General features: G+C 38.5%; 7 protein-coding genes across 12 annotated transcripts; 5 read left to right on the forward strand and 2 right to left on the reverse strand.

Annotated features, from left to right (window-relative positions):
• Positions 1 to 2,851: 2,851 nt before the first annotated feature.
• On the forward strand, positions 2,852 to 3,860 carry LOC131331490 (pathogenesis-related protein PRMS-like). The gene has a single exon (XM_058365467.1). The coding sequence runs from the start codon at positions 3,082 to 3,084 to the stop codon at positions 3,649 to 3,651; it is 570 nt and encodes a 189-aa protein (XP_058221450.1). The 5' UTR covers positions 2,852 to 3,081; the 3' UTR covers positions 3,652 to 3,860.
• Positions 3,861 to 6,468: 2,608 nt separating this feature from the next.
• LOC131331492 (pathogenesis-related protein PRB1-3-like) lies at positions 6,469 to 7,194 on the forward strand. The gene has a single exon (XM_058365469.1). The coding sequence runs from the start codon at positions 6,528 to 6,530 to the stop codon at positions 7,059 to 7,061; it is 534 nt and encodes a 177-aa protein (XP_058221452.1). The 5' UTR covers positions 6,469 to 6,527; the 3' UTR covers positions 7,062 to 7,194.
• Positions 7,195 to 11,445: 4,251 nt separating this feature from the next.
• Positions 11,446 to 12,230, forward strand: LOC131331491 (pathogenesis-related protein PR-1-like). The gene has a single exon (XM_058365468.1). It carries the CDS (start codon positions 11,473 to 11,475, stop codon positions 12,004 to 12,006), a length of 534 nt encoding a protein of 177 aa, XP_058221451.1. The 5' UTR covers positions 11,446 to 11,472; the 3' UTR covers positions 12,007 to 12,230.
• An 18,449-nt stretch (positions 12,231 to 30,679) lies between these two features.
• On the forward strand, positions 30,680 to 39,927 carry LOC131331493 (gamma-glutamyl hydrolase 2-like). Of its 3 annotated transcripts, none has more exons than XM_058365470.1 (10): positions 30,680 to 31,304; positions 32,301 to 32,387; positions 32,580 to 32,669; positions 33,490 to 33,584; positions 34,376 to 34,436; positions 37,283 to 37,372; positions 37,473 to 37,538; positions 38,868 to 38,956; positions 39,347 to 39,439; positions 39,528 to 39,927. In XM_058365470.1, the coding sequence occupies exons 1-10, from the start codon at positions 30,879 to 30,881 to the stop codon at positions 39,580 to 39,582; spliced, it is 1,152 nt and encodes a 383-aa protein (XP_058221453.1). In that variant the 5' UTR covers positions 30,680 to 30,878; the 3' UTR covers positions 39,583 to 39,927. The 3 variants fall into 3 exon arrangements, 2 of the variants coding, with proteins under 2 accessions (XP_058221453.1, XP_058221454.1); XM_058365471.1 differs by having other exon boundaries at positions 37,476 to 37,538; XR_009201394.1 differs by lacking the exon at positions 39,528 to 39,927 and having other exon boundaries at positions 30,682 to 31,304; positions 37,492 to 37,538.
• Positions 39,928 to 41,225: 1,298 nt separating this feature from the next.
• Positions 41,226 to 47,425, forward strand: LOC131331494 (uncharacterized). The gene is made up of 8 exons (XM_058365472.1): positions 41,226 to 41,489; positions 43,653 to 43,708; positions 43,784 to 43,908; positions 44,531 to 44,690; positions 45,220 to 45,656; positions 45,745 to 46,257; positions 46,629 to 46,728; positions 47,041 to 47,425. Exons 1-8 carry the CDS (start codon positions 41,421 to 41,423, stop codon positions 47,177 to 47,179), a joined length of 1,599 nt encoding a protein of 532 aa, XP_058221455.1. The 5' UTR covers positions 41,226 to 41,420; the 3' UTR covers positions 47,180 to 47,425.
• A 560-nt stretch (positions 47,426 to 47,985) lies between these two features.
• On the reverse strand, positions 47,986 to 52,736 carry LOC131331495 (uncharacterized). 4 transcript variants are annotated; one of them, XM_058365474.1, is made up of 5 exons: positions 52,394 to 52,736; positions 50,575 to 50,625; positions 49,523 to 49,645; positions 48,452 to 48,571; positions 47,986 to 48,338 (listed from the first exon to the last, which is right to left on the reverse strand). In XM_058365474.1, the coding sequence occupies exons 1-5, from the start codon at positions 52,428 to 52,430 to the stop codon at positions 48,274 to 48,276; spliced, it is 396 nt and encodes a 131-aa protein (XP_058221457.1). In that variant the 5' UTR covers positions 52,431 to 52,736; the 3' UTR covers positions 47,986 to 48,273. The 4 variants fall into 4 exon arrangements, with proteins under 4 accessions (XP_058221457.1, XP_058221456.1, XP_058221459.1 ...); XM_058365473.1 differs by having other exon boundaries at positions 50,575 to 50,637; positions 52,394 to 52,734; XM_058365476.1 differs by lacking the exon at positions 50,575 to 50,625 and having other exon boundaries at positions 49,523 to 49,639; positions 52,394 to 52,729.
• Positions 52,737 to 54,306: 1,570 nt separating this feature from the next.
• Positions 54,307 to 60,688, reverse strand: LOC131331496 (uncharacterized). Its single transcript, XM_058365477.1, has 7 exons — positions 60,382 to 60,688; positions 60,160 to 60,228; positions 59,419 to 59,586; positions 58,754 to 58,924; positions 58,246 to 58,455; positions 55,503 to 55,591; positions 54,307 to 55,182 (listed from the first exon to the last, which is right to left on the reverse strand). The coding sequence occupies exons 1-7, from the start codon at positions 60,470 to 60,472 to the stop codon at positions 54,514 to 54,516; spliced, it is 1,467 nt and encodes a 488-aa protein (XP_058221460.1). The 5' UTR covers positions 60,473 to 60,688; the 3' UTR covers positions 54,307 to 54,513.
• Between the last annotated feature and the right edge of the window lie 260 nt (positions 60,689 to 60,948).

A 60,948-nucleotide genomic window follows, 5' to 3' on the forward strand; every position in this document is an offset into this window, starting at 1 on the left:
TCGTCGCAGAAAAATCGCAAAACCAAACCAATGGAAACCCCCGAAGGATGGAAACAACTCCATCAGAGGTAGGAAACCAAAAAAACAAATGCAACGGGAATATATTCATGAAGTTTTAGGAAGTCTTTTAGAATTCACATCCCGCATAGGGACACGAACACAGATACTGACAAGACAATTTTAAAATAGTTTCTCTAAAAAAGTCAGCTTGGCCTTCTTCTTTTTTTTAATTTTTATTCAAAAAAAAAAAATCAAATCTCGCCTTTGTAGAATACGAGTAGGTAATAAACCCTAGAAAGTAAATTACTCCTTTGTAGGAGTACCTGTTTTCCCAAATTCAAGCGATCAAAACCTAGGATCCATTGCAAAAATAATTAATTTTCCCAGAGCCCAACTTTTTCCCATTCCCCATGTTGGCCAGGTATTCAACTCCTTGTGTTGGTTTGGCATGCAACTTCTCCATCTTCCAAACAACTTCTCTTCTCTTAAAATATCAGATGTAGCCCTTCAATTAAGGTGAAATTAAGATAGAAACAACATAAGTACTACTTAAGAATTTGTTCCTTGTTTAGCAAAAAAAAAAAGAATTTATTCCTTATTTAAGCTCTTGAGTTCGAAATCTCTGAAGCGATATCAATTCATTTGGAGTCAGTCCATACAGATCACGCAAGTGGCGGTTGGATTGATGCTCCAAGAATTAGTCGATGTGCGGATAAACTGGTTTCGAATACCTGAGTTAACGTTATTAAAAACACATAACTAATTAATTTTAATTAATGTTTCTTAAGGTGTTTTGTCTGCACATGACTATAGACACTAGCGGTTAACATTTGACCAGCTTCTAAACTAACTACAAATTTAAAACAAGCAGCCATTTGATCTTCTCAAGATCCAATCTCAGTTAATTAATCATATCCCCAAATGATTACCTCTCCATGTTCCATGCAAATTTATCCACTTTCATGGCCATTCTTTCTGCCACCATTTTTGCCGCCACAAACCAAATCATTCCCCGGTACTCACATGGTTGCACATGGACGAAATTTTAGTTGAGAATTTAACAGAGTCTCAATATGCATTTTCTTAGTCTTGATTGATTTGTTTATCTAGTTGAGTAGATCTCAAACTAATTAAATTCAATCCAATTAGACCCCGTTTCGCTAAGGAAAATAAATACCTATTTTTTGAATTAAAGGTAATGTATTGCGAGAGAATGACTTATCTCGTAAAACGAAAAATGAGTATTTAAAAATAATTAAGAATCTTAGCAGAACAGTAATCGAATTGATTATACGTTGATCAGCTCAAGTCGTAGCTTGATCATTTGTATACACTACTGTAAGTGTCTTGAGTTGAAGTGAAACAAGCAATGAGTTTTAAACTGTACTTAGATATATAATGGGTAGTTGATCATCTCAAATGAACTGTCAACAAAACAAAATTAAGACGAGTGAGACTCTAATAACTTTTGTTTAAATCATCAATACTAGCTCTTGGGTACACGACCCAACATCCACTTCATCTGTTACAAACCCAAATAAACCAGTAACTTGTTAGATCTCGAGTCGCCCCCATTCCAAATCGGAAGTCTGCATGGGTGATCGTGAATGTATAATAAATCATGTAGGCTGCTGCTGTTAATATGACCTCGAAATCATGTTCTTAGGTTCTAACAAGTTACTGAGCAATCTGATCTAATGATTAATTTAAGTAGTATAAAAAAACATGTATCATGCATGTAACTGGAACTTCCCACAGATTTTGCATAGGGCCTGCTCGAGTCTATAGGGATCGTTCGTTTGGGGGCTTTAATTTAAAGCCCTTGCGCACGGTCTCTAATACATTTTCTCTATCTATTTCTCTCCACTTAAACCTTCTTCAAAATTCAAAACGAACAAACCATAAACGCTACGTATATTACTGTGGCACCTCAAATCGATCCTTCATACCCAAAAGTGCTTTTACCGTATTTCGATGAATTGTTTGGGAATGCATTAGATTTAGACGAAGGCAGAATCTTGAGAAATATATATACTCCTCCGTCCCAAATTCTTTGTCCAGTCCGCAAAACGGAGTGTTAAAAATAATGCAATTTATTCAAGAAAAAATTCAAACTTTTTTCACAAATTAAAAATACTCATTGATATCTAGTAAGTTGTTAAAGAATTTATGATTTTTTCTTGCAAAAATTGTATTATTTTTAACACTCCGTTTTGCGGACTGGACAAAAAATTTAGGACGGAGGGAGTATATAGGATTCTGTTTTTGGTGGAAGAGTAAAAAATTCAATAAATAGTAGCTCAATTTACAAGAGATAAGCAACGCAAAAGCAAAGCTACATTGATAGATAAACCTCGCACAGTTGCACTAAACTCTATTCAAAAGAATTATTTTTTTTCCTGAACGGCGAAGAAAATTACATTACTCATGAAGATCAATGGATGAAATCAGTACAATATTAGGAAAAGAACTATATTGATATCCAGAGCAGACTCTAATAGTTCGTTAATCTTGAAAAGCTTGAAGTATGTTATTTCACTGTGCTTCATTATGTAAGTCTCATGTGATTTACATGCTTCCGAGAGAGATTTGAAGAGTACAATAACTCTTACTATTGTTACTCGCTAAACTAAACCTATGTCCAAGCCACTCAATTTTTTTATTAACACAAACCATGCATCAAAATTAAGGTGTTAATCTCCTGCAACTAAGAATGCATAAAAGTCTCCTAACAAGACAAGACAATGTGCCTGATGAATGTTCTTGCGCTAGATCTTAGTGATCTTACAATTGGGTAGCTTGAAAATCTCTCGACTGAGGTCAAGGCCATCAGCAAAGATATTGAGGATTTAAACTCATTCGAAGAGCACTTGGAAGTATTACTCCACTTAAAAGCCTTTGCTCCATTTACTCCATTCAAAATATTCAGAGCATATCCCAAGAGCACTTAAAGCTTATAATCAGAGTAAGATTTATAGGTCAATGGATCGATCATAGGGTGGCTAGTCAGTTAGACACTCTAGCCTAAGAAATTGAGATCCATGATCCATGCATACTATTCAAAAATCACCATAAATACCCATGATCTCCATCTCAACATCTCCCACCAAAACACCACCCACACATCCACAAATGGCCAACACCACCAGTCTCCTCCTCTTCACCACCCTTCTCCTCCTCCACTCATCCTCCTCCTCCTCCACCGCCGTCCATCGCCGATTCGCCCAATCATACCCCGCCGCGATCGCAGAATTCCTCAACGGCCACAACACGCTGCGGGCGAGCTGCAACCTCCCCCCGCTCCAATGGAGCACGACGCTGGCCAGCTACGCCCGGTGGTGGGCGAACCAGCGGAAGGGCGACTGCGCGATGATCCACTCCAGCAGCAACTACGGGGAGAACATATTTTGGGGACAGGGGGACGAGTGGACGCCCACCGAGGCGGTGCAGGCGTGGGAGGACGAGGCGGCGTACTACAACTACGGGTCGAACACGTGCATGCCGAACAGGGACTGCACGCATTACACGCAGATGGTGTGGGGCAGCACCACCAGCGTCGGGTGCGCGAGGATCAAGTGTTTGAGCGGGGATACGTTTATCGTGTGCGAGTATGATCCGCACGGTAATATCTATGGACTGAGGCCGTATTAGAACGTAGTAATGGGTAATATTGGGTCACCAACTTCCTTGACAGGCCGTATTAGAACGTAGTAATGGGTAATATTAGGTCACCAACTTCCTTCACCTTCCCGTTAGTATTTCATTTGATCCACATATGGAGTTATTCCATTTCATGGGCTAGTTAGATCCCGTTCCGCTTAACTTTTAGCACTTTTGTTTTTATTTAATTTTTTTTTGTTTGTTAGTTTTGCGCTAAATTTTTGTAAATTATTGATTCGTCTTGACAGGACAAATCGGAAAACCAAAAAAATGAGGCGCAAAACTAACAAATATGGAAAAAAAAATTAAATAAAGACAAAACAAGAAGGAAAAAAAGTCCTAAAAATCCTTAATTAGTGGAACACCACCTTAGTTTACTAGGTCTGGTAGGAAAACCATCTAGCTATCTTGTGATAATGTTTCTTTTCGGGATGTGGATTTTGATCCGTCCGATCCATGTTTGTTTGACTTTGTCTCGGAAATGAATTGTAGCCCGAAACCGATATGGTGTTTCAGATTGAAATAGCAGGCTGTACCATTAATGTTGATCTCTCTACTTTAAACTGCAATTTTTTTAGAAATTAGTATATGTTAGAACACCTGAGACCAAGGATTTTAAAAGATTTAAAAGGTCCATTGAACGCCTCATGGTTATGCGATGTCATAATAGTTCTGAACACTTGTCCCGGATCGACTTCTAAATCCTAATTGCTATAGTGAATACCTAAAGTAAATAAATAGATGGAAAAGAAAAATATACTCCACTAACTTTGTAAAAATCTCTCAGAGGTTCGAGCAAAATAAGGAAGTTGGTGAATTTTGTTTAGTTTCTGTGTATTCTTCTCAAAGAGAAAAATCAAAAAGTATAACAACGAGGATTCGAGTTCAAAAAGACTAGCTAAAAGTTGTCTTTGACTGAGAAATCAAAATAGTAGATACTAGTCTTTCAATGCATACAACGGGAACAACGCTCGGTCTCAACTTGCATGGTTGAACCGGCCAACTTTTCTTTGCGTTGTGCCCATACGAATGGCTGTCACTCGCATAAGTGGAATTTTTAATGATAAAAAATACTGCAATTTGGATGAATGAGCAAAATTTTCCCAGCCAATGAAATGATTGGACCCATCTAAATCATGGGCGTTCAAGTGGATCGATCCACATCGGCTTTAGGTAGTTGGGCCGAGTTGTTTGACCCATAGTATCACACAGTTAGCCCAATAGCAACAACAAATTGCTGGCAAAATACAGTATATTGTTACGATTTTATTTATTTTTTGGCTTTTTGCTTAATTTGTTCGATTTTTCAACACAAGAGGAATCCAAAAACATAGAATTCATAACCGAAATTTTCAAAAAAAAAAATTACGAAAAACAAAAACTACTAAAAATAGATAATGAGTTCATGTGGAGTTAAAATAAACAAAATACTAAAATCACCGATGCATACACAAACACTTAAGCAAAGTACTCAAATGTAATTAAGTGCCCATATATTGGGATCTGGATGAATGGTTAATTTATCAGTATTTTTCGCACAAAAAAAAGGGTAGACAGTGAGAATTATATTAAGAGATTGACTTTCACAGAGGTGTTGGCCGTGGTGATGGCATGGTCTTCTTTTTTTTGCTCGGCATGGCATGGTCTTCTTGTTTTGATCTTGCTTTCATGAGAGAGAGAGAGAAAGAATTTACGCAGTCAACTTCATCCATTCAGAACCAGGGTGGCTGTGTGGATGAAGACCAAGCACGACCTTATAAGTTATATACGGTGAAAGACTTTAAAGGATACCTGGATGGAATTCGTAAGCTAAGAGTTTAGTTTACCTCTGAGTTGTTTCCCATCCAGCTTCGCTGCTGAATGTTGTGTTGTTTGGTTTATTTTGTCTTTTTGGAAGCACTTTGCGTTTTTTTTACCCCTCCATATACCTCTTTTGAGCTTAATAAAATTTCGTTTGCCCAGGAAAAAAAAAAAAAAAAAACCTTCATCCGTTGAGAACATCCAATAAAATCGGAACGATACGTAGTCAACTTCTTTATCTTAAAACCCACTTCCTAAACTTTGATCTGTAGCTAGCCGTCACCCTTGAGTGGAATAGCATAGGAGTACATCTTTAGCAATCGTTCTCGAAATCTTTACTTGCGCACAACGAATCGTATCTTCTTAGCGATCCATCATATAGGAAAGAAGCAATTAATCTATCTATACATCCCTAATGGTTGACATTTTTTTTTTTTTTTTCATAATTCAGACCTTCGGGCCAACTTCCCCGCACATCTACTAATTCTAGGAGCTCTATTTCTCATCGCCTACTTGAGAGAAGATCAATTAAAGCAGAAACAAAACTCCATATGATCTTATCCCAAAGGAATTAATTAAACTTGAGAAATTTAGAACGTGAAACCTTGCAAGAAAATAATTAAATCCCTAAATCATAGGCCTCCGGCCAACCCCTTGGGTTATCCCTAATGGTTGACATTTCAACAGCTTCTAAAAACAACAACATTACATTTAGAGATTCTTCTCACGTTTCAATTTCAATCATTCCCTAGTCATTACTCCATACATCATAACTATGATTCATCGAAGAATTATAAGACAACTGGCCTCATTCCGCTAACTAAAATAAATATTTATTTATTGAATTAAAAGTAATGTATTGTAAGAGAATGACATGTCTCGTAAAGTAAAATATATATATATTTAAAAAACAAAACTTCAACATAATGGGCCTAAAGAAATCCTAGCCTAAAGACTACGATTTCTTAACACAACTACAGAGAACACCTTAACTCCATGCATGAAAGCAGATATAAATACCCATATCTCAACAATCTCAACCTCAAGGTCCTCGACAAACACCCACAATGGCCAACACCACCAATCTCCTCCGCTCCCTCCTCTTCATCACCCTTCTCTTCCCCCTCCTCATACGCCCCTCCGAATCCACCACCGTCCCTCGCCGGTCCACCAAATCAGACCCGTCGGTCGTGGACGCTGAATTCCTTCAAGGCCACAACACGGTGCGGGCAAGCCACAACCTCCCTCCGCTCAGTTGGAGCATAGAGATGGTTTACTACGCCAAGTGGTGGGCGAACCAGCGGAGGGCCGACTGCGCTCTGGAACACTCCGCCCTGGACTACGGCGAGAACATATTCTGGGGGCAAGGGCGCGAGTGGACGGCCACCCAGGCGGTGGCGGCGTGGGCGGCGGAGGAGGCGTACTACGATTACGCTACGAATACGTGCATGCCGGACAGGGACTGCACGCACTACACGCAGATGGTGTGGAGGACCACCACCAGCGTCGGGTGCGCGAGAATCAGGTGTTCGAATGAGGACACTTACGTTGTGTGTGAATATGATCCGCACGGTAATATCATCGGAGAGTGGCCGTATTAGAACGTTCGGGTTCAATTCAACAATCTCTAGTCATGTACGTTGCCTATATATTCAAATACTCTAGCAATGTAATATATTAACGTTAAATTGTACACGGCTGTCCGTTTTATAAATCTGAATTCAAATTTTGCTATACTTATTGATGTCCAATTAATCAAGCTGGTTTTTTTTTTTGCGTGAATGTAGTACTCTCAGGATCCTATGAGATAAGCAATTCAAATTAACAATAAACACATGGTAGAATCCAAAATGACGGTGACGACAAACCATGATTTTCCCGCACGGCGGAAAGAATTTAATCTAGACACTTGTTAACAGTACTTAACACTTCCTCTTGTCCTTTATAGCCTCACAAAAGAAATGTACAATGCTCAAAAGTGAAGTGCTAAAATTAGGCTTTTTGACTTTTTTGGTCCCCAAAGTATTTCTGTCGTGTCATTTTGGTCCGCAATATTTCAATTGTTAACATTGCATTCCCAAAGTATCAATTTTGTGTTTAAATGGTCCCTGCGGCTCACGCCGTTCCTTCCCTCCATCAAAACCAAGGGCAAAGTTGATATTTCACCTCAAAACAGTGTCGTTTGGTTGAAAACGGCTTTTTGACTTTTTTGGTCCCCAAAGTATTTCTGTCATGCCAATTTGGTCCCCAATATTTCAATTGCTAACATTGTATCCCCAAAATATCAATTTTGTGTTTAAATGGTCCCTGTGGCTCATGTCGTTCTTTCCCTCCGTCAAAACCAAGGGCAAGGTTGGTATTTCATCTCAAAACGGTGTCGTTTGGTTGGAAACATAGATTTTTCTTTTTCATGGTTCTCTTAGGGTTCTCATTGAAAGTCTTAAAGTCAAAAAAATAATTATAACTCTTTAGGATAAAATGATCAAAAAATTAAAATTTTCGCACAGGTTCAAACAAATAGATTGAAAATTTGAACACTTAATTTTTTTATCATATTTTTTAATATATAAAAAGCCTAAAAAATCAAGTGTTTCAATTTTCAACCCATTTGAACCGGTGTGAAAATCTTAATTTTCTGATCATTTTATCTTAAAAGATCATAATTATTATTTTTATCCTAAAGAGGTGAAATAACAATTTTTTCTATTCTATGGTTCTCTAGGGTTCTCATTGAAAACCTTAAAGTCTAGGGTTCTCATTAAAAACCTTAAAGTCAAAACATTAATTATGACCCTTTAGGATAAAATGATCAGAAAATTAAAATTTTCACACTAGTTTAAACGGGTTGAAAATTGAAACACTTGTTTTTTTGAGGCTGTTTATATATTAAAAAATATGTTGAAAAAATTAAGTGTTCAAATTTTCAATCTGTTTGAACATGTGCGATGATCTTAATTTTTTTTTCATTTTATCCTAAAGAGTTATAATTATTTTTTTGACTTTAAAGCTTTTAATGAGAATCCTAAGAGAACCATGAAAAAGAAAAATCTATGTTTCCAACCAAACGACACCGTTTTGAGGTGAAATATCAACCTTGCCCTTGGTTTTGACGGAGGGAAAGAACGGCGTGAGCCGCAGGGACCATTTAAACACAAAATTGATACTTTGGGGATGCAATGTTAGCAATTGAAATATTGGGGACCAAATTAGCATGACGGAAATACTTTGGGGACCAAAAAAGTCAAAAAGCCGTTTCCAACCAAACGACACCGTTTTAAGGTGAAATACTAACTTTGCCCTTGGTTTTGATGGAGGGAATGAACGGCGTGAGCCGCATGGACCATTTAAACACAAAATTGATACTTTGGAGATGCAATGTTAGCAATTGAAATATTGATGATCAAAGTGGCACGGCGAAAATACTTTAGGGACCAAAAAAGTCAAAAAGCCGCTAAAATTATTTTCCTGATATAATTACTTTCTGACAAATTGAGAGCAAATATGATTTCACAACTTAAAGTGGAATGTATATAATTTTATGATAGTGAGGAGGGATGCCCTTTGGGACATTTTCTTTGTTGGTGGTGAGTATGATCCACATAATTAGGAATGTCGGTCCTCCGAAGTCGTTTTATACATGTGGACTTATATGCATCGAATGATTTTGAACGTAATTGTATTTTAAAATTGTGTTGGTAGTACTTTTGCTCTTTGGGCAAAAACTATTATCTCATAGGGAAAACGAACGGGAAAATACAACAGCATCCAACAAAGAGAATCGAATGATGGAAGCCAAGGCTAACACCTCCAGAAGAATAAAATTACAACCTCAACTACCGTCGAATTTAGGAGATTGGCGTGTAATTTCGGTGTGAGTGAGTTTTAGTTAGCTTTGTGAGATGTAGCGGTAATGCTGTTACTGATCATTGTCTGGCGAGCAAGGGTTATCGTGGTTTGGGTGTTTCCACTTGGGAAGCCTACCCGCTGACATGGCTATCCATGCCTTATGGGTTGGGTAGAGACTCACCAATTACATAAAAAAAGGTTCCACGTAGGGAGAAGACGCAACGAATAAGTTGAAGCCGGAAGCGGTAATTTGACCAACTTCACCGTCTTCTCCTCCGAACAACTCACTAGAGGGAATAGAAACACCCATGCACAGAGGGTGAAAAAGGTTCCACGGAGGGAACACAACTCTCCGAGACCGGAGAGAGGAAATCATAACTAGTAAACATAAACTTCCAACCCGCCATTCCTGACCTGAGGAAGGAATGTTCAGACAGTTGTTTTCACGATCCAACTTCCACGCACAACTGCTCCACGTTCATAGCTGGGGCCATCCTTTCCGCCACCAAATCTGGGGTCACACACCAAAAACATTCCCACTGCTTGTAAAGTTCACATATTTTTTTTAATTTTTTAATCAGAAAAAATACTTTATTAATCTCCAAATTCGAAAATTACGAAGATTGAAAGTTCACATCATTAATCCAACATATGGAGTATTTCTTCCTTATTTAACAAAGCTCATGACATGGTTGCACATGGATGGAGGTTATTTAGGTTTGGCTAAAGGACTTTCTTTTCCAATTACAAAAGGCAAAGAGGGCAAAAAAAAAAAAAAACAAGTTTCATATACCTGTATGATCTTGATTTCCTTCTTAATAGAGCTGATCTTCTCAAATGAGTTCAAGTCAAATATTTGTTGATTACGCTCCCGTCTTATGTTGTTTGTCCGATTAACTTATAGGAGGACAAAATAATTACTGCTAAAAAGCCATGAGTTTTCAGTACGTTTTATTGAATGCAGAACTTTCAATTTATTCCTCCTTCCCTCCCAAAATTTTATTCCCTTTTTGGAATCCAAAAGTTTAAGGAGACACCATCATTACTGCTCCAATCGTGTGAATTTCCCAAAGTACCCTTGAACTATATGGTGGTAAATTTGAAAAATGCATTTGTTCCCTCTACTTTTGGAATTTGAATAAGGGGATGAAGGGCAAAAGTTGAAATATATTACCTTTTTATTCTTGACTGTCAAAGTGGATAAGTAATATGGGAAATCCAAAAAAAAAAAAGGGTGGACCAAAATTTTGGAACAAAGGGAGTATGATACTTTTGGTCGCTGTAAAAGAGAAAGGACATGAATGGAAAATTTTAAAAGTCAACTTTAAATTAGAAAAATAAATTGAGTCGGGAAGGGTATACAGGATGATCTCGAAGTGAAGTGAAAAAAATAACAAGTGTTGACTAATCGTGTTCAGATAATAAGCTAATCTCAAACAAAAATTAATGTACCATTTGCACTAACAATGGCTTATTTTACACCTCGATTACCAAGTCATCATTCTGTCATATTTATAAGGCTTTGTTCAGTTATCAAAAATGTTGCATGGAAAATATATTCTTAAAAAAAAGTGAGAAAATTACTTAAAATTTTACTTTTTCTTTGTAAGTTTTGCTGACAAAAAGTTTTACAGGAAATCTATTTTTCAAGAAAATTAAAAAAAAAATCCCTTTTATAAGATCTAGATCTATTTTGCAGGAAAATATTTTCTAGTAATAAGTTAAAATTGTGGGACTCGCGAAGAAAGTTATAGGAATATTGATTTTTTTTTTTTGTCTTTAATTCCCAATATTTTCTCTACAATTGCAATTGACCTAGCTATATGATCTACATGCAATGCTTGGGAAAAAAAAAATGAAGTACTCCGTATTGAATACTATAAGTTCTTAGGACATGTAACAATATGCGCTTAGTCTTTGTGGGTGAAGTACCAAATGTGCATATATAAAATCGAACCCTAGTACTAGTCCAACATGTCGCACCCTTAATCTATGGGGCCGCATATCCCATCATTAATAATCATAGAACGACAGATTAATGATTGATTGATGAATTACATGACAGCTAATCACTTAAAATATTTTACACTGCAAAAATCAAGATTCAACCAAACGTATATAAATACCCATGTCAACAATCTCAACCTCACCAAGGCACGTCCCACTATGGCCAACACCATCAATCTCCTCCGGTCCCTCCTCTTGGTCACCCTTCTCTCCTCCCTCCTCGTCCGCCCGTCCGAATCCACTGTCGTCCAACGCCGATCCGCAAAAGAGACTTCGGCGGTTTTCATCGGAGAATGCCTCTACAACCACAACACGCTGAGGGCAATCCTCAACCTCCCTCCTCTCCAATGGAGCGAAGAGCTAGCAGACTATGCCAGGTGGTGGTTGAACCAGCTGAGGGCCACCTGCGCTATGGTCCACTCCAACAGCGACTACGGCGAGAACTTGTTCTGGGGGCAAGGAGACGGGTGGACGGCCACCAAGGCGGTGGAGGCTTGGGCGGCTGAAGGGCCGGACTACAATTACGGGTCGAATACGTGCATGCCGAATATGGATTGCACGCATTACACGCAAATGGTGTGGAGGACCACCACCACGGTTGGGTGCGCGATGATCAAGTGTTTAGATGGGGATACATTGATGGCGTGTGAGTATGCTCCGCATGGTAATACCATTGGAGAGTGGCCATATTAGAACAGAGGTCAAGTCTTGTACACTAAAAAGCACTTATATCTCTGTTCCCTTACAATTTTCACCGCAAGATTAATTGCAAAATAGTCTATGCTCAGAAAGAATCTTTTGTGCAATCGTGTGGCCGTATTATAGCATTTGGTTTATTTATCTTGTGAAAATTTGCTACGGGAATGTTTAATAAGTTGGTCTGAGAATTAAATGTGGCCCTAGCCGTTGCTGTTTTCTGATCTGAATGAAATAAGTAAATAACTATTGCTGTGGTAATTTAAATTGCACGAGAAATAGTAATATTTTTGAAGCACATGTGTTGGGGCAAAATAAGTTGTCCGTTTTATATGCTTCGCTTTATTTTGGCGAACAAGTTATTCACAGAACTGATTTAATGCATGCAAGTGATGACACGCATTTTAGACAAGCTTGCATACATGCTTATATAGTCTGAAGTAGGGTTGCAAATGAACCAAGTAGCTCGCGAGCTCAATTCAGCCCGGCTCGGCTTGACTCATTTACCAAACAAGCCAAGCTCAAGCTCGAGTTTTCAAGTCGTTTGGTCCGTTCGGCTTGTTCGAAAAAGTTCAGCCCGGCTCGGCTTGACCCATTTACCAAACAAGCTAAGCTCAAGCTCGAGTTTTCAAGTCGTTTGGTCCACTTGGCTCGTTCTAAAAAAGCTCGGCTTATTAAAGGAGGCTCGGCTCATTTAGTAAATGACTATACTCGACTTCTTAAGGGCTCGACTCGATAAAGTTCGACTCGGCTCGTTTGCAGTCCTAATTGGGGCCCCACGTACATACACACAATACACATATTTGCACATCTAAGCCAACAATCTTCACAAATACAATCGCCGGGTGTGTAAGTCAATTCGAAGAGCCAAAAGAGAATGAACACCAAAACGGACAGTCAACGTGGGCCGCTTTAGAAAAAGCACCTATGGAGCAAAGTTAGCGCTCTCCGTTTTGGTCTTTCTATTGTCAACAACAATAAGCACACCAAAAAACAAGAAAAACATGTATTCTTGTGTATTCTTTACACATTTTAATACACATTCACACATTTGTTATTATCAACCCATTTGGTTGATTTTAGAAATTTTTTCTCAAAATATCAATTTAATTATTATATTGTGGATTGGTATTCAAATTCTGTATCATTCATTTCACAATCAAATAAGATCTAAAACAAAACAAGAAAAACGAATTTAAATAAGAGTAGTTTAATGTCTTTAAGCTTTTATTTATATAGCCTTAATTAATGGTTGACATATTTTTGTATAGGAGAAAGAAATCTTATTATTAGCTTGAGGAATTAATTAATAAAATTACAACAAATGGTTGACATTTGACCAGCTTCTAACTACCAAAACATTCGGCCAGTTCAAATTGCAATCATGCCTGCCGCTCCTCGAATGATTAGGTGTGCATGTTCGATGCACAACTATATATACCCTCCGCATTCATGAAATTCCAACATATTAATTCTCTCTCATGATATAACGCGGGTTCTCTACGGTCTAAGTTCAAACGGCTTCTAGCTCGACCACCCGTATCATTCCGTGGCTTCCAGTTCGACCATCCATATCATTCCATTCCGCTGTACAAAGTGTCGACATATCTATAGTTTATATGTACGTATAGGGATACATAATTTTACATTTAACCAGGAAATACATACATAAGAGATGCTAACATTTTATAACAGCTGTCACGGCTGGGAAAATTTTATTTTATCCTCTTCACTTTGTTTAGTTCTCCTCTCAGATATATTCTTTCCAAAAAATTTAACTGTTTTGTCAAACGTATTGATTATCTCAGTAATAAATCAAATGCAGCGCTCAACGAGCCTTTGATGGCTACCGTCGTTTTATAGTATCTTTCAAATGTCTCATGGGGGGGTCAGATCCTCTTCCCAGAGTCAGATGTGGGAGCAAACCTTCATAAATTCCCTGTAGCTTTTCTTTTTCTTTTTTCCTTTTTTGTCTGACTTTAATTGAATCCTTATATTTTGTGATCAGCAGTTAGAAAACTCGCACATGGACAGCAGGATATGGTCTGACTGGAGAAAAAGCAGTTCCATGCTTGAGACCCACTAAAGGGAATGCAATACTGCAGTATTCTTTAGAGGTGGCAAATGGGCCGATTTGGGCGGGTTGGAACGGATTGTGGGTTGAATGTGGACGGATCGATAGAAAACGGGTTGAAAAGGATTTGGTTAAATATGGGTCAAGTCATACCAAAACCGACCCTACCCAACCCGTTTTCCCTCCCCACACTTAACAAAGTGAAAAAAATTTGAATAAATACAAAAATAATAAGCCAATTAACTTATTTAAGTAAAAAAGAAGCCTCAATTATAATTATATCTTGTAGCTCCAGGGGTTGGTGGGTCTTGAAAATTAAGAAGTCTTTGAGAGAGAGAGAGAGAGGGGGGGAGAGAGAGAGAATGAATTTGTGAGGATCACTGAACGTACCCAATCTAAATTAAAGTCATTAACAAAAGTAGTTCGATCATTCTAAAATTTGTCGATGTTCATTTAAAATATATTTTAAAAATTTTGTTTGAGATTTTGTGCTCATTCTTACCTACTTTAACTTAACGTACACTTTTATAGTTACTAATGCATGTCTTAATTTTGTACGATCCTATTATAGTTGACTTAAAAAAACCTTTCGCCATTATGATTAACAAATGCCCCCACTAGACTATATTCTTAGATCCGTCTCTGGGTACATGGGATGCCCCGTTGGTGCTTCTTAGTGATCGTTACATATTAAAAAAAATACGAAAATCATCCACCTATTGTTTCAGTTGATATCATTCTAGTTTGTATATCACCTTGGACTTTAGTAATAATAATAATACTAGAAAAGAAAGAAAACTAGTGAAAGAAAGAAAATGGCATTAATCAATACACTCCATTTTTACCATCACGCCACTGATTGTTTGAGGTCCCTGCTGCGATATCGTTGGGTGTTTTTTCAGCAAAAGTCCGAAAAGAGATTTTGTTCAGAAAAATAAATTGAACATAACACTATCAAAATTATTTTCGAATACGGTTAAAAATACATATTTGCATACATGGTACTTAAAAAATCCGGGTCTTTAGAACTACGGCCTCCAATATACCCAAAAATAAATAAGAAAAAATTAGAGGTCACTCCCAAGAGCACCAATTGAGACCACATTGAAATATGGAGCCAACAGTTTATGTATCAAAATGGATGGAACAAGTTAAGACGGACAAACTGTTATGACGGTTATCGCCATAAAAAGATAATCGGCAGGAAATCCCAGAATGGCTCATGGGGGTTGCTTTCATGATATATAGTTATGGTCTAAGGATAATGGGATTTGCCTAGAAGAGAGCATGGGCTGCAGAAATCTGAGCAATTTGTCAAGTCACTCAAAGAAAAGGTTCCCTTTTTTGTAAGAAAAAAATACAACCGATACCTGAATCGAACCGAAACAGCTTAATTACAAAAATACCGCTGCATACACACACACATATATATAGACACACACATACATGTACATTTTAAGGTTTTGTTTCACTTTGGCTCCACTCCTGTTTTAATTTCTCAGAGAGGGCTAGAGGCGGCGAATGGCGATATAGATCTGAGGTCTCTCTCTCTATGTGAATTCGTCTCGACTCTCTCCTCCTCCTGTTTTCGTTTCAGAGAGGCAACCGACGTATGGTGAGACTCGGAGCGGAGATCCCGATTCCCGATCTAAAAGACTTCCCAATCTGAGGTCTCTCTCTCCACCCCTTACACACATAACCAATTTCTTCTTCCAACGGCGCGCCGACTGGAAGTCTACATAGCGTCTTCACCTGAAGTGGAAACGCCCCACTCCACCGTGCAACTCGGCTGTGGTCGACTCTACTATATGGAATATTGGTGAATGTTGGTTTGTTTTCACTTGTAACTCTACTTTACGGAATATTGGTGAATGTTGGTTTGTTTTCACTTGTAACTCTATGGAATATTGGTGAATGTTGGTTTGTTTTCACTTATATGGCTGTGATTTTATTTTATTTTTTTGAAGAAATAATGATGTGAATTGTATTGCAATGAATGACTGATTGTTGGCATTTTTTTTCTCTTTTTTTGATCTGGTATTGCTCATGTGGTTCGGGATTACCAGAAAACCGAATGGTTCGGTTATGGTTCCTTTTTACCATCCCTGTTCGGTTATCGGGGCAGATATGAGTAGCACATAAGTTTTAGGGATCGGAGACGGAAATTTCCATATCCGGCCCGAACACCCCGAATGCCATCCCTAAGTCATGCTATAGCAAGTGATGTGAATGATGCAGAAAAGTCGTTTGAGACTGCTCGTAGAACATAAACAACTACATACTACATCAAAAGTAAATGCACATACAGCGCATGCATAAGCAAACACAGTTGTATCCCAAGCAATAGGTAAACATAATTAACTGCAAAAGACTCCGTAAAATTTTATGTGGCTCTCGGGGAAAAATAATCTCAAACAATTAATATATGGATTTGCGTCACAAAAACACAACTTCTTTTATTGAGTTAGGTCAAAAATCGAAGACATCTTCTTCTGAATCAAAGTTGATCCCCACAAACGGAATCAAACGCCAATAATAACACTACCTAACCCGTTTCAACATCACTCCAATACATCAACACAAACGATTAACGGTAAAATTTATGAATCTAAGACGGCGATAGATTTGGAAGTTCTAGAGAGAGGGAAAGGGGTTTGCGAGATCGTACCTCTGATCGGGTGAGTCTTGCAGTGTCGTGGATTCTGGAGACTTTTTGAGCGCCCAAAACCACTTCTGAGGGCTTGGTTGGGGGCCTAAGACCATTCCTATAGGCCCAGGACCACTTTTAGGCGCCCAGTGAGTCAGTGACACTGCTGAGCACTCAGGAGTGCTTTCAGTGGTGTTTCATTTTAAAGTCCTTTTTCATTTTAATCTCTCATATCTCATACATACTTTGTGCACAATCACATGTATACACTCTTGTTTGTCGTTTTTATGAATATGCTAGCTGTTTTCATGAAACAAAATATTTTTGATAAATCCCACAAACTTTGAGTAGAGACCGACCCCGTGTCGGGCGAAAGGGGTGCCGTAAAACTCTTCTCCTCTCGTAATGTGGCTTCCGAACCCTTAACAAATCTCTGGTTTTCAAATTCAATCAATCATTTTCAATCAAAACGGTTTCTCGGGTAGCAAACCATAAATCCGAATGGTGACTCTTCAATTTCTTCAATTTTTCAAATCAAAACATATTTTTTCGGGCCGCCCTGATCCACCCGGGGTTGTGGTAGCCCACACACACCTCATATCTTTTTATCTCCCGCCTGTTTCCAGCAGCCTCCCCAGAGCTGTGGCAAGAGTAAGCCGTTCCAAACCCTAGCAGAGGAAAGGTCGCCGGACAGTCGCCGGAGCATATCGAAAAGTACTCTCTCTCTCTCTCTCTCTCTCTCTCTCTCTCTCTCTCTCTCTCTCTCTCTCTCTCTCTCTCTCTCTCTCTCTCTCTCTCTCTCTCTCTCTCTCTCTCTCTCTCTTATGTTATTTATTATGATTTTATACTACATTTTCTGTTCCCATCATACCATAATCAGAATATTGTCTGTTGTTCCTCGAAATCAGATCTACACTTTTTTATGTCCATTACTTTATCCCTTTTTTTATATAATAAAAAAAAAGAAAGAGAAATCCCTTACGTGCAATCTTTTGGCAGTAGACAAATCATATCTCCACTACCAATGAGTTTGTCTAGCTAGAGGTTTTAGACTTCCTGGGAACGGGTGATTCCAAAAAATTAATCAGGGACAAGAAAAACAATTAACTGATTTTTCTTTGTTAGTATGTTTTTTCAAAACTAAATGGTTTTTAAAAAAGGGGAAAACTACTCGAACTATTGCTTTCATTTGCCCCATAGTATAACTCCATACTAAAATGGCTTCCTGTCTTCTTTGTCATGAGTAAGAGTGAACAAAAATTAAATCGTTCAAAGGTTTGTTGAATACAGAATGTTGCAACATTAGTATGTTTTTTCATGCTTTTGACTATGCTGCTTCCAGAAGTTTGGCGACATTCTCAAATGAATCTAGTTTGTATGCCTACCAGGTGTTTAAGATGGCTAACAACGTGAACTTTCCACCTTTCCGAACAATCTGTGATGCGATAGATGAATGGGAGGCTCGTTCATTGCGCTTGACGGTCAGATGGTTTGAAGCGACCCTCCAGCATGATGATTATACAGCTTATCTAACTCAAGGAGAGTTAACAGCTTTGGCGCAAGTGCGGGAATTATAACAGGTATTGAGTTGGTTTGAATGTGAATCTATACAAGATTAGATCCCCTTCTGTAAATAAATAAGCTTTATGTTTGTTCGGATACCTTCGTTGGACGTGTGCAGCGGGTTAGATTTGAGACCGGTATCATTCTTTCGACTGGCAACATCACTCCAACACATCAACACATCAACACAAATGATTATCGGTAAAATTTATGAATCTAAGACGGTGGTAGATTTGGAAGTTCTAGAGAGAGAGAGGGGTTTGCGAGATAGTACCTCTGATCGGGTGCATCGCGCAGTGTCGTGGATTCTCTCTCGAGGAGAGAGGAGAATTGGGGTTTGTGTCTGATTTGGTGAGAGGGGTTTGTGATTTGCGTGGAAAAATTAAGGCTTTGTTTGGAACTATAGAAAAGAAAGGAAAACAAGAGAAAATATTTTTTTCTTGTTACCTTGACACTCACTTAGCACCAACTCAAGCAAGATGAACGACTGGTTTGCTATGAGACCCACCGACCTTTGGAATTAATATAGGGAAGGAGACAAAGTAGGAATAGATGGTTTGAGAGGAAACAAACAAATAAATGATAAAACAAGAAAGAATTTTTCTCTCTACTTTCCTTTCCTTTCTTTTCTAGAAGTTCCAAACAGGCAAGGGTTTGTGAAAGGGTTTTTGTTATAGTAAAATTTATAAATTTATTTGCATGGAAAATAAATTTATAAATATATTCGGTCTCCATGTCATTTTGCAAGAAAGAACTTTTCTCCCTACTTTCCTTTCCTTTCTTTTCTTTTCTAGAAGTTCCAAACAGGCAAGGGTTTGTGAAAGGGTTTCTGTAATAAAATTTATAAATTTATTTGCATGGAAAATAAATTTATAAATATATTCGGTCTCCATATCATATCATATTTAATTTTATGTTTCAATGGATTTTTTTTGCTTGAACCGGTATTTGAATGGAAATATAGCATGTTTAATTTTAGTTAAACTACACAATAAGGTCAATTCGCTCAATCGACGCCGTTAACTTTTATCATGTCTTTCGTATTTATTTTTACTTACATATATATGCCATTACTCCAATTCTTCAATTTCCTCCATTGCCAATTTTCTGTCGCATCTTCTTCACGTTGCATGTCTCTTCTAATGTCAGGCTCAGGCTCTCATAAGTCATAACAACGGACACATAATTTAGTAATTTTTGTCTGTCTTCAAAATCAATCTTAGTTGCTCACATTGTCGGGCATAATGGTTATTTAATGTCAAGCATATAGTGGCTTGATGGGTTTCTTGATATAATTCATTGGTTAAGTGGAGGGTGAACAAAACTCAACTCACAGTAGAGGAGGAGGGCAGGCCTTGGGCCGTGAAAGATTGAGAGGCGCCCATTGTAATGTGCTGGCTTCCTAAGGGTTGATTTGGATTAATAAGTCAAATACTATTTTTCTTTTGTATTTATTTAAATTTTTTTGATAGATCTCGATTAGTTCTATAATACAATATTTTTGAAATCATGTAAAACATTATAAATTGGAAGATATAATCGATTGAAAAATTGTATGAACTCCAAAAAAGAACTATTAAATCCGGACGGAGTGAATAACTACATAATATAGCATTAAGCAACATCTTCTGTACCAAAATTTTTTGTGCTGAAGGATTTTCCGGTCGTTGAATTTTAAACATAAAAAAAAATCACACAATTCAATGACCGAAAAATCTCTTAGTATAAAGACACAAATATTTCGAGAGAGATGAGATCCGATACCACATTGACATGCTTATATGGGTGCAATGTCCCCACAAAATGACATAGAGGCACAGGTACGGGTTTGGACCACATAAAAGCCTATCATATTGACTTTCCAGTTCTAGTTGATTCCGTTCGACACCAATTCGGACCGTTCAAAATTTTTATTTTTTGGATAATTTCCTGGATCCTTTCTTTATGTACTGTATCAGTATCAAAAACCGCCCAAAGGAAATAAGCAATCATGAAAAAAATAATGGCCGATTTCTCATTAAACACTAAAATAAAATCAACAATGGTTCAACTGCCTCGAGTAACAAGAAGATGAGCTGTAAGTTCAGACATTATGAATTCAAAATTTGGCAACCTCTGGGGGGCTAGGCTGCAAAAAAAAAAATTCTCTTGTGAATTCCTTAGTTTCGCCGTAAATTTCTTCCGTGCTTTTTGGGTTCTCATTTTGCTGTTTCCTGCCATATGTTGTTGGTTTGTTGCTTTGCTTTGCTGTAGTGATGAGGTTGTTCGGTTTTCTATTGTTGGCTGTGTTTTGCCGGATTTTGCTTGGTCCTGTAGGTCAGAGGTTGTTTGTTGCTGCTGTTGTGGATGTGCTTGGTGCTTTTCTCCTAGCGTTTCGTTTCCTGTTTCTTGTTGTAGGGGCTGAGCGGTTGGTTCCCTATTTCCCGTTGGTGTTGCTGTTTTTTGTGGTGTTCCTTTTCGTCGTTGGCCAGAGGCCAACGTTTTCTGGCCAACGTTTCTCTTTGAATTTCGGGTTGTTTTTGCTTTCTCTTGTTTTTTTAATCTTTGTATCTCTTTCAAAGATTAATAAAATTCCTTAATTCCAGCGTACATGATCCACTCTTGAAATCTGGACTAGAAAAGATACATTTCTATTGTAAATTTGGACCAGAAAAGCTAAATTGTGAAAACACACATGAACATTTGGGCAGCTTAATTACCCATCAATCTGGCACTTAAGTAGAAGAGGATACACATCATACTCGACAACTGGCCGTTCTGCAGAAATAGTTGTTTCATCAGAATACTCCACAAGGCAAGAAACCTGCTCAGAGTTGTCATATCAGAAAAGCCAGTTAACGAAATCATTTAGTTAGGGAATAATAAGCTAAAACATGGTCATTATTTGCACTTTGCATACACGTACATAAATGCACTTTGCATTAATACAATAGTCAACACAACAAACCGAGTCCCAAACAACATGAACTGTTCAACATAAGTTTCAAACTTCTAAGCAAAAACGTAAAAGCACATGCCTTTTACTTGCTATCATCAAAAATATAATCATTTGCATTGCTCACACGACTCAAGCAATAAAACAACAGACACGATAAAACATCGGACAGAAAAAACAAAAGTCATGGAACCACGTTCACTTCGATGGGACCAACCGCAGCCATGTATGCCACCATAGTCTGGACCATCCCCTGGATGGGCAAAGGAACCCCCCACTCCGCTCCAACTCGATAGATTCCATCCAGCACAGCGAGACGGGCACCACGCACTATCTGATAACGATAGAAAAATCCCTCAAATCCGTCCTGATGATCCCCATGGGGATAAGCACGGTAGTCCATAGCTCTTCTAAGAGCCCTAACACAGTTTTAAGTTGACAGGACGATAGAGTTATCAAAATTAACCCCTCACACACGAGCATCATAGATCCCCTAACAAAAATAAAGCAGAAATAAGCCTAGCAATTAACAAACTTAAAAATATTCAAACAAACCCTATATCTACTTAAAAATATTCAAAAGAACCATATACCTACAAAATATTCAAGTAGATGAGCGTGATAGAAATCATGTCGTAGGGTAGCATCATACCATCTATCCCACACACGGAGCGAACGAACCTCCCACTGGTCTTGCTGATCACATATGTCTCGATATGATGCTACCCTATGACATATGTGATCAGCTAGACGAGTGGGAGGTTTGTTCGCTCCGTGTGTGGGACAGATGGTATGATGCTAACCTACAACATGATTTCTATCAAGCTCATCTACTTGAATATTTGCAGGTATATGGTTCCTTTGAATATTTTTAAGTAGATATAGGGTTCGATTGAATATTTTTAAGATGGTTAATTGTTGTTAATTGCTAGGCTTATTTCTGCTTTATTTTTGTTAGGGGATTTATGATGCTCGTGTGCGGGGGGTTAATTTTGATGACGCTATCGTCCTGTCAACCGGAAACTGTGTTAGGGCTCTTAGAAAGGCTATGGACTACCGTGCTTATACTCATGGGGATCATCCAGACGGATTCGAGGGATTTTTCTATCGTTATCGGATAGCGCGTAGTGCCCCTCCCGCGGCGCTGGATGGAATCTACCAAGTTGGAGTGGAGTGGGGGGTTCCTTTGCCCATCCAGGGGGATGGTCTAGACTATGGTGGCATACATGGCTCCAGATGGTCCCGTCGAAGTGAACGTGGTTCCATGACTTTTGTTTTTTCTGTCTGATGTTTTATCGTGTTTGTTGTTTTACCACTTGCGTCGAGTGAGCAGTGCATGTGATTATATTCTTGGTGATAACAAAAAAGGCATGTGCTTTTAAGTTTTTGCTTAGAAGTTTGAAACTTATGTTGAACAGTTAAGTTTTTGTTTTAATTAGAGGTTTGAAACCTATGTCGAACAGTTCATGTTATTTGAGACTCGGTTTACTGTGTTAACTATTGTGTTAACTGATTAATGCAAAGTGCATTTATGTACGTGTACAATGACCAAGTTTTAGCTTATTATTCACTAACTAAATGATTTCGTTAATTGGCTTTCCCGATATGACAACTCTGAGCAGGTTTATTGCCTTCTGGAGTATTCTGATGAAATCAGTATTTTTGCAGCACGACTAGTTGTTGAGTATGATGTGTATCTTCTTCTACTTAAATGCCTGCCCAAATGTTCGTGTGTGTTTTCACAATCTAGCTCAGATTTGACAAACAATTCAATTAAAAACTGCTCAAAACAAGCACTTTTTAGTCATATTTTTTGCTAATTTCATGTAGGCACCCTTAAAATCACATTTTGTACACATTGAACGGTTCGGATCATAAAAATTTGATCGAAAACTGTGAGATATTTTTTTAGATATTTTTATAGATGTCCCCGAAACCTCCCGATAATTTTTTTAACCCGAACTACCAGTAAAGTGAATATATTCACATAGACTTTTAGCACACAGATTGCGCACTGATTCGTGTGTGGGGCTCATTCCAGATCTCACTCAAACGATCCAAGCCGTTCATTAAAATTAAAACATTTTCAAGGGCCCCCACGGAAAATCAGCTCAATCCGATATCTATAGGGGATCCAATACCGTGTCCCCATGTACAGACACTATGATACGGTGACCTTTAGAGGTGTCGGTGTTTCATAGTCTAGGACACTCTATGCACATTTGCGGAACATACAGGGAATGCCAAATATAGCAGTAGACTTTTGTCAAAAAATTAGGGAAGTCTTGTTTGTGTGAATCTGTGACAGATGATGGTTAATCGATTAAGATATCAGTGTTGTTGGAACATTTATGTGAATGAGGTAGTAACAAATTTGAATGATGTAAAAAATGTGGATGAAGGCACATATGGTAGTCTGATTTATTGCTTGTTTAACCACCAGTATATGATAAGAATACATGAGCAAAAATTTCAATGTGCTCTATGTCAAGTTCACATTTGTATTGCGTCGCGTGCGCCCAGTGCTACATATAAGTTGCAACCTTTGGACAAGCAAAGAAAACCAGAAATTTCAAACACCATTCACTCCGTTTGGTTAAACATTTATTCTTCTTCGTTTTTTAACCAAGACGTGATCTAAAATAAAGAGAGATCAAATGGACACAAAGCAAATGAGAGCATGAACATCAGGTTTCGTGTAACAAACGAACAATCTCAATCTCCATAAGTATGGACTTATTACACAGTACTTATACTTAAGTGAATATAGAGTGAATGAATGAAGCTCCCACCCAGTCACTTAGAGTCCAATCCAATCTAGTTTTGGGCTCTTGTAGGCCCGCTGTTGGATCTACAAAATTGACAAGAGCCGTTCTTTTTGAAGAGGCTCGTCAAGTAGATCATGCTTGATCAAACATGGATGGCGTCATCAACAAAATAGATATATGATTTGAAACTTCAACCATTCATTTTTCAGTCACAAATCTCTTTTGTTCAATGGGGTTATGTCGGATCAAGCTAGTTTTTTACGTGCATGACCAAGCTTGTTTTTTAGGTGAATGATCCACTTGACGAGAGCTCTACAAAATGAACATTGTTGGTGTTGGTCCAGGAGGGGTCCACAAAAGCCACAAACTTGACCGAATTGAAACTGGACACTATACAAGGAGTTGAGTTTTGTTCACCCTCCACTTAAGAGGGTGAACATTAACCTATTTCCTATTTTTGAAATTGTGTGGATCCCACCACAAAGTGATGTCATTATTACTAAAAAGTGTATTGCACCGGTGGGACCTAAACCATTTCAACCAATAAGAGAGAATAAAGGGCAATGTTCACTCTCTTTAAAGGAGGGTAACAAAATTGATCAAACATGGTATGTTCACCCCCTTTTTGATGGAATAAAATAAACTTTTACTGAGTTTGGTAAAATATTGAAGACTACTTAACCCGTTTCAACATCACTCCAACACATCAACACAAACAATTAAACCAGCAAAAGCATCACTAACTCATATCATGACAAGTGAGTACCGTAATAAACTGCTAAATCTCAATCATTCGTGGGGTCAATCCGCATTCGTCAAGCCAATTCAGTAAAATTTATGAATCTAAGACAGTGGCAGATCTAGAAGTTCTAGAGAGGGAGAGAGGGGTTTGGGAGATCGTACCTCTGATCAGGTGCGCTGCGCAGTGTCGTGGATTCTCTCTCGAGGAGAAGGAGAATTGCGGTTTGTGATTCACTGATTTGCGTGGAAAATAAGGCTCTGTTGGGAAAGTTGCATGGAAAATAAGGCTTCGTTGGGAAAGGTAAGTAAAGGGGTAGTAGAAGGGTGTTTGGATACCGCATTTTTAGCTTTTCCATTTCTACTTTTAGGGTTTTGGTTGTTTGGCAATCCAAGCCAAACCTCATTATGAGAAAATAACTTATCAGATTTTGTATTTAGAGGCTGAAATGAAAATAGAAAGTCCGACGGGCTTTTTCCATTCTCCTTAACAAAAAGATCCATATTCCCTCTCCATTTTTCGATAAAACCCAAAAGGCTCTCAGGTTTACGTTATCCCCTTTACACTTCTACATCTCCCACCACAAGAACAGGGAGACTTTCTTCTGGGTTGGAAGAAACCCAAAACATAAAATTGTCTCTCCAAAAATTAAACCCACCATCAAACCCAATGAGTACTCATCCAATGTTCTAATTGATTTTTCAAAACTCACCAGATTTTATGGATCTTTGCCGGCACTTTAATGGCTCTCCGAGACCACCTCTCCCAGATCCACCCCGCCGATTTCAATTTTGTATGAGAGGGAGGGGGGGGGGGGGGGGGGGAGGGGCTGTAGGTTTATTAAGAGGAAAAAAAGAGAAATGACATAGGGCTGTTGGTTTTTTTAGAAGGAAATGGGCTCTTGATTTGCAGAAATGGAGATTTGGTTCCTATTTGAAGGAATTGGAAAATAAAATAGGAAGGAATGAAGACTCTAGAAAGGAAAACTCAGTCCTTTTTTCCTATGTTGGTGTTTCAATTTTTCAGTTGTGCTGGATTTAAAATTTTTTTTTTTTAGTTTTAAGTTGCTTGTGCTCCGTGCTAGTTGCTGTTTAGATTAAGAAAATGTTTTATAGGATTGTTGATTATGTAACAAGTTTGAAATTTCTAAATATTTAAATAAATTTTTTCCTATCTAGAAAATTGATTTTATTGCCTTCATATTGTGAGTTGGCCGCGATGATTGTGACACAAGATAGAACCAATTGAACCAAGCAAATGTATTCCAACCGTACATATTAAAGGAAAAGGCCAAAAATAAAAAAATAAAAAAATATTCACTTGGATGATACGTTAAAAAGGGAAGTGTTGAAACTATCTTTTTTAAATAAAGAGTATTATCATCACAACGAACTGAATCGTCTTAAAAGACTATTGTAGGCTCTTCCTGAAACTCATTTTGCTTATCAAAATGTTTGCTTCTTACAATTTCCTGAGAATACTAATAGTACCAAAAAGCATGTCAATTGAATTTCGATCTAATGTGCTGATATTTTTCTCCTCAAGCTGTGTACCAATATATTTTCTTTGAAGATAAAATGCGTTTCCGGAATCATATTGATCGTTTTCCTAATATAATTTATTGACCTTAATTTGTCTCAAGTCTCGAGGAGCTTCAAAAGGTAAACTGTTTTTTTTTTTTTTGATCCGCAAAGGTAAACTGTTTTGATTGGTAAAGTAGGCCCGAGAAGGGCCAGCATATATAGCTAGCCCTCAACAAACTGGCATGAAATCCTCTCCCTTTTCTTATATTGGTCAAATTAAAATCTTGGGAAAATGACGGTCAATGACGTATTTTGATAATTAATACCCGTCAAGAACATGTTATGAACATTTGTTAATATTGAAAATGTCATTGACGAATATTAATATCAAAACACGTTCTGGGCCGTCATTTTCCCTACTATCTTTTATAGAGTGAGTGCTAAAATCGTTTCATGCATGCTTGGAGGTGATATTTTGAAAGGGAGGAGCAATGCTAGCTTTTGAGATGTTTTCGAGCCACAATAGAGGGAAGAGGGCAGGCCTTGGGCCCCGAAAGATTGAGAGGCGCCCATTGTAATGGGCTGGCTTCCTAAGGGTTGATTTGGATTAATAAGTCAAATACTTTTCTTTCTTTCTTTTTGTATTTGTTCAAATTTTGTTCGTCTTTGACAATTTTGCGTCAAATTTTTCTGACTTATTTTTGTCTTTATTTAACAAATTATCAAAACTCATAATTTTTTTAAAAATATAAAAATAAGTAGAAAGAATTTGACTTATTTTTGTCTTTATTTAACAAATTATGAGTTTTGATCATACTTTTCTACTTTTCCGATTTCTCTCGACGAGAAGAATCAATAAATCATAAAAGTTTGACGCAAAAAAAAAATTTGAATAAAGACAAAAAATAAATCACTTAACTTTTTAATTCAAACCTACCCTAAATATTGTTCCTTCATGGTCTGGGTTTACTCGTGTCAACTGCGACATGGCCTCTCTCAAAAATGCGGATATAACTTATTCATAACTAATTAACTACATAACATAGCATTATGCAAGATCTCCTGTAGCGAATTTTTTTGTGCCAATAGATTTTTCGGTCGTTAAATTTAAAACATAAAAAAAATCACACAATTCAATGGTCGAAAATTTTCTCGACACAAAGGTACAAATATTTCGAGACAGAGGAGATCGGATATGCATGCCACAGATATTTCGAGACAGAGGAGATTGGACATGCATGTATGAGTGAAATGTCCCCACAATATGACAGAGAGGCACAGGTACGGGTTTGGACCACATCAAAGCCTATCATGTTGACTTTGCGGTTCTAGTTGATTCCGTTCGACACCAATCCGGATCGTTCAAATTTTATTTTTTGGATAATTTCCTGGATATTTTCTTTATGTACTGTACCCAATATCAAAGACCGCCCAATGGAAATAAGCAGATCAAAACAATAAGCAATCATGAAAAAAATAATGGCAGATTTCTCGTTAAACACTAAAATAAAATCAATAATGGTGTTCAACTGCCTCGAGTAACAACAAGATGAGCTCTAAATTTAGACATTATGAATTCAAAATTTGGCAATCCTTGGGGGCTAGGCTGCAAAAAGAAAAAAAAAGGGTAAATTTCACTGAGCTCCCCTGAGGTTTCTGCCACAAACAGACACCTCCCTTGAGGTTTCTGAAATATCATTGACCTCCCTTGCTTTACCTAACAATATACAAATACTGCCATTCCGTCAAGTTGCCGTTTAAAGAACTAACATAATCTACTAGCTTCTTAAAGTTGCGAGTTGAAAGGTCAAAAATAGCCATGTCTTCTCCCTCTTCCTCTCCGAAATCCTTACATTTTCCCTTTTCTCTCTTCCCCACCTCACTCTCTCTCTCTCTGTTTCAACAGACCACCACCATGTGCACTTGCACCATCCATCTCTCTCTCTCTCTCTCTCTCTCTCTCTCTCTCTCTCTCTCTCACACACACACTGTCTGCTTTGCGCCTTGTTCTCCCTCGTCTCTGTGCCTATATATGTTTTTGTATATGCATATGTATGGATCTAAACCTGTAGATAAATGTCTATGAAAGCCCTATCACATATTCCAAACAACCAACCAAGTATTGAAACCCAATAATTTTTTAATTTTTTTTGCTCGGCAAACCCAATAATTTTTTAAACTCATTCAACAATTGAAACCCAATAATTTTTTATTTTTTTTTGCTCGGCAAACCCAATAATTTTTTAAACTCATTCAACAATTGAAACCCAGTTTTTTACAACTCATTCAACAATTAAAATTCAATTTTTCCAAATTCTTTGAACAGATTGAAACCCAATTCAACATAGGCGAGGACAATCGAATTTGCCAGGGCTGCACACAGGTCATTCAACAATTGAACCCCAAAACAATACGTGATTTCGTTTACATTAAAAAACAAAGGTAAAAATTGGAAACCCAATCTCAGGGCTGGACACATGTCATATACCAACCAAAACCCAATTGATGCCCCTCACCAGAGCTATTACTCAATCAGCCATTCCTAACCTCATGCCGATTAAACAAAAATATTGTCCATCAACATCCCCAATTGCTGTTCCTCCACTAACAATCCCTCGAATTCCATCAAGATGATAGCTAATTTGTCATAACCAACATCTCCAATTGCAATCTCAGTACATATAGCTTATTAATATGCCTCATAAAACTACAAGTGTATGCACAACATACCCACATAACTGGTCACATTTAATGAAGATACTTGTACATATTTCTCCAACTTTTTTCTTTCGATCTGAGATTGCTCCAACTAAAACAAAAAAAAAAGAAGGTAATTCGTGCCAGTGTGTGTGGATTCCCTACTGAACTCGATTGGATAATGGGGTTGAATTGGATTGGTAATTTGGTGGTGTTGTTTGCTGGGTTCGGAGGCAGTGGGATGTCGGTGGGTGGGGATGAGGTGTTTGAGAAGAGCCAGTCTTCTTTAATTTCATTCATGGCCATGGAGAGAGAGCGAAGGGGGGACTGGGCTTTTGATGCTTGAGAGTGTCTCCGTGGGGATGAGAGAGAGAGGTCACCATAGATATTGTTTTTAGGGAGTAGAGAGACAAGGGCCAGAGACATAGAGGGTGATTTCGTAACTTCATCATAAAATTTAACACCATTCGGAGGTAAATAATGGGAAGGGGGGAGTTGTATATTGTCAGGTAAAATAAGGGAGGTTAATGACGTTTCAGAAACCTCAAGAGAGGTGTCTGTTTGTGTCAGAAACCTCAGAGGAGGTCAGTGAAATTTACCCAAAAAAAAACTCTTGTAAATTTCTTAATTCTGCTGTAAATCTCTTGTAAATTTCTTCCATGCTTTTTGGGTTATCGTTTTGTTGTTTCCTGCTGCTTCATATGTTGTTGGTTTGTTGCTTTGCTTTGCTTTGCTGCGGTGATGGGGTTGTTCGGTTTTCTATTGTTGGTTGTGCTTTGCTGGATTTTGCTTGGTCCCGGAGGTCAGAGGTTGTTTGTTGTTACTGTTGTGGTGTGCTTGGTGCTATTCTCCTGTCCTGTTTCTCGTTGTAGGGGCTGAGCATTTGGTCTTTTGTTCCCGTTGGTGTAGCTGTTTTTTGTGGTGTTCTTTTTCGTTATTGGCCTCTTGCCGGTGTCTCTTTTAATTTCGGGTTGCTTTTGCTTCTTCTTATCTCTTTAATCTTTGTATTTCTTTTTAAAATTATTAAAATTTCTTCTGCCGAACAAAAAAATTCCTTAATTTCACCATACATGATCCACTCTTAACCGAACTAAAAAAGAAAATAATCGAGATGCACGTAAACAACTATCGCTCCCAAGAACGGAACCAGGATTTTACCTTAGCAGTGGCGAAATGTATACTAAAAAAAAGTTAGTGGTAGCGAGACTATATAAGTTGGGCATAAATTTTTTTTACATATAATAATTGCATTTTTTAAAATTCTTGTCGTGGTGGTCGCCGCTACTAGACCCTCTTGATCCCATCCTTGATTACTTCTATTGGAGTATAAACAAAGCAAAGTGAAACGTGCCAACCGTGGGTGGAGTTCCCACAAAACAAAAACAAAAAACAAAAAAAACCCAATCGGCCCCTTTGAGTGGAGAAATTTTTGGATATCGGGTGTGTACCACGTCATCCAACTAACGTGATATCCGAATAACATATTCAGGCTGTCCAAAAGTATATGGATGGTCCAAATTGAAACATTGTATCTCCTCTCATCTTAACACTCTCTCATGTTTCTCTCTTCAAATTCGAACCGTCCAAAATCAAAATGAATGACCGTCAGTCCCAACTAACGTGATATCCGAATAACATATTCGCTGAGCGGGCACCACGGTTACCCACTGCGCACTGAAAAACTTCTCCTTTTGAGTGTGACTTCTCCTTCCAAAATTGCGTAACCCTCTTTGCCTACTACCGTGTAGAGTCTGTAGAGCTCGTCAGTCCCTCTCTCTCTCCTCTCTCTGTCCAGATTGTGTACGATTCCACATTCAGAAACCGACCGTATCAACGCAAATTCAATGTCAAAACCACTCCCAAACCTCCCTCTCTCTCCTCCCCCCTCTCTCTCCTCCTCCCCCAACTCTCCAAACCCTAATAATGGCGCCTCCAGCTTCTCCCTCTAACTCCCCCTCCGACCTCGCCTCCTCCTCCCCGACCAACCCCGACCCCTCCGCCTCCCCCTCCGCCTCCTCTTCCATGTGGCAGTACCTCTGGATTCCCGTCCTGATTTCCTTGTCCAAGGAATTGAGCTCCGCAAAGGCTCAATCGACGATCCTTCTGCCGGGCGAGGCCGGCGACTCCGTCGAGTCGACTCGGCTGCCGAGTTGCCCGGCGGCCGATCCGAAGCTGAATTTCAGACCGGTGATCGGCATCCTCAGCCATCCCGGCGATGGCGCCTCCGGCCGGCTTAATAACGCGTCGAATGCGTCGTATATTGCTGCTTCGTACGTGAAGTTCGTCGAGGCGGCTGGGGCTAGGGTTATTCCTCTTATTTATAACGAGCCTCCTGATGTTCTCTACGAAGTAATCGGACTAACTTGTTCGTATTTTAAAATGTGCGCGAGTGTTCATTTGCTAGGGTTTGGTAGCTTGGATTGTTTATAAATCCGACTGAATTATGCGAGAACCTGGCTTGTGAGTAGAGCTGATAAACCGTAAACGAACCAAACTGCTCGAGTTTGAGGTCGTGTTCATGAGGTCGGAACAAACCAAGCTTGAACATCTTTTTGAAGCTCTTTCGAACCAAGCTCGCACAAACAACTGCTCGGTTCGTTGGATTTAAGTACGTTTAAAAAATTCGAGCTACTCGAGCTCGGTTTGTGATCGGCTTGATTAAAACTGTTTGAGATCCGTTCGTAACTGTAAATAAGCCAAGCTCAAACATGTTTTTGAAGTTTGTTAAGTTTTCAAGCCGTGCTTGAGAGTGTTTGGCTCGGTTGGGTTGTTTTGTTAGCCCTACTTGTGAATGTAAAATAAAATCTGTGTTTGGTTGTTCACAAAATGGAGGGAAAATAAGGAAAGGAAGAGGATAAACGTTGAAGTTTTTTTTCTTTTTCTTTTTGGTCCCTAGAGAATGAAGATTTGATTCAAGTAGTTTTGTTAGGGTAAGTTGATTCGTGGCTATTTTTTGTGAAAATCCTTTTATTTTGCTTGTTCCTATGACAGTCTCTGCTCAACTTATAGTATACAATTCGAGTGTTAAAAGGCTGATAGCATGTACTTCATAACTTACTTAAGGATTTGTGTAAAACGGAGTCCGTATATTTATGTGAATTCCTTCTCCTCAATTTGTGTGAATTTGATTTTGCAATAACTACATTCCAAATGCAAGCATTGTTTTGACTTTATCGCCACACATTATCTATTAACAACTCCTTAAGTTATGCCAACTAAAAGATTTGATGAGTGTTAATGTGCTCAAAGGTTTTGCTTTGAACATTTTCAAGTGTAGTTGGTTTTGAAGGTTTATTTCCTCTAACTTTTTATCTAGTTTACTAATATCTGCTTTTCATTCGCCAGAAACTCAATCTTGTCAATGGAGTGCTCTTTACTGGAGGATGGGCCAAAAGTGGCCCCTACTTTAAGGTTGTTGATGGAATATTTAAGGTAATTGCCCAACTTAGACAAACTAGTACGTATTTATTGGAAGACTAAGCAGCACATGACATTAGCTTCTTTCGAGGATGTGTTTTTCGAGTCATGGTTTCCTATATTTGCGTTTATACTGTCGAAACAATAACAAAGATAGTTTTTAACTAAATACTAATTGACTGCAATCGTGTCCTCTGTTTCCTACAGAAAATTTTGGAGAAGAATGACGGAGGAGACCACTTCCCTCTACTTGCAATCTGCTTAGGCTTTGAACTTTTAACAATGATTATCAGCAAGGTAAGTTATAAAACATTGTTCTTATTATCAAGTGTCTCTGTTTATATTTGTTGCATTTCACTGAGTATCAGCTTTTATTTGTTATGATACAATTTTTTTATTCGTTGAGTACTCCAAATCTTTAGCATCTTGGTAATTTTCAGTTTTGGAATGAACTATCAAAATCCAATTTTGATTGATCTAGATGCCTTAACTGTTTTGGCTCATATGTACTGGCAACTGTTTGAATGTGTAGACATAAAAATTGAATGCCTTCGAGTGAGTGCACCGGTGTGTGAATGTGTTTGATTTGTCGCTACACAAAGTTCAGTCTCTATTTCTTCGCATCACATGGGTTGAACTGGAGCTGTGTATATGCAGTGGCCCTTATCTACTTTAAAATGGCCCTTATCTACTTTAAAATTATGCATTGCGTGATGCCCGTGCTTCATCTGGCCCAGATTGTTCACGTATGTCAGGAAATCCCCATTCCCCTGTGCTTAGGTTGGGGTGATGATCAACTCAGGAAGGATTGAAGATAATACCACCCCCACCTTGGGAACAAGAGTGAGAATTGGAAGATGAAAAACCCTAAGCTACAATTTAATGAATATATGCGCTATATGTCTATATCCTTATTCGTAGATCATGGTTGTCTTTTCTGTCAACATCAAATCAGTCTACTGATACTTAAATTTTTACTCACATTAACCAGGGGTTCATTTTATGTCTGGTGGTGTTATTCTTGTCCTAAGAAAGGGCTTTTTGCATTTTCCATTTACTTTAGAAGATTTGATGGACTTTTTTTTTACTGGTATTGACATGTTGTTAATTGTGATAGGACAATAACATTCTTGAATCATTTAAAGCATCAGATCAGGCATCTACACTCGAATTCGCAAAAGAGATGAATATTGAAGGAACTGTGTTTCAAAGGTATACGGTTTTCGTAATTACTTGGATAATGATTGTTTATATGATTTATATCCATAATTATTTTTCTGTTCTCGTGTGATATGGTTGTCAACTTGTCATCATTGGTCATACACTGATTACAGCGTAGGGCTTCATTTAATATGGCCTTATGGCCAGAGACTCGGAAGAAACTTTTTTATACATTGAAAAAAGAAGTGACTTATTTATGACGGGGATGAAGATTTCGAACATTGTATGTGTCAATCTTTTGTTCATTAGAATAAAGATGAGAAAATAAAATGTTGCACTTATATTGGCATGAATGATGATTGGAAACTTGTTTTAGATTGATTTTTTATACTGGAGGGAGGGTAAGATTAAGACATGTGTTGCAGGTATAAAGACTGGAAAGATATAGAACATATGTATAAGTTATAGTTGTGATGATAGAGATGGGGATTGCAAATGTTTCATATCGAAACTTGTATTTGGTTGGGATGATTAGAGATTGAATATAGTGAAACTTTATGGGATGGAATACGATGATATGTATGCTTCTGTGCTGACTACAGAGGGGATGATCGGGATTCTGTTGGACACATTTTTCTTTCATGCTTTGATTGATAGGAAATTGCATATATATATTGGCATGGATTTTGTAATCGGTTGTGGAGCCATTGCTCTCAACTGAATGGAGTTAAATTGCTTAGAAAGTTCAAAATTTTGACCAGAGGCAGCTGAAATTTGTTTTAGTTTTATTTTATGCTTTTTTATTGAACTAGGGATGACAAGGTATTCATGTCCTTCTGCAGGTTTCCTCCAGATTTACTTAGAAAGTTGAGTACAGATTGCCTTGTCATGCAAAACCATCAAGTGAGTGTTAAATGATTCGTAGTTTGGTACCCTTTACTGATTCATGGTAAATTTGATTGATTATTTTTGAACTTTATTCTTCTACATCAAGGAATAGTATTTTTGCTTCTATGTTGCTGTTGTTTTGGAAGGATAATTTGTACTTCAATCTTTGTTCATTGTCAGGGGAGCCTTACTGTACCTTGAAACAATTCGGCTCTAGTGACCAAAATGTTTAGTAGATCCTGACTTGTGATAATCCCTTTAGGTAGTGTACTTGGAAGTTTACCCAGAGAAGAGGGGAGAATGTGTTTCTCCTTTTGCCTTAAACTAGACCTTAGTGATCTTTGCCAATTCTTTTAATTTCCCTGGTTTACCATTGTCTATCAGATACAACAAGAAGACGGGTACGGAGACACCCATGCCGCCAAACCTAGATTTGACATGAGTTATCTAGTTATTAAGAATGTTTGAGGAATAATAAGCCCACATTGATGGTGAAGAACAAATGTATTGCATTTTACATGGATGGAAGATAGATACTCCCTTTGGGCCTTTTTACCGCGCACTATGACATAGCATCTTGCACAAGGATTAGAATCATATGTAATATTTTGGGGGAAAATAGGATTCTGCATAGACCTCATATGTGGACATTACTAGTTGATGAATTGGTTGGTTAAGTGCAAGATGAGATACTATGGTGTATGCTGTCTGGTTATAACATTACAGAATGTAGACTTAGAAATCAAGAGAATTTAAGAAATAGGATCAGAACTAAATTTATGGAATATTACCTGTGGAAAAGTTGAAATGTGAAAGGAGTAAAACTTGCCACTGAAAGCCAGGAAAGAACAAAAGCAAACATTCTGATTCCTATGCTGTTATATGTAGTGTAGGAGGGATGCATATTCGTTTTACTCATAATAGTAAGGTAGGATAGCTATGTATATTGTGCCTGATTCAAGCATATCTTCAGAACAAAACCCAGTGATTTAAATACGCAAGGCGACAAAGCCCTCATTGAAGCGAGGCGAGGCGAGCATTTAAAAAAAAAAAAGAAATATAAACTACATAAATGACCAATATTCACTCCTACCTTCAAAACAAGAATAAACATCACCATATTGCATAATAACCAACAATCCAACATACGAAATACTAGTAAAATATGTAAAATACGCTCATAAAACTAACAGAAAGTCTACTGGTACAGACCAAAAATCTGTACCAGTGGGTACAAATCCCTTTTTGGGCCCATTTTGGGTCTTAAAAAAATGATCGGAGTCGCTCATTTTGTTTAAAATACTTTGTTTGTGGTCCCTACAAAAAATAAGTTTAATCCGGTATCGATAAAAGTATTTACGAAACATCCAAACTTTGCTCTAGAATTCAATAGAGCAAAGTTTGGATGTTTCGTAAATACTCTTACCGATACCGGATTAAACTTATTTTTTGTATGGACCACAAACAAAATATTTTAAATAAAATGAGCGACTCCGATCATTTTTTTGAGACCCAAAATGAGCCCAAAAAGGAATCTGTACCCACTGGTACAGATTTTTAGTCTGTGTCAGTAGCACCATTCTATTGTTATAGTTATACATATAATACGAGAGAGAAGGAGAGATCGAGACAGGGTGTGAGTGAGAGGAGAAGAGAAACAGCGAGAGACGATCAGCTGCACTCGCCGAACTCTGGCGAGCTCTCGCCGACGATGGGCAACCATAAGACCCACAAAAACCCACGATTGGAGCTTACCCAGTCAACGTCGGACCACAAAAACCCACAAACCCCAATACCTAGTTCTCGAAATCACTTATTAGTGTTCAAATCGATGCCCAAAGGTTCGAAAGAGAGTTTTCAGCCTCAAACAGTTCGAAATATGACAGATCGAAGTTCAAAATACCTCTGAACTTTGTACACTGACTTTGTCAAGTACAAACTAAGTTGCCGGTGGCCTGAAAATGCCCGAAGGTGGTCGGCAAGGACAGGGGTTGGGTCGCCGGAGGTCACCAGACGTCTGGGGGTGGTCGACGGTGGTTGCCGACGCCTAGTCGCGCTTTTTACGTATCCTCACGCCTCACAACTAGGCAAGGTTTTACCGACTAGTCGCTCGCCTCCTCTAAGCTCGACTCGCTCGCCTCCTCTAAGCTCGACTCGCTCGCAGCCCTGAGGCGTTGTAGTGTCACCTCACGCCTCACCCTGCCTAGGCGCACTTTTTCAATCACTGGTAAAACCACAAATGCTTCGTGGTAGAGACTATTGAATAGTCAAGAAATAACATTTTTGCAAGATGAGTGTTGTGGAAATGAGGTCGACATGTGTTGATCCTTTGAAACAAGGACTAGGACTGAACATATTGTCGCGATGGTAGATGCTGCACGCGTTGATAAAGTTTGGAAATATTGAACGGATAAGGGTACCCATTGTGAAAGCTTACTTTAGTTCAAGGTTCAACTGCAATTATGGACATTGGTTGAGCAAAATGTCAAAGGAAGATCAATGGTTTTTTATCCCAAGTAGTTGGGCGAGCTTTGTTTATTAGTTGAGTTAGCAGTCATGTAAATATCAAGTGGATGCACAGTTGGTAAATACCTGGAGAAAACTTAATTTTTGGGGAGATCGAGTATTACCTTGGTGTTATTATCCTTCATGTTCTGCTCCACCACAACTTTGTGATTTGTTACGGCTTAGTTTTTACAAATAGTGCATTGCACTGTAAAGAGAAGACTGGTTCTTCTTGTTTCTTTGTCTCTTTATTTTTGTCCAGAACCATATATTGCTTAGAAATAATGGGCATATACTTGGATTTGCAAAGCTCACAATGTCTTATATGCATGAGTTTGATTCCCTGTATGCAACAGTACGGTATATCACCAGAAAAGTTTCTTGAGAACATGGACCTGTGTAATTTCTTCAAGATCTTGACGAATAGTGCAGATTCTGATAATAAGGTATTGGCTACGAGCAATTATTTATTTCTTCGATTATCCATCTATTTGATATTCTAACCAGAATTTACGTCCCGATGTTTCTTTCAATATGGATTAATAGCAGGTTTATGTCTCCACAGTTCAAGCACGCAATTATCCTGTTACTGCCTTCCAGTGGCATCCAGAGGTACTATCTTTATGGTTACTCGTCGGTTTTCAAGGGAAAAAAAAGTTGTTACTCATCATGTTTTTATTGTCAATGCAACGTCCCTGTTTGTTTTTATGGATGCAATGGTGATGATGAGGTATTGCTGGTTATTTTCGTTGCTAAATCGCACTTTCTACCACGTGTGCTCTAGATGGGATGCTGACCTCCCTGTTCTGAGTGTTTTTCAGGAGACTAATCGTAATGGAGTACTAAATTAGCACATTTGTTTACCCGGATTTTCTGTTTTGGTTTTTTTAAAGCATCCTACTTAAATCCAATTGGTAATGAGTGAAGCGGCCTTCCAGGCTCATATACTAGTTTTGTAGGTTATAATTAATCAATGTTGGACAAGCTCTAACACTCACCCGTGCGTGCAACCCCTGACCCGCACGTGGAGAGAGAAACAAAGGATCCATAACATTGGGATCATAACAAAACAAGGTGCACTTGTGGCACAAACAACGAGGCAATCAAGCAAGAGAGTCTTGTCCTAAAGCCTCCTAAAGTAAAGCCTAAGCTCTGATACCGTGTTAAAGCATCCAACTCAAAACCAATTGGCAATGAGTGGTGAGGCCGCCCAAGCTCAATATAACTAGTCTTGGAGGTTATAATTAATCAATATGGATAAGCTCTAACAGGTTTTCTAACACAATTTTTGTTGAAACGCGCTCTGGAGTTCACAGCTTCATGGTCTGATTGTCTTAGTCTTGACTATTAACTTCAGGGGAATGACTTCGGTGTCCCTGGTTATTTTGGGGACACCGTAACTTTTGGCATAACAAAACTATTATGAGCATAACTAAAACCCATTACAAGCATAACAGAACTATAGCAAGGCATAACAAGCAAGTTATGCCTTGGTTGGGTTTGGTTATGCCTTGATTGGTTTTTTGGATATTCCTTGGTTATACTTTGTTTGGGTTATGTTATGCTTGTCATGAGTTTTAGTTATTCTCATAATGGTGAAGTTATGCCAAAAATTACGGTGTCTCCAAACTGACCAAGGACACTATAGCGTCATCCTAAATTCAGATACTGATAATGCGATTGGTGCTCTCCCTTTCTACATTAGGATAGAATATAGATTATAGCACCGTAGAGCTTACTAAGTTGGATCTTGGAAAGTTTAATCTTGGGATTGTCTCTGTGTGGCAGTGTTGGTTGATTCTATTTGTTTTCTCACTCCTTATACTTCATTTTTACTAATTTTCCTGGTACTTTCTATGTCGCTGACTTGCTATTACGAGGCACGACTGTGATACAGCTGCTTCTGTTCTAATCGTGAAAGACTGACCCTGTACACTGCAGAAAAATGCTTTCGAATGGGGCTTATCCATGATTCCTCACTCCGAAGATGCAATTCAAGTGACTCAATATGTTGCAAATTTCTTTGTCAGGTGAAAGGTTTTCCTTGAAATGCATATTGAGTTAGGGGGAAACTTTGTCAGAAAAAAGGTTGATTTCGTTCAGCTCTAGTATCATGAAAGAAGGAGCATGAGTTCCTTAAAAACTCACATTCAGATATTTGAAAAAGACCAAAGCAGTTGCCTTGGGGACAATTTTCTCTTAACTGCGGAGGAATATGAAAGTTCCTATCCTGGGGAAAGACTGTAATATGCATGTTAGTGGGAAAGTTGCATCGCATATGTTCTGGAGTGCTAATTGTGCAACCACAACTCAAATAGTTAAACTCGAAGATTCGAGTTCATTGTTGGGTTCATTTATATCACGTACTATAAATATAAACGTTAGCTTCTTATTTGTATTTATTCTTTGATCTCCTGCAGTGAGGCTAGGAAGTCATTGAACAGACCACCTACTCGAAAAGTGCTCAACAATCTTATTTACAACTACAGTCCCACTTATTGTGGGAAGGCCGGGTAAGCCCATAATGCCTTCCAAATTGCATCCAGGTGTGTGTCCTTTTTAGTTTTTCTGACTTTGGTTTCTCTATGTTCATGACTGCAGGAAGGGATATGACGAGGTATACATCTTTGACGGCCTCAATCATTCAAGTTTGTAAAGTGTACATGTCATGGCTATTTTGCCATGCTTTATATGACTACAAGCTTGTGATATTGATTGATATGTATAGTGGCGCCCCAAGAACTATTCAAATGAAAGTAACCTGATTCGTATTATTGGACAAGGTTTCACATTGGGATTGTATTTCCACCCTTCAATGTAACTGCTCCATAAGTAAAATTAGAGGAAATCCCTGCTTTCCAAAATTAAACATTGTTGGTCTGGCGCTGGTGTTGATGCTAAAGTGACCATCTTTGGCAAATTGGTGGATTCTGTAATAAGGACTGAACTTGGAGTTGCAAATATTGCTTCTAGTACTATTGTATTGATGGACCATTTTGAAGCTGTTCTTCTATCGTTGAGTGGATAATACCGGGGTATATAGAAGCAAAGAAACGAGATAATAATTTTCATTACTCTGTCTGATTAAATTCTTCGACTTGAGAGAATTTGAAGAATGTTATTAAAATTTAAAAGCCGAGTATGTAACAATGCATGGTCGTCTTAACTCGTGTGTTTCCTTCCCGACTGAACAAGCAAATACGAAACCCCAAGCAAATAGGCCTAAAATCACGATAACCTTTTGAACTTGAATCGTCAAAACCTAAAATGCTTATAGATTTGGTGGAAGGAGAAACATCAATCAAAACCTAAAATGGTAGTAACAGATTCACAAACGGTGACGTATTTGTTCTTGTCATCGAAAATAAACTTTTATTTCATACCAAGCGCAAATAAAGCATTGTCATAAAAAATTATCTACGTATTAAAGACGCTGTGTTGTAATTGCATTATGTAAGAACTTTGAGGATGTTGATACTAATTGATGGAGTATTTTATTTGAGTATGCAAAAGTGTCGTGAAGAAAGTAAATGAAAGTTTAAAAAAGTTCTGTTCACAAAAGAAAGTAAATTTTTTTGTTACAACTTAAAAGAATTTGCTAATAAATGTAGTAATTTGCAAAAAATAAAAAACTTGTACTATTGTTTTTGAAAAATCATTCCTTTCTGCGAACTATTTTTTCCCTCCCTTTCTTCTCCCTTGACACACATGCCGATCACACATGAGCATTTGAGGTTGCTCTAGTCTGACAATCACAAATATTCCACCTTTTATCTGTTAGCTCTAGTGGCAATAGAGATGGGTTAACATCGAAATTTGACAACCTGTCAAGACTAAGAGCATCTCCAATGGGAGATGTCAAATATGACGTGAACAGTGCAACGGTAACTTTTGGCATCAATTCACCTTTCAATCCAGATGTTTTCTATTAGGCCAAATCCTACGTGGCATTTGACATGGATGAAGGGGGAGGAAGCATGCCAACTTTGACAACATCCCTCCTTCATGCCAAATTTCAAAAAATGACTATTTGTATTTTGACATAAGGGTTGGAGAGGAATAATTTGATGTCAAATAAATAGAATTTGACATCAAAGGTTGGAAAGGAAGGCTTTGATGTCAAATTGAAGATGCTAAAATGCCGCGTCAGCCTTCAAAAAACGTTTGACATCTCCAATATGAAGCCATGGGTTAGAAATGCTCTAAGTCATAGGAGAGAAATTCATAGTTAGGCTCGGCTTAAATAACTTACCTTTGACCGGGCTAAGAAAAAATAGCCGAAATACGTTTAAGCGGGCCCGAAAACTCTTTTGCAGTCGACGCTAGATAAAAAAATCCACACCATCATAAGCACCCCCACACAACAGTGAGAGAGAATGGCGGGAAACGAGTGCCTTCTTTCGGAGGGAAACCACTAATCCTACTCGGGTTCAACAATTCGCACCGCTTCCGCATAGACCCGAACCCTCCTCTTCGCTGGAACAACCGAACGCGATGGCCGAAGTCGAAACCCTAGGTATTCTCGAAGAGATCGAAGCCCTCGTCTCCGATAAGCTTCAAGTGGTAACAGCCCCTTTTCTCTTATGATTATTTACTAGTAGTTCAATACGAATCCTTTATCGTATTCGCACGTCAAATATACTTTGCGTATGTTCTTGATTTCCGCTTCTATCTGTTTCGATGTTTTTTTTGTGCAATTTTCTCTTGGTATTATTGTGTTACAGTAAAAAAGTATATAGAATTTTCGTAATGTTCATATGGGAATTGATTAGATTGATGTTTCGATGTTATGTGTGCAATTTTCTCTTGGTATTATTGTGTTACAGTAGAAAGTATCGAATTTTCGTAAGGTTAATATGGAAATCGATTAAATTGATGTGGCTTCACTGTTTTGTTTGGTTCCCTGAGTTTTTCCCCGTTTTCGGTGCTTCAAACACGACCTAAGGTTTATGTTTTGTTTGTTATGGTTAAAAGATCTAATTTTTTCCTACATACATATGCGATTGCCACTCTAGGATTGGAAAGTTGAGTGGCGGTACAATTGTACTTGGTCGAGCATTCGCTCCTCCGGCTGTTTCAGTATGTAGGTGTATTTCTGCAACAGAGTGGGAGGAATTTGATGTGCCTGACCACTAGTATATGGTTTCGGTGTGATGATTTAAGCAAGCTAGGTCGGGACTTGGAATTTATTGTGCATTGAAGATTTGGAGACATTGGCAAGGACTTTTCATGTTCGTTGACCTTATAAATTGTGTGAATTGATATTAGCAGCTGAATAGGTTTGACATTTCTGGCCCATGCAGTTGGTTGGATGATTACATGTGTTTACAATGTTTTAGCTTTTTATGCCTCGTGTATCCAAACTATAATTTTATGCGAAGCATGGTGTAGTAGGATTTTGCCCTTCGATACATGTGATTGAAATAAGGAAACCTCGGTTGAGTCTCGATTATTAAGCCACCTTTTGAACCAGTATGCAGTTCAATAGTTACCAAAAGGGTGGTTGTATTAGAAAACAAATGGGGGATCAGTCCTCTGCTCTGCCCATGTCAATGCTGGAAGCAATGTTCCTGCTTCAACAAAATCACATTTGGTAAACAAGGAAGCTTCATTCATCTGTAGCACCAATGCAACTAACTGGCGAAAAAAGAAACTTTAGTAAAGAAGGAGGGTCATAGCCAGCCAAGGCAAACCAAGCATGTAACTGGATGATCTGGAAACACAAAACATAGTTCAACTAATGCTAACGAGAGATTCCTCGAAATTTGATAGTAGCGTGGCCATGGTTATATTGGCAATATAGTTTGTTCTAACAAGCTTCGCTTTTGACAACAAAGAGTCTGCACTCTGCAGTTGAAATTTGACAGGGAATGGATGATCGTCGGATTCAAGTGGAGATTTGCACAAGGTACTCCTGCTAACCCTAGGGTGATGCTGCACCAGGAATACGCTTAGTGTCCCAGATAGACCAATTTGTAGTGGTTAAGTGTTCAAGTGGAGTACAACTATAATGTATGAAGCTTCTAATGTCATAGTGGGTGCGTTGGTTGGCTGCATATATGCTGTTATACTGTGTTTACCTCGTTTGTAACAAAAAGGTACTGTGTTTACCTAAATTGCTCGTGATAAGACTTGACCAACATCACAATTCCAAAGTTTTCTGCTTTACTTAGGATTATTGTACGTATTTCCTTCTAGTACCTGTTCTGGTATCAGCTTCTTTTATTAGGGGACTTATTTTGATGCCATAAACTACGCAGTGTTATGGAAGCTAATAGTTTAGTATTTGTTCAATGTTGGTTGGTCTGATTGTTGCATAAAGCTATTGGTTTTTTCCTTGCGCAGTCTGTCTTTGACTCCTCTTGTACTTGTGAGTTAATTTTTACCGAGGTTTACAATAAACGTATGTTCCATGATTTCAAAAATAAGTGAAACTGTTTGCGTTAGCTTGGTGATGAGAAAATGTTTATTTAGCTTAGATGCTTGCTCTTTAACTGCATCTATATTATCTTATGTTGTGGAGTGTCTTTCCTTCTATTGTTGTTGTTCTTTTTCTTTTGTTTTTTTGATAAAGGTTCGTCACTGTTTAATTGTTGGCAGTTATGTCCTAATTATTTGTTCCCGACTGTGTAGATTTGTAACTACGACAATTGGCTTCTTTATTAACATTCAGAACTTTTAATCTATTGATTTGCAATCTATTAAATAAATGGCTGTCTCCCTTAGGTTTCCTACAAGTGGCTGAGTCGTAATTTTTTGCTGCCATCAGATTCTTCAAAGAGGTAAATGATTGTATCAGAAGTAGTTGTTTAAGTTAGATTCCCTATGCTAATATCGGTTGCTGGTTTTCCATGTAGGTTGCTCCACAAATTTGTCGAGAAACATGGAGATGCGATGGAAGTAGTATATGCCTTGTCTGGCTGGTTGAAGAATAATCCTTCAGTTTACCATATTAGGCTTGTTTCTGGGCCTAAACTTGCAGGTTAGAAATTGTTGTGGGGAAATCCACATTCATCCCATCACTAACAAATCCCTTCGTGCTGTGTTAAAAATGTGTTCCTCTTCTTCGATGTTACACTTGAATAATTACTTTAGTCCTAACTCATTGGTCTGTCTTCTATTCCCTCTTTTTACCTTTACTCTCGAACCTTCCTTTGATTAATTTTGCTTTTCCTTGGTACTATCTATGTCAAGCAGCACTTCCGTCAGGTGTGGATCCCGTATACTTTTTCTAGTATTGTTCATGAAGATATAAGCCCTAAGAAAAGTTCAATAATGTGCAGTTTGATTATATTAGATTTAGACTGCAAGGTTTTGGGAAATTTGCCAAATTTCAGTTGTTATTTACACAAACAAACTAAAGTTTGGGAGATGCGAGTTGTTCTGTACTCAAAACATATTTTTGCATTCTGAGGATGTCTTTTATGAAAGGAATCTACGGTACTGACACCAGCAGCTATCATATTTCAGCATACGCCTGGTTATACACTGTGTATTAACTTTTCTTGATCGAAAAGCGGATGAAAGTTCTTTTAACGGATTCCTGTATTTTCTTGGTTGGTAGGAATAATCCTTGGAAGTGTCTTTGTCTTGAGTTCTTGCAGAAGCTAAACAAGATTTCGATGGCAGTTGTTCAGTCCATGTATACAGTGTCCAAGCTTGCATCCCAAAGGATCCAGCGGCACTTTGGAATGCAGAATATGTGCAAGCCGAAGAACTGTTTAGGCAGCCCCCCGCAACTGATAATTGCTTGCGAGATAACAGGTATAGTTCTTCTAAGTTGGAGTTCATGAGCATACCCTACTTGTGTAGCAACGACCAACACCGAGACTTATACTCAATGCCTATCTGTTTTCCCTGCAAAAACTTCCCCCCTCTCTCTCTCTCTGTGTGGGAATTTTTTCCCCCCAAAAAATTGGGGACTACTCTCCCCTTTTGGGAAACTCCAAAGCTTCCCCTCTCCCGCCTTTTCTCTGTTTCTGTTTGATAATGAAATAACAACTAATTGATTTTATGAAATCCTTCCTTTTTTGTTTACAAGGTTTCAAACATAAAAAACTGCACCTACTGCAAGAAAGACTAAAGTAATTAAACTCATTGTGATGTTCTTATTTTTCTGCCAAGTTTTTGCCAACATATATGGCCATTCAGCTGGAACTTCTGTACATATATACTCTTGCTTCAACTTACTATGGTCAACCCTGACTTCAGTCATCAGGTGTGCAACCATATGAAACTCAGCATAGTGCAGTTTAATGTGTTCATTTCCTGATGCTCATTATTGTCTTTTCAGGTTATGCAGAATTTCAAATTCCTTTGTCAAGCGTAGTACTGAGGGCACAACCGCCAGCATTGCAGTTCCGCAACCCAAAACTGCAGGGATGGCAGGGCCATCCAGAAGTAATCCTTCTAATCAAAATTTGAGTATTCCTCAACCTCAGCAAAAGAAAGTTCAGCAATCAAGCCCAAAGGTCGGTCTACAACCTACCCATGTGGTAAAAGATATCAAAACTGAGAGTCCAGTTACAGAGGGTCACAAACAGGTTGCCAAGGGTTCTTCAGATAAAGAAAAAGTTCCTCAATTGCCTGCTAATAAAAAGAAAGGCCAGAATGAGAAAAGTACTTCAGGAAATGGGGGCTCATTGGCAAATATGTGGGACCGTGCATCTACAAAGCCAAAGCCCAGTACTGCCACAACAAAAACTACTATTATTATTCCAAACACTACAGGTTTGTTTCCATTCACTCTTAGCCGGTGGTAAAGAAAAACAGATGTACTTTCTATCTGACCTTTATTTTTAAAATATACATATTTTAGTCTCTTGTGCGGAAGCTCAAATCTGTGCTCATGAGGCAGTAGAGGCAGCAGATAGTGATGATGATGGCGAAGATTTTAATTTCAAGAGAGCTTCCAATGGTGAAGGCAGTAGAAAGAGAAGGGTTGTTTTTGATTTTTCAGACGAAGACGATGAATTTAAAGATGCTGTAAATCTAGCATCACCGGATCCCCCCAAAAGGAAATCTTTTCTGGATAAACAAAGTAGTAAATCCTCAGTTCCCGAGAAAAACAATTTTGATATTGACAAGGAAAAAGAGAATAAACCAAAAGCAAAGGAAGATAAAATAGCGGAGAAGGCAATTAACCAAGCACCACCAAGGGCAGATTCACCAATTGTCAGCAAAGGCAAGACTGCTGAGATTTCATCTTTAGAAAAAGTCCACAGTCCCATTCCTGAAAATAATGCAAAGGATAAAGTGACTAATGCAGCTCCAACTTCACCCAAGAGGAGAAAAGTGATGAAGACACGAATTGACGAGCGTGGGAGAGAAGGTATGTGCAAGAGGCCTTCCCTATATTTTCAACTTGCCTGTCTTACTGTTGTTTCTGTGGTGAAAAGTTTCACTTTGTGCATCATTCTAGTATGTCATTCTGTATGATGATGTTTATGCTTTTAATGCTACTTATTTCAAAGACCTCTTGCTGAATCAGCTCATCTATACTCCATCGCTACGTTCTTAGTATCATATCTCTCTTAAAATCAATGTTGTGTAATATTAACATATGCACGCATGTACTCAGTTAAAAAGTGAAACGCAACCATCTTATGCATATTGTTTCCTGAAAGGTGTTCTGTAATGCAGTTCTTGTTTTCTTTGTTCTCTACCTGCTTATATCTGTTGATTGTTCATATTATGCTCTAGTAACTGAGGTCGTGTGGGAGGGTGAGGAGACAGAGACCAAAGCTGATAGTCATGCAGTGACGAAAACAGAAAACACCTCAGCTGACAATACTGTCAACAGGTAATTTGAATAGTTTCTATTATATTTGATCTGTTAGTTAACTTGAGTTTTTTTATAGAACTACTTGAATATAATATCTCGCGGCTGAGCCGGTTATTTTCTGATAACATCCACCGCAGTTGTTCCATCTTCACAGCAGTGGCAACTTTCAGAATTACTGCATTTGAAAATATTTGTTTCACTGTAGAAATAGAAAATAAAAAAGATGCCCGTGAATTTGGCATTCCATTTCCTGGTTGTCAATACAATTCGATACGGTAGTTATTTTGCTTTCATCTGATGACACTGCTCAAAATGTGCGTATGAATACAGGGCACCCGCTGCTAAGAAGTCACCAGCTGTGGGGAACACTGCTCCATCTAACCCAGGTGGCAAAGCAGGAAATAAGAAAGCTGGAAATGTGAAGGATCCTAAACAAGGGAATATTATGTCTTTCTTCAAGAGGGTTTAGGTTGACCAGTTGACTACAGGAGAATTCCGTGTATTAGCCGGTGGCTAGTGAGCTTGTCTTTTTTGAGAATGCTAATTTCTGGTGTTCCAGTTCGTGTATTATTAGCCTTTTTTCATCCTCTTCTCTTTTTCCTGAAAGCTGTGTAGCCTTTTCTGTATTGATTGGTTAGTTTCATCAGAATTCTGGTTCTGGTTGATGTTATGTGCGAATATGGTTTCAATTAATGGAAACATCTCTCTCTCTCTCTCTCTCTCTCTCTCTCTCTCTCTCTCTCTCATAAAATTGGCTGCTAGTTCAGCATTCCACCGTATCAAGGCCAAAAAGCCAAGTGAAGGTGCTACTGGCAGTTGTTTCAGGAAGGTTAAAATTTTGCTCACTCGCGCCCACGCAATTAGTAGTTTGGATTTGGTGGTTTGAAATCATAATAAGAATCAAACCAAGGGTTATGCTCTTCTTGAGTCCCGACTGTCCAGTTTAGCCCATTTGTGGATCCTTCTCGGGCTTACTTGAAGCAGAACTTTCCATGAACACATGAAAAAAATCAATCATGTTAAATTCATGTTGATCAGCTATATCAATGAATAATTGTTACAGATTTGTCTTGATATACAGGGATGTAATCAAATGTGACAATGTTTTTCTTAAAGATATATGCGTTCTGGAATCATAATAGCGGGTGCTCATCAACATGAACTTAGACATGATTGATGATCTAGATAAGGTCTAAAACATGGAAAGTCCAAAATCATCAAAGTAGGCCCAAAAATAGCCCACACATGGCGAACTGGATGGACAAGTAAAGGGACTGTAGAGAATCTGTCCTCAAAATAGAAACTGTAGAAACTGACAGAATGTTCAATAATATTGGCTAAAAGCCCAATAACTACTTGCAGAATCTATTTTAGTGAAGATGTTTTGAAAAACAAAAAATAGCTACTACCCATTTCTCGCAAAGCTACCAAAACAAATTCAAAACAAGTTTCGATAGTCAATTTAAAAGAAAATGGAACAAAAGTGAACTGGACTTCATTATAGGTTCCAAAGGAGAATGATGTACACTATATACATTCAGCCATGTAATATCCTTTATGTTTTCAGCCTTCTCGAATCAAGTTTGTAGGTTCGCTCATAACATACTTCGGTAGTTCATATTTTGCACCTGCAACAAGATTATTGAGGCATCTCAGATGTTAGAAGTGAGTAACACCAGAAGACAAAACTGAAAGTAAAAGAGCAAACAAAAGGAAAGCAAAAAAACAATAATTCGAGTACCTCTTTCATCATAGCATATTGTCAAATCAGCACTTTGAACAATGACTCCAGCACTGTCCACAATTGCTTGTGCGAGGGTTAGATCAGCTTCTGCAGCAGCGCGAAGGGCATCCCAAATTTCTAGTGCCAATGAAAACGGTAATCATTTAGGATTTTGCAGACAGTGGATGATGTGCATGCCACAAGGATACAACGAAAGAGAAAGGACATGTGTTACAAATGAAATAACAGTAGAAGGAAAACAAAAGAAAAAATGACAAATACGTTGATCTCCATTCTGCCCTTATCTTGTGAGCTGTCATACTATGGCCATGGTAGATATTTTCTTGTCCATTTGTCAACACAAAAACAAGGGGAACTGGACCCCTGATGTCAAGCTCGAGAAGGCCAATGCCCAATTTGGTAGAAGCCAAACTGCCAACAATAATTGCAAATTATCTTACTTGTAAATTGCCTCATTTGCAATGATGCAGCTTTATCTTTTTAATTTGGCTCTATCTCCCCTGATTTTACACAGAAGAGAAGAACATACGGTGCAGTTCACACCTAATAAGCAAGCCAATGACTGGGAGTAATATTTTCCTTTCAACAGCGCTTCCGCCTACAGTTTTGAGGTCTCAATGACTTTTTCATTACGAGGCACTCATCAGTTGCCAGGTTTGCTGTCTAAGAAAGAATTTCCTTGAGTTTCAGACATTTAAAAGCAGAAGATCAGTTGACAAGTTTCCACCAGTGAATGCAGTGTAAATGTCAGACACCACTGTTGATCATGAAGGAGAAAACTTCCTGTTCATTCCAGCCGTGGTTCTTAACAAAAATGTCAAAAACTGGGCAATGATTGATTTCGCCCAAATTTCCGCAGCTATCCATAATACTTTAATCAAAGAAGAGAGACTATCCCAACATTTTGACATGCTTGGAGATTTTTAAGCACTCCTCCCATTTGAGTTTTTGCCCCTCTGATAGGATTTTCAAATAGGAAGCATGCACCTATTCACCTCTATTTTCTAGAAAAGTCAGGTTTTACCGTTTTCTATAAGAACTTATCTAGAATGGTAGATGTAAGAATACCTTTCCTGCCACCATAGTGAGGAGCAGTGTCCCAGAACTCCTCACGCATCTGCAGAAGTTGGCTCTTTGTTATTTGTGGCGAATGCTTCCAAGGTTTTGGCTTTTCGATCTTCTTCACTGTGCCTGTGATTACCAGAAAGTCCCAATAATGGCATTAGTGGTGGGCCAACAATGTATACAAGCGTATTGAGGATCAGTTCCCCCTTTGTCACAAGCTCAAAGAATACAGTACATAGAACTAATCCCAAAGTTATCAATCCTAAAAACTGAAACCTAAGTCCAAGATATTGGATGTATGACAGTCGTTAAGAACCCATACGACTGAAGAAAACACAGCACAGGATGTCATGATCGCTCTCTTATCTAGATTTTCCAATTTTGAATCTTAATTTTCAACTTCTCTCTTCAATACATTCGGCTCTGTTGGGGTGTTCGGGGGAAATGAGAGAGGGACACATTAAAGGGAGAACGAGTTAAATCTATAAGAAGTATGGGTTGACAGTGGAGAATTTAAAGCTGGGGAAATTGAAGGGAAAATGAGTACGAAAGTTCATGTCAATTCATGATCTAATTGCTTCATAGTCAAGCGACTCAAGCCATTTAATCTGGCAAGAGATGATAATTAACAGCCTTTACAGCAAGGGATCTTTATTGGCACTGCCAAATGGAAAAGAGAGGAAAGATTTTTTAGACTAATAAAAGATGAATTAGCTTCTTTTTTCATACCAGCTGATCTTCTAAATGGTTGACAAAATAGAAGCCCAATATATGGTGGATTACCAGCTGCTCCTAAAGCTTTCTTATTTTAAAAATTATTGTCAAGGTAAAACAAACTTTTATAGAAGAAATAAATCGACCACAACCTGGAAGGGCATTCCAGGATATACCACAAGTCAAAACAGAAAATCGAAAAATTTAGTGTGACAGGAAAGCTTATCTTAAACTTCCACTCTATAACAACAAAGGCAATAAACAAACCTTCAAGATATTACCATAAAGCATCTTGAGTTCTACAAGCTATTCCTCAACATATTCCAAAAGCAAAAACTTACCCGGTCCATTGAAGGACCCAAATATCACTTGGGCTAAAAGGGCAGTACAACCTGGTGCAAAATCTGGACATTTGTCAAGCTAGAAGTAATTAGCTGAAGCACACTTGTTACACTTCACTAAGCCAGTGTACCACAGCATAGACTACACATACTTCTACTTCACAGAAAAAACAGCTTGCATTATCTCAGGCCAATTTAACTGTGTTCTGAATCACTGACTTTATGCCTAATATAAGCAACCAGAATTGTCTCAAGTTTTCCAGTATCATGCCAAACTTCAACATCTAAGATCAACTTCTGAAGTACCCTTTGTCCAAATCATCAAATGAATGATAAAAAATTCTAACTACCAAACAGGTTGACTTCATGCCAATATCTACACCCAAATCCCACCAACTTGATTCAGAAGACCTACTCCAATTAAGTTCAGCTCATTGGGACCAAGCCCAATAAAGCATTTTAAATTAAGTATTAATTATTACCATCACCATGTATACTCTGCACTGATGTAGAGATCTTAACTCCCACAGACAGAGCAACACGCGTACATAGCAAACTCACAGATAAAGATGCTCCAAGTAGAAATAAAACAAAACTATACCTAAAATCAATTATTTTTTGGAGGATCCCCACACCCGTATCCAAATTATCAATATCCGCGCATTCTTACTTTCCAAGATTGAGGTGTCGGACCCTTAGATATACACCCGCACACATTTCGGTTATCTAGGTTTCCCTTTCAAATGTATTTTTTATAAGAAACCAAACCAAACAAAATTGAACCTTAAGTACCACCCAATGTGGGTTGGCTACATGAATGTGCTTTCTCCATCAAATTCTGTCGATGGTATTGTGTTCCACGGTATCCAAGAAACCTAGGTCTTTTCGAACTACGGCATCTATAGCCAGTCTTGATCTACCTCTAACCTTGGTGCTACCATCTACCAACACGGACATGGGTGCGGGTGTATATCTAAGGGTCCAACACCTGAATCTTGGAAATTAAGGATGTGTGGATATGGATCTGAATTTGGATACAGGTGCGGGGACCACATACACAGTAGGTGATGAACACACACCCACAATTGCACAAAGAAAACAATTGATCAGAATTGGGAATCACAACACGAGATATACGTGATTCCACAAGATTGCCTACATTAACCGCTCACACCAGTTTTCACTATCATATTCAATGAAGAAGAGTAGTAAAACATCTAGCCAAAATTCTACGTGCCAGAGTTTATATCGACAAATTACCATATCTCCCTTGTACTCAAAAGAAAATCATGAATGTGTGGTGTAAGTTGTTCAGTACTAACAAATAACAATACATACATTCTTTCCTACTCATCTACATAATCACAAACATAGACATCTACACATTTATTCTGATAACTCAGGTGTCCGGGTCAGCTAACAAACACCTCAATTAATCATGGCACAAATCCCACCGTCCACTAGGCGGCCAAGCCGGCACACTTTGTGCTACTAGCAACAATGCATACAAACACAAGCACATAGACATCTACACATTTTTTTCCAGATAACCTAGGAGTCTGGGCCAGCTTACGAGCATCCGACAGATTGATCTGGGACACCAATCACACCGTTCACTAACACGGCCCAATTAAATCCCAGAAAAAGCTCCGTATGGATTGGCCCAAAGGAGTTGGTCCGGAGTAGCAAACAATGAAGAATCGGATTTGAACTGATAGAGAACATCAAAAACAAACTAAAAAGAACTGATACAATCATCTGAAAACAACTGCGAATCAAACGAAAAAGTTGATTTCGCGAGATGTGGCGATAAACTCACCCTCTCCTTTGGCCTCCGACGATCCAGCACACCCCATGCTAATCCTCTTTGCACAATCGCGAGGGCAACAAAAGGAAGCTCAGAAAATCATAGGGGGGAAAAAGGCTGCTCGGATAAGTGTCGTGTTTGGGGGGGTGGGAAAATTTTGCAGCTATTTTCCCGGAAAGCGCAGGAAATTTAGAGGAGTTGGAGTGGGAGAGAGGTCAAAATAGGTTTGGTTTGCTCTCAATAATAAGAAATTGGGTAAGTTTACATTAAATCCCACTCAACTACGATCTATTTTCGCTTAATCTCCCTAAAGTTTGAAACTCAGCACCTAACCCTCTTAAACTAAACAGTTTCTAGATGTCAAAGTTGGCGTCCGCGGAAAATCACGGTTTACCGTCTTGCCCGTCAATCATCAGCCCACCGTGTTTTTTTTCAACCTAACCTTTCACGCTTAACTTCCTCGAAAACCACCGCCACATCGAAAATCAAATCCAGTCAACCCACTCAAATGAAAAGTTACTCCAACCCTAATCACTTCATATCCTGCTATTGTCTGTGATTTTTCCATAACTGACTATACCAGTTATGTTATTTTATTCTTCTCCCAGCGTTTTGTAACTCTTTGTAAAATTACCCTTAAACTAGTGGAAAGGGGTAATCTCCTTGTGAAATCTTATTCATCGTGTCATGTTTTGCTCGCATGACAAGTTCCATCCAAAATTCAATGTTTTTGCTAACGGGATAAGTTGAGTTTATTGTAAATTAGAAAGTTAAGTGAAATTAGTCAAAGTTGAAGGGGGATTAATGTAGTTTTCCGTAAGAAATTTTGGAGAGTAGAGAAAGCAGGAGCGGCGGTTGGCTGTCAAGTTCCAATTTTCCGTAAGGGGTGAGATGTTATTGGGTATGGTTCGGCCTACAGTGAATGTGTGTGATGAGGTCTACCGACACATATAAAATATCGTACAGTCGTATGAATCTAAAACTGTCTAATGTACTTAGATCTGTCCGATAGATATGGGATGTCTTTTTTTTTTTGTTTTTTCGTCATTCGTCAAACCTAATATACTCTATTCTACGAAATTTGGGAAGGGAATCGGTGCTTACGGGAATCGAATCATGCCCATATGCATGGGAGTACAAGCGGAGCACGCACTGCACTGCACTCCACTTTCAATAATTTTTTTAAGACGTTTATTTTATTTAACTTATTTTCCTTTGGTTGGTTTACTTTTATTGTTAGTAAACCTTGTTTTTGTTTTCTAATCAAAACAGTTGACTTTCTGCCTTCGTTTGAGGGGAGAAATCCAAAAAGTGAAACAAAAATCGATCGAACTCGAAAAAAAGATTTAAGAAACCGAAACTTGACCTTTTTTTCTTTTTCTTTTTTTTTTCAAATGTTGGTTATATTTTTTTGACCTTTTCAATTGCCCAATCCGAACTAATTTGACCATTAACTAATTGATTTGAGAAGAGATAAAACCAAAAAGTAAATTAAATAAATCAAGCCAAACCTTACGTATTCATAGTCCAAACCTTAAGGTTTTGATAGCCGTTCAAGGCTTCTAGTTTTTCCATTCATTGACTGGACTCCTAAAGATTTGGAGTGTGAGGTCATGATCAATGATAAAACTGGTTTAAAATAAAATTAAAAAAAAATCACATAAGTAAGCTACCGGAAATCGTCTAATTGAAGCTTGATCAAGAATTCTCCAAAGGTCTCATCACCTAAGCCTAGCCTGCGAGTAACTTCTCTCAATAATTAGAGCCTGAAGTCAAAATAAATAGATTTGCCAACTATGCTTCAAATAGGTGATGAAGTGTCCATGGCATCTGGAGTTTTCTCCCTTTTTTTCTGCTAAACACAACCATGCTTATCAATATAGAGGCATAAAATTGCAAATGAGAAAGGAATAGATTGCTGCACCTGCACAAAAGACACTGCGTAAAGCTAAACATAACCAGAATCTAGCATACAAATTTAGGCACAAGCATGAATGATCTTCGTTAGGCTACAGTGTACAAAGTCGGTCCGTGACTCCGGGGTTGGCTCAACTACAGACAAGAAGAAGGAACATGCATCACAATCCATCGGATAACAAAAGCCGGGAGAGTATTAAGAAGTCGTGGTGTAATCAAAACTTGAATGAATCACCATATTTGCTCCTCATATTGTAACGGTCGTACTTCGGATCGTCATAATTCACAGGCTTCATCTCCACAGGTCTCTGTTCCATCCCTACTGCTCCAAAACCCGTCTCTACACTTTTCTCCCGTCGATGCTTTGTCCTTTCTTTCTGACTCTTAGACCTATTATGTTGACCGTAAGGTGGGACCTCCCCTGATCCATAGATTTCCGCATATTCTTGCCGTTTTGACGATCTGTGCTTGCTTGACAGAGAAGGGTCTTTGAAACTGGCTGATCTTATGTTAGGCGGTTTCATCTCTGAATACTTGTCACCAATATTGGGAGTATGGGCTTGTCGGGTTTCAGAGAGAGGAGTGGGAGTTCTTTGCTTTCGGACCAAGGGGGTCTCGGCCTCATCTTCGGGCATTTTCAGAGAATCTTTCATTGGAGTGAGACCACCGGTCTTGGAAATCTTGCGGTTGAAACGAAGGGGGATGAAGTAGAGAAAGATCCCAGCCAATGCTTCAATTGTGAGCTTGGATAGATCAATTATGAGCCTTCCAAAAGAAGGCCACCCCTCTGCTTCTTGTTCCTCCTTGATGGGTTCAACAATAGGAGTGGATTTCTCCTTGCTCTGTTGGTCATGAGAGTCACTTTCTGATGGATGTTTCTGCACCTGTAATTGACATAGATTCAGCCGCAAAGAGAAGAAAGAATAAAACAAACACTTGAACTATCTGGAATGCACATGCTCTCTTATGGCAATGGATTGTCACCAAATGAGAAATCGTTCAGAACACAAAGACCATAGGAGGAAACAAGTCCCGACAGATACTCCATGAGTCTGCTTTGGAGAGATAAAATAACGGTTGTCTTCAGTCAATTTGGATACTGACAACCATTTGACCAGACTCATCTCTGAAAATTCTCGATTTCTAATTCCACCTTCAAGGAAATTAACAAAACGGAAGTGAAAATGCAAAGTAAGAGTATTACCACTTTGTAGAAACAAGAAGGTCCAAATCCCTGTTGAAGCATGCATGAAGCATATCCTACTAAGACGGCACCAATGACCATAAGTACGTCTGCCAAGAGAAGCAATGGATTATACCAATATTCAGCAGGAAATGCAATCTGAATACGCAGTTAAAAATTGAATTGATGCATCAGAGTTTACAGAGGTCAAATTTAACTATGTCCTTGCCATGGGCCCACTTCGTAGTAATCCACATGCTAAAGCACCCTTAAGGCTGTCCTGTGGTCATAGATTTGCAAGAGGGATACAACAGGGAACTAGAGTACAAATTTAGCATTTAGATTCACCTTTTCCCTTTCTTTTTCAATTCCTCACATCCTTGATCCAAACACAACAAGTGTATACATCACTAATCATAAAAGTAGGGACCCATCCATAACTACCTTGGTGTACTTCTCGTGACGATATCAACTATCAACCTAAGATATGACCTTCTTAGCGTGGAAGTACCATTTTCATGCTTACCGTGCCCGACAACCCTTAAGCTGAAGTATATTGCAAACAACCAGCAAGCATGGACACGTTCAATTTCATTACACTTCATTTACCAGCATCAAGTATTGTAATGATTACCTTGTAAACCCAAAATACGAGTATTTTTTTCACGAGTAGTTTTTTCCTTGAGGATCATTACAGAACCCTTCTCCTACAGGGCTCGCACCATTACAGCTACAACCAAAATTTGGTCTCTGAAAAGTTTCAACCCTATGCTAAATCCCTTGCATACTTGCCCATCAGACCCGGAGCATGGCTTATCAAAGATAGACAAACTAGAAAAGTGAACACCCCGCTTTTAGCATGCCCCAGCTTGGCTCATTCAACATCATCTCAAGGTTTAAAAAAAAAAAGGAATAGGAAAGCTAATTTTTTGAGTGAGAATATATCCGATGACAGGTAGATTGATTGGCATCTGAAATGGCTAGTTACATGAGTATGCGCAAATGTCCCCCAAATAAAATTTACAGCAACTGGTTCCCTACACGCCACAGAACCAAGCTTCTACTTAACCAAATATATCTATCTATATCTCTATATCTATATCTATATCCTATAGGAATGTGTTCAAGCCTACTAATCCTCCAAACCTCCCTCCCTAATTTTCTAGAGTTTTGATTTTCTTTTAATTTGTTTAAATTGGGAGGATGGTGGCCCAACTTATCTCTCCACTACATGTGTGTGGTTCTCACTACAAAGTGTCGAAACCGCACAAATTATTTTTTTGTCCAGTGCATCGAATGGATACAACGCTAGATGATAAAAAAGATAGTTTAATATTTCTTCCGCTTTTGTGTTTGACACAAGCTAGCATGGGTCTCACTTTATGCATCGAAAGAGTGTGGTGAAAAATAAATTTGGGGTACCACGTAACAGTGGTCTTGTGCATTGACTAGGCACAAACGCTAGTAATAATGAAGAAAGAAAGATAGATAGAATGCATAAACAATGTGAGGGCAGCGAAAGTAAATATGGGAAAATCAAGTCAGTAAACTATTCCCGCAGAAGGATACTACAATAAGCAAATCTCAATGCAACAATTCCCTAATGATTACAAGCCTACGAGTAACATCTACCATTAATCAGTGGAAAATTGAGGTCCTCCATGAAGCAAATAGCTGAATTGTAAACAAAGTAAATGCACACGCCAAACAAACTGTGCACCATTGCCAAAGAAGGATAAAGGATGGGAAAAAGCAAATATTTGAGCAGACACGCCCACTCAGGAAAATGACAAAAGCATCAAAAATCGTGATTTTCTACTGAAAAAAGGCATCAATTAGTTGTTTGCTTGAGTAATTGCTTTCCATAGCACTTTTCTCTTCTCAACTGTGGTTTTCCAGTTGCAGCTAATGTGTACCCCCACCCCCTTCCCGATCATGATAATCAGAGCTTCCACAAGTGTAAGCATCATGATAGCAGTAACTCGATGTTTTGAATGGCATTCTAGAATCTAGCCCTAGCATCTTTTCCAGGCATCAACTTCAATAAGTTGCTTGCCAATCGGTGCCACCAATGGATGTCATCACACAAGGTAAACAAATCAAATCTTTGTTGGACGCCTAGTGTAGTTTCTCATCATTTTACCCCTTCCAGCGGGGCAGTGCTGGTCCAAATTCAAGATAAGTTCCGCCCCAAAATCTTTCACTTAAGCCTTACCTAAATCTGGCCTAAGCTAAAATATGATCATTGAACTTGGCTCCACATAAATGGACTGACCGGGATCTAGGGGATATAGTGAGATGTCTACCTCCCATCCATGTTAGAGTTCTTGACTATTAGGCATGGCTTCCTCCTCAAAGATCATGACAGTAAGAGGTCAAGAGATCTATTTTGGGTAGGGCTAGAACATACCCTTGTCTCTTGCAGACTCGAGCATTCAAATGACAAAGCAACTTGCTAGACAATGCACCTTGCTCTAACTCATACAACCAACCTTCAATTAATCTCCTTTGTTTTACAGATACACAGATATGGTTCATGTAATGCAGGTCTTGATGGACAGCGATAAGTAATCCTCTCAAATCCTTCTGTTGCATTCAAATGCGTAAGCTCATATTTTAGAAAAGTGCATTATGACAAAATTGCATAAATGTCAATGATAATGGACCATATGCAAAGCAGTTGGTTTATATGTAAAGAAGTGGAACAGAAGTTGATCCTTCTGCTTCAAGAACACAAATAAAGTTAATTGTACGGGGTTTAAACCTGCGGGAGAAATTGAGCTGTACTGATAATCGCATTCCTCTTGGTTAAGGGAGATTTGACGAAGAGCAGCATTTCCTCTATCAACAACTAGTAATGAACACGTAGGGCGAACATATATCACATCAAAGTCAGTTGAGAACTTGGCATCCTCACTTGGCCCATCCCTATACCCTGCTACATTTGACTTTCCGCCAGCAATTGTTGTCACGCCTACAAGGTTTTATAGAGTACGGCGCTTCAGAAAATATCCAGTGTTGCCTCCAACTTAAGTTTTAACCGAAGTTGATAATTTAAAAATACATTTACAAATACAATTTTCACTTTAAACTTTGACTATTTCAAAGTACCTTTGTCAATTTTTACTTCAACAATACTCAAAAGAGAATAGAACCTTTGGGGTATCATTCTGTTTTCCCTTTTCCAGAATAAAGTTCGCATCTGAAACAGAAAAGCTAAAATAACCTCCAACTATCGTCTAGGATAACTAACTAGCACAAAGCACACACACCTCCTTCTCCTATTTTCCTGATGGCAAGGTTCGAGGTATCAGCAACATACACGTTTCCTTTATCATCCATGGTTACACCCTGTGGATGATTGAAACGAGCATCACTTGGCTTTCCGTCTACATGGCCCGTGTAACCTTGGAATGAACCAGCAACCAATCTTGCCCTGCTATCTGCATCAATAAAATTTTGAAACAGAAAAACAAGTAGAAACCCCTTAAATTCAAATTTAAAACAAAGTAATTTCTACCAATCCACAAAACAAGCCATTTCCATTCCACCCATCACTTTAAAAACAAAGAAGGGAACATATCAGCATTTCCCGCCAAAGACATTAGCCCTCAGTCTGGTTGCTAAGGGAACCAATGAAACAAATTACTTCGTAAACTTCAGAATTTTAACAATTTCATCATTCAAGATTCCAGGGAGCAACAATTGCCAATCAACTATCCTAAGTATCAGTTTGCGAAAAGTGGTACTCAGTCTCCGGAAAAAATTCAAAAGTTGTGCAAGAAAATGAAAACATTTTCTCATTTCATCTATACACTTCTCCATAACAGCAAACCGTGTGTCTTTACCGCTTATGGATACTATGACAAAAAATAACGCACGTGTACCCAATTTTCAACTGGCAGATATAGCAAGAGAGGAAAAGGCTAGCACTCACATTGGGACAAGGGCGGAGTAATCCGGACAATGTTGCTATTAACTGAATCGACAGCATATAATTCACCATCTTCTGAGACGCGAATTTTGTAGGGCACAACTCCAAGCCCATTCCCCTCCACAACAGTTTCAACATGGTACCCATCCTCAAATTGAAGAACATTTCCATCTGATGAGTAGCAGAAAATCACATCATATAAGCTTAGTAATGTATATGAACACACAGGATATAGGATCTATATGTTGTTCAATTCACGGGAAGGACAAGATAAGTGAACCTGGGATAACTTATCCCAAGAAGAGCATTCTAGTCCTTTGGGTCACTAAAATAATCCGAGATAAGGTGTCCCATCCGCTTCCCAGGACAAATAATCCGTCGCATGCGGATGTGGGTAAAAAGGTTATAGGAGGTCCAGAAACACAACAACAAGCACAACATTTTGCACATGCATATGTGGCAGTGTCTCATTGGTAGTCGAAAACTAGAAATTCATCCAGTTGCCAACGAAACACTCCCGCCTAGGCACGTTGTGCAAAATGTTGTGCACGTTACCGTGTTGCTAGACTTTCTCTACTCGAAATCAGTTATCCCGAACCACTCTTGCATTATCATCAAACGCTGATTAATTTGTTCATGTACCTTCTTATCTGCTAATAAAAAACAAATGTGCCCTATAGCGCACAAAACGTTCGTCCAATCACTCGCTAACAACGGAAAGCACAAATTAAGACTGGTACTTGCCTGAATGGGGTATTTTGGAGGAAGACCTCGTCAATTTGAGAAGAGAGTTCAAGTGTTTCATCAAGGGTCCTGAATAAGAAATATCAGTATATACCCAAAAAAAAAAAGAAAAAAGTATCACTGCTAGTATCATGTACACACACACACACACACACATAGAGAGAGAGAGAGAGAGAGAGAGAGAGAGAGAGAGAGAGAGAGAGAGAGAGGGAAGGTTGATACCTGCAGGAGCAGCATTGGCTTGGAATCGGAGAAGGCAAGTGAGGAACAAGGTTAAGAAAGTGAGGAAAACGAAGGATGAATATGATCTCATGGCTGAATCTCAACAAACCAGAGTCAGAGAAATAGGAGAGAGAAAACTATGGAAGAGATTTGAGAGCAGTTTCTGATGAGATGAGATGAGATGAGGTGAATGTAGAGAGAGATTGAAACACCCCGCCCGCGGCGTGGGTTTTGCAACTAGCGGTGGCTTCAGGAGCTGGGAACACTACACAAGGGGCGAGTGGCACTGTACTTTAGCTTACAGCTTACTTTCCGCTCTTTTTTACTTGTATATTTATATACTACTAATAAAGTGCTTTTTTTTATTTCTCACATTTATCTGTCCGGAAAGGAAGTTTTTCTACTCGGAAAAGAAAATTAACCAAAGAAGTTCTGAAGGAGGAATATATTTGTGACACCCTTTTATTTTATTTTTTTGCAAATTAAAATAAATATTTATTTTTTGAATTAAAGATGATATATTATGAGAGAATAATCTGTCACGTAAAATAAAAAATAAGTACTTGA

This window comes from Rhododendron vialii, chromosome 6a, assembly GCF_030253575.1.
Source record: "Rhododendron vialii isolate Sample 1 chromosome 6a, ASM3025357v1".
Taxonomy (NCBI): Eukaryota; Viridiplantae; Streptophyta; class Magnoliopsida; order Ericales; family Ericaceae; genus Rhododendron; species Rhododendron vialii.

What these genes read in the sequence shown, in the direction of transcription:
- LOC131331493 (XM_058365470.1), top strand. Translation starts at nt 30,879, where the DNA reads ATGGCGCCTCCAGCTTCTCCCTCTAACTCCCCCTCCGACCTCGCCTCC. An exon ending in TTGTCATGCAAAACCATCAA is followed by an intron (nt 34,437 to 37,282) that starts GTGAGTGTTAAA and finishes TGTATGCAACAG; the next exon opens with TACGGTATATCACCAGAAAA. An exon ending in GTGCAGATTCTGATAATAAG is followed by an intron (nt 37,373 to 37,472) that starts GTATTGGCTACG and finishes ATGGATTAATAG; the next exon opens with CAGGTTTATGTCTCCACAGT.
- LOC131331496 (XM_058365477.1), bottom strand. Translation starts at nt 60,472, where the DNA reads ATGAGATCATATTCATCCTTCGTTTTCCTCACTTTCTTAACCTTGTTC. An exon ending in CAGGAAAATAGGAGAAGGAG is followed by an intron (nt 58,456 to 58,753) that starts GTGTGTGTGCTT and finishes AAAACCTTGTAG; the next exon opens with GCGTGACAACAATTGCTGGC. An exon ending in CTTCTTGTTTCTACAAAGTG is followed by an intron (nt 55,183 to 55,502) that starts GTAATACTCTTA and finishes TGTCAATTACAG; the next exon opens with GTGCAGAAACATCCATCAGA.
- LOC131331491 (XM_058365468.1), top strand. Translation starts at nt 11,473, where the DNA reads ATGGCCAACACCATCAATCTCCTCCGGTCCCTCCTCTTGGTCACCCTT.
- LOC131331494 (XM_058365472.1), top strand. Translation starts at nt 41,421, where the DNA reads ATGGCCGAAGTCGAAACCCTAGGTATTCTCGAAGAGATCGAAGCCCTC. An exon ending in TCTCCGATAAGCTTCAAGTG is followed by an intron (nt 41,490 to 43,652) that starts GTAACAGCCCCT and finishes TGTCTCCCTTAG; the next exon opens with GTTTCCTACAAGTGGCTGAG. An exon ending in AATTGCTTGCGAGATAACAG is followed by an intron (nt 44,691 to 45,219) that starts GTATAGTTCTTC and finishes TTGTCTTTTCAG; the next exon opens with GTTATGCAGAATTTCAAATT.
- LOC131331492 (XM_058365469.1), top strand. Translation starts at nt 6,528, where the DNA reads ATGGCCAACACCACCAATCTCCTCCGCTCCCTCCTCTTCATCACCCTT.
- LOC131331490 (XM_058365467.1), top strand. Translation starts at nt 3,082, where the DNA reads ATGATCTCCATCTCAACATCTCCCACCAAAACACCACCCACACATCCA.
- LOC131331495 (XM_058365473.1), bottom strand. Translation starts at nt 52,430, where the DNA reads ATGGGGTGTGCTGGATCGTCGGAGGCCAAAGGAGAGG. An exon ending in GTCGGAGGCCAAAGGAGAGG is followed by an intron (nt 50,638 to 52,393) that starts GTGAGTTTATCG and finishes ACAAATGTCCAG; the next exon opens with ATTTTGCACCAGGTTGTACT. An exon ending in AATATGCTATGATGAAAGAG is followed by an intron (nt 48,339 to 48,451) that starts GTACTCGAATTA and finishes ATCTTGTTGCAG; the next exon opens with GTGCAAAATATGAACTACCG.